Source organism: Pygocentrus nattereri, chromosome 8 (assembly GCF_015220715.1).
Source record: "Pygocentrus nattereri isolate fPygNat1 chromosome 8, fPygNat1.pri, whole genome shotgun sequence".
Classification (NCBI taxonomy): Eukaryota; Metazoa; Chordata; class Actinopteri; order Characiformes; family Serrasalmidae; genus Pygocentrus; species Pygocentrus nattereri.
Genome location: NC_051218.1, coordinates 33,765,965 through 33,838,053, shown reverse-complemented (window position 1 = coordinate 33,838,053; position 72,089 = coordinate 33,765,965). Strand labels below are relative to the sequence as shown.

The following is a 72,089-nucleotide window of genomic DNA, read 5'->3' as shown; positions in this document are numbered from 1 at the left end:
ACAGGTTTTGTAACTTGTGTTGTAAGACCACACATCATACATTATTTATACAGCATAGACATTAGTTCATAGTTTTGATCCCAAACTGATGCTGCACTTGAAATGAAATGAAAATGAATGAAGCAAAGTTAGTCAGAGTGATGGAGTGAAATGGTTCATTGTAGAGAAACTTTTTATGCATATTTATTTACAGTTGTGTTGATAGGAACCAGGGGTCATAATATCAGCAATATATATTTTATTCATTATCCGCCAGTCCAACCACACAAGTTTAAGAATATTTGCTCATTTTATTAATTTAATGTTGGTGATGAAATAAAGGCTGATTCAGATTTTCTTTTATGCTGTGGAAGGTAGTGACTTGTTAGAGGCACTAAACACTTCAAGTATTTGATTCTTGTCATCAGCACTGTGAATAAATCTGTCTGTACTATGAGAGATAAAAGTACAGCAGCTTGGTTTGGAGAACGATCAGGAAATGATAGAATATTAACATAAAATTCAAACTAAAATAGTTAGATGGGAAATGGCTTGAATTTCTCTATTCATATTTACAATGTGTTGATCATTCCTGTCTTACAGAAGATCCTGTAGGTCCTGTAATGCTGACTCTGGCAGTTTTCTCAGCAGTGTGTGTGGCTGTAATCTGCACCCAAACCATTTTCATCCATAAACTGAGAAAATCGGAACACGGTGCTGGGGGTAAGTGTTCATTATGACACGTAGCTGAAAATTTGATAGAAAGAAAATAGTTGTAATGCTTTCAAATGAGTTCCGCCTCATTAAACTGTATGTGAAAGTGATTGTGAAGTGTTATCTGCTCTACAGAGGAGGTTCAGCAGGGGGCTGTGAATGAAAGGACCACCAGACAGGTACTCTTTATACACTTACTCTTTTTCTACTGAGGATCTGATATGGGTGAAATTTCTTTAAGTGATAAATCTGCCTGTATCTGTTCTCCATGCTTTTAATAATGAAGCACAATGAACACTTGGATATTCAGCCATGTGTAAATATTTGAAATCACATGACATTTTTCTGATTTTCTAAGTGAAAATAAGTTAACACATCCACAGACAACACAATAAAATAAAAATATACAATTTCAATTTGCTTTAAGATGTGGAGAAAAGAAATAGAACAGCTAAAATTGCCATATTTTTGCCATAAATGCATCATTATATAGCTATATCTTGTTATGCAAATTGTCCAGCATAAATTATTATTTAATTTCCCATTTTATAAATGTAAAATTGGCAACATTTGTTTTCATATAGGCTCTAAATAGTGGCAGATATTTAATAAGAGTTTAATGAGTCAATGTCACTTTAGTAATTGTTCCATATTCTGTAGTAGATTCGTATTCATCACTAATTCAAGGCTGAAAAGTGCTTAAGAAATGTTCAATAATTTGTAACTCATATCCTAAAGTAAGTATCACTTCGAAGATTTTTAATCAAAGACATAGAAGTTGGGAATACTGTTAGACTGAACTTAATCGAATGTGTATTTTGTTTAACTTCATTTTTTAATTTAACTTTAGTTAAATTCTAACTGATGCATTAACTTTGCATAAACATTATAATATGGAACAAATATTGACATATTAGTGACTTATTAACCTCAATGCAATAAACCCCAGACCTGACACTGCCTAAAACTGATGAAATTAAAAGTAACTAAACATACATTACAGTATATATGGTAGGGTAGGGTATAGGGTAAAGGTCATTTGAATCAAACAGTAAAACATTTAATCTTCTATAGAAAAATGATTCTCTTTGACATTCATTCAGTATTTTGAAGGAGCCCAGCAAATACTCTTCAAGTTTTATATGGAGTATTTTTCAGTAAATGATGATGTTCATTCTTACAGGAGCAGAACACTGAGACCCTCATTACGCTGCCATCCACATCAAAGAGAAGAAAGCCAAAGGTGGGAGAATGAAGAGAGAAGAGCCAGAAGACGTTGTTTACTCTCACGTGAGAAGCTCCAATGCTACTGCTCAGCGCTCACATCGTTAGTTTCCTAAGATGATCATGAGTGAAGATTTGGACCTTTTCATTCCGCAAATGAGCTCCAGTCTTTAATCTGTAGCTTTTATTTCTTGTTAGTGATTGTTCTGCTGATTGAAATTAAGACTTGGGTCTCTGAAGGACGATCAGCAGATATGAGCTGCATTCACTGCAGTGTAGTAAAACATTGAGATTGACCAGCAACATATTACTAAATTAAGGCCTGAATATAGTCTTATGAAAAAGTTCTGGCTTTATGTATTTTCAAAGGGAGAATAAGAAGTAAAACATCTTCTATAGAGAATCACACGTCTCTCATTTTAAAGCACAGTTACTGTTCATTTGTTAAAATAAACACATTGAGGAAACACAATATGTGATCTGTGCTAATATGAAGGTACATTGTATGGTTTATTTTATTTATTTGGGGACCTCTCTGGTCTAATTATACACAGTTAGTACCGTTCACTGTGAAATGGTGAGTCTTTGTCTCCTATTCTCTCTGGTGGATTTATTAACTTATTTTCACTTTGGAAATCAACATTCAGGTGGATTGTGGGTAGGTTGAGGATGTACTCATCCTTCAGAACCTGTAAAGAACTAAGACTCTATATGAATGGCTGATATTTGTAGGGCTGAATTCCAGTAAAGAGAATTGAATTGTGAAATAATGAATGTCTGTGTTTGAAATGAAAAGCACTGCATTGAAGAAAAGCTACGTTAGATGAGAGTCAGTCAGGGTGGAAGTCACGTGTGTCCTTTGCAGGAGTAAAAATATTCAGAAGTATAAAAAAAGTCTATAAAAGTTGTAAAATGTCATGTTTCTGTTTCTGGGTTTAATATTATTGCAGTGTGTTTGACCTGTTCAAATTCTATGTTTTGCTGATTAATTAGTTATGCATCTTCTACTGAGAACACACTTATGCCATTTCAATTACTGTTAGTTTGCTAAATTTAAAATATTAGAATAAAATAATACATACATTGTGGCATCTACTGTGTTTTTTTTTATTTTTACAATATTAAAACTGCAAGGTCAATGAGATATATCAATAGAAACATATTAAATTAATATAAAATATGTGGAAGTCACCTTTTTATGTATTAACTTAGAGCATAACCAAAACACGTATTTATTATTAGTGATTTTCACATATCAAATCACAAAACATGCACTAATTCATATCAAAATAACTAAAAAAATTAATGAGTTATATTTTCTTAATTTCAATGTCTAAGTAAATTATATATAATATTGCTTTGAATCTTGAAATATCAAAATTATATTCAAAATGTTCACAAAGACATGCACACCCTCCTCATCTACAAACATATCATATAGTACATATGTTACATTTTGTTGGCTACCAGAAACTAGAAGTGGAAAACAACTGACTTTGTCTGTAGTGTCTCTGCCCATGGTGCTGAAATATATGAATGTTGTTGTCCATAGTTCTGAAAATCACTGGCCTCATTTTTCAAAGCTGAATACATTCCCATCCAGCCTTTAGACTCTCCTTTAAAACCTTTTACTCTCTTTTAATCTCACTCTGTCTCTCCAGTGAGAGAAATATAAGTTTTGAGATTGAGGAAGTGCTGTGCATTTGGCTGACTGCATTGGTGTATAGCCACTAGAAATGTTTGGATGTGGATAAAGGCAAATCATGAAAATTATCAGAGGTGCCCAAACTTTTGCATACCACTGTAAATGCCAAAGCCAATGACAAGGGACAACCTATCTCTAATTAACCCCACCCCCTCAGGCCACCCACTAAAACGAAAAATGTGCTGTTCCATAGAGAGGACAATAATATGAGTAGTTCTTTCCACCACCCCAAGGGGGTGCTCCCCACACTTTGACTATTAAGGCATCAACTGTTAAAGCCTGAGGGTGTGAGGAGGAGCTACAGTCCACATGTTCCTCCTCTTGCTAATAAAAGTTTAATACCCCTTTTAATGAGTGAGTTCAGTTATTTTGCTGACAAAAGCACGTGACTGTTCAGCCATGTAGTTTACAACCTTTCCAGAAGAGCAAAGGCTGTCACTGCAGAAAAGGGACGCAAAGTCCCTATAAACACCTTATACAAGCCCTTGATTTCAGAAGAAACGAGGCCAACATCATGAAGTGGCCAATAAGTTTAAGTGCAATCCATGGCCACAGGTGCATAAAACCAAGCACCTAGGCCTGCAGACTGCTTCTACAAACATTAGTGAAAGAATGGGTCACTCTCAGGAGCTCAGTGAATTCCAGCATGGTACCATGATCGGATGCCACTTGTGCAACAAGTCCAGTCATGGAATTTCCTCACTACTAAATATTCCACAGTCAACTGTCAGTGGTACTGTAACAAAGTGGAAGTGACTGAGAGTGACAGCAACTCAGCCCTGAGGTGGTAGGCCAAGTAAAATGACAGCGCAGGGTCAGTGGATGCTGAAGCACATAATTTCTGCAGAGTCAATCACTAAATACCTCCAAACTTCATGTGGCCTTCAGATTAGCTCAAGAACAGCATAGAGAGCTTCATGGACTGAGTTTCCAAGGTTGAGCAGCTGCATCCAAGCCTGACATCACCAAGCACCAAGTGTTGCATGCAGTGGTGTAAAGCACCGCTACTGGACTCTAGAACAGTGGAGATGTGTTCACTGGAGTGACAAATCACAGATCAGGGATGACCCCTTCCTGTTCCAACATGACTGTGCACCAGTGCACAAAGCAAGTTTGGTGTGGAAGAACTTGAATGGCTTGCACAGACTCCTGACCTCAACCTGATAGAACATCTTTGGGATGAATGAGAGAAGAAACTGTGAGCCAGGCCTTCTCATCTAACATCAGTGCGTGACCTAACAAATGTGCTTCTGGAAGAATGGTCAAAAATTCCCATAAACACACTCCTAAACCTTGTGGAAACCTTCCCAGAATAGTTGAAGCTGTTATAGCTGCAAAGGGTGGGCACATCATATTAAACCCTATGGATTAAGAGTAGGATATCACTCAATTTTGTGTGTGAAGGCAGATGTGCGGATATTTTTGGCAATATAGCATATATGTATGTATGTAAAGGTATTAGGCCGCACCTCAATCATTAAATTTAGGTGTTGTATTTAGTCCTATTGCCACAGGTATATAAAATCAAGCCCCTAACCCTGCAGTTTGTTTACAAACATTTGTGAATAAGTGAATCATTCTAAAGAGCTCCCTGAATTCCACCATGGTGCTGTTATAGGATGCCACCATTGCAAAAAGTCAGTTCCTGAAATTTCTTTCTCCTAGATATTCCTCAGTCAACTGGCCTAGACCCCTTAGTTCCAGTGAGGGGAAATTGTCTTGCATCAGAAGACCAAGATATTTTGGACAGTTGTGTGCTTCCAACTTTGTGGGAACAGTTTGGGAAAGAACCTTTTTTGTTCCAGCATGACTGAGCCAATGCACAAAGCAAGGTCCATAAAGGCCTGTTTGGGTACGTTTGGTGTGGAAGACGTTGACTGGCTCACTCAGAGAGTTGAGGTCAACCCCAAAAATCACCTTTAGGATCATCCAACATCAGTGTCTGACCTCACAAATGCTCTTCTGGATAAATGGGTAAAAATTTTCCCAGAAGCTCTCCAAAATATTGTAGATAGCTTCCCAGAGGACTGGAAGCTGTTATAGCTGCAAAGGGGGACCAACTCAATGTTATGATTATGGATTTAGAATGGGCTTCTTAAAAGCTCCTGTAGGTGTAATGTGTAGGTGTCCATATATTTTTGTCAATAGTGTATATGGGTAGATTTACAGTATACCCACATTTTTCTTATTGGTTTGAAGAAGTCTTGGGCCATCACAATTATTTAAAAATAGTATTTAAAAAAAAATACAATAGTAGAATAAAAAATAAATTTTTCTTGATACCTTGCAGATTGTTTTATATTTTACTTCAGCTTGGAGTAGTTCCAAGATTTCAGAAATTTCATTAGTACCACACCAGATCAGCACACTGTGCATTTTATTCAATTTTGATATCATTTTAATACAGCAGCTTCTCTCTCACTCGATACAGAAGTCAGTTTGTCAGACACTCTAGAAAATTCAAACAGTATGTGAGCAGTGCGGAAGTACTAATGTGGTTTTTTAATAATGGCAAACTATGAGATCTCACACCGTGTCGTCCTCTGCTGACTGTGAGCTTTTAGATTTCACACCTGATTACACACCAGAGACGCTTAAGGTGGAAAGAGAACAGAGCAAAAGAAAGACGTTACTAGACCTGTGTGTGTGTGTGTGTGCGTGTGTGTGTGTGTGTGTGTGTATGTGTGTGTGTGTGAGTGCACGCGCGTGTGTGTGTGTCTGTGTGTGTTTGTAGTGTTCTGGCCAGTGACAGCTGGGACAGCCAACAAGCACCCCCTGAAAGGTATTGTAAATAAGAGGCTGAGATAAGGAGTGTGTGTTTGTGTGTTTTTTGAGCAACAAGCATTCTAATATATTCAAGAAACATCGTAAATGTTTCATGCCTTCATGCTTGAGAGTAAAAGGAGCATGCAGGAAAAAGGCCCCGTCCTTCAAGAGCTAAGGTGAATTGAAGCTGACCAAAAAAAGCATCAGTAAATAGCAAACTGTTTCAGAACAATGTTTCTCAAAAAGCATTTACAAGTATTTTATGCCATACAGCCTGCATAATATCATCAAAAAGATTCAGGAATTCTACAGAAGTATGTATGTTAAAAAAAAAAGACCATGAACCACAATGAATGCCCATGACCTTTGACCCCTTGACTGCGTTAAAAACGAATATGGATCTGTGATGGATATCACCACGTGGGCTCAGGTTTACTTGATAGACTGTCAATAAACAGTGTTTATCCCTGCATCCAGAAATGCAAGTTCAGGCTGTCCTATGCACAGTGGCCATATGTGGAGAACATTCAGAATCTTTAACAGGCCGTGTTTTTGATACACTGTACTGTTCTTGCAATATATGAAGTCATATCATATAATTTCTACTTTTGCTGAAGTGAAATATTAATGGTGAAAATCTGCTGGAGGTATGATTTCTCTTCATTTACATTTATGTACACAGTATTAATAAACTGGACCTTTATGCTGTATGCAGATGTTTAATATTTGCATGTTGTATCTGAAAATAACCGGCGCATGTCCTGTGACAAACAGCTATAGCTGAGTCGGGAGGGGGGGGGGGGGTGCTTTTCTGAGAAACCTGATCAGAAGTGGTCAAAGCGGTCTGCAGAAATAGCAGTGCAGTAGGTGAAGGAGCGAGGCGTAGAGGAGAAGAGCAGGGCTGCAAAAACCACCAACAGCCTAAACAGCACCTACAAGCAGAGGCATCCACTGACACGTCAAAGACTGAGTTCTAAAATACACACAAACACATGACCACACATTCTACATGCAGTATTTCCAGATCAAAATATATCAGCACATGCTTTACCCTAGAAATTCAGATCTGAAAATATTAGCATGTGTTTCTGTAATTTAAAAAATAACTATAATCAAAAGAGTTGCTCAATATTGTTATCAACAAACACATTGCACTTATCGTGGATGCTGTGCAATGTGAATATTTAATGTGTATGTGCTTGCATTCAACTCAAATTTAGCACAATTTTACAGTTGAATGTTAAACACATTCATGTACAAGTACACTGTGCGCCAAATTTACTCAAACTGAGCTGCCGAAACTCAGCTACTTGATTCAAAGAGAAAGTTTTCTCTAGAATATCTTAGCATTCTAAAGAAGGAGGCTGCTGAAAGATGAACAGTTTGGAAAATCATGACCAGACATCATGACCATCATTATATGACCAAAAGCATGTTGTTACTTGATCATCACACCTACATGAGCCTTTTGGACATCTCATTCCAAAACCATGGACATTAATTTGGAGTCTGTTCCCACTTTGTAGCTAAAATATCCTTCAGTCTTTCCAGAAGATTAGAGTCTGTCTGTGGGAATTTGTGCCCATTCTGTCAAAAGAGCATTTGTGAGGTCTGATGTTGGGCAAGAAGGCCTGGCTGGTGTTTGACAGTCCTACTCATTGTCATACTCATGTGTTTAGTGGGGTTAAGATCAGGGCTCTAAGCAGGCCACTGGTGTTCCTCCACACCAAAATAATTGAAATCTGTGTTTTTTGCCCATCACAAACCCTAAAATATAGCCTCCATCAAACTTTACTATTGGCACTGTGCTTTCTGGTTGGTAGTGTTCTCCTGGAATCCACCTGACCAAGATATGTCTTTCAGTCTGTCAGATAGTGAAGCATGATAGATGAAGCATCACCTTGGACAAAGTGCAGTGGTGGCATCTTTTATACCACTTTAGCCAAGGCCTGGCATTGCACTTTGTTTTTGATGCACAGTTCTTGTTGTGATGTTTGCAGAGGCTGTCTGAAACTCTGTAGTGAGTAGACGTAACAGGGGATAGGTGATGTTTATGTACTATGCATTTCAGCACTTGGAAGACTCACTCTGAGTTTACATGATATGGTATTCCGTTGCTGAGCTACTGTTGCTCCTAGATGCTTCCATTTCAGAGGTGGAATTCTATGAAACTGCCATATAGTGTATGTAGTTCATATCTGTCTTCTCTGCATTTGCAAAGGAATTGCACCCATTTCAAAAATGTTGGTCCAGTTCAAGTTCATAAATCGCTCTGATTCATTTAGATGAATTAATCCAGTATTTGTGCCGCAACACTGTTGGTCCCTGAAATGCATATTCATGAAGTTAGGTTTGATAACATCTGAAGCTCAGTGGAGCCCTCGTGTGCATGTGCAAAAAGGCCTCAGCGCACCTGCAGTGCAAAAAAGTGCATCAATGGCAATGTAAATATTTAATAAATCTTGCACTATATGTCCAAAAGTATTCCGATATTTCGATTAATGAGTGAATTCAGCTACTTTAAATTGCACTAAAATGCTGGCAGGGATGTGTTCAACCTCTTACTTTATTGTTTACACATACCTTGTATTGTCTCCAAAGCAAAGGACTGTCAATATAGTGGTACATTCTGGAGCAGCCACACACATAAAGCCCCATATACAACCCTTGCATTGGATTGTGGAGCATTGGAGCTGAGATCTCTGAAGTAATGGAGCACCACCTAATAACTTTGGGATGAGTTGAATTATCCAGAACTGATCATCCAGCATCAGTACCTGACCTCACCAATGCTCTTGTGGCTGAATGCAATCAAATCCTCATAGCAATGTTCTAGCATCTAGTATAAAGACTTCACAGAAGAACAGAGGATGTTAACGCAAAAAAGGAAAACAAACTCCCTATTAATACACTTCCATTTCATTACATTGCATATTTTTCCAAATTAATGATTCACTCAGGATCAGTTCCAGGAAAAATTTTTTTTATTTGTTATGAAGTTTGAGTATAGGAAGTATGACTAAGTGAGAGAAGGAGCAAGAGACAGAGAGAGAGAGAGAGAGAGAGAGAGAGAGACTTGGAGGATGTGTGTGTAAGTGAGAGGGGAGGAGCGAGAGAGACAGAGAGAGAGAGAGAGAGAGAGATAGAGAGAGAAAGAGAGAGAGTTGGCGGATGTATGAGTAAGTGAGAGGGGAGGAGCGAGAGAGACAGAGAGAGAGAGCAAGAGAGAGAGAGAGAGAGAGAGAGAGAGAGAGAGAGAGCAATATATGATTGGTGGAGGAGCCCCAGTGAGAACTGAAGCTAACCCCACCCACACATCTTGCACACAACATGGAACAAGTCTGTATAGGTTACACCTTATGATCAGAATCAGAATCAGGATCATTTTATTTCACCAAGTATGTTACACAGTAAGTCCAGCTGAGTGACACTGTATGATATTTAACACTGAACAGTCCAGAGGAGCACAGACTGTTAACAGGTATTTCTCTTAGGGGAATAGAATAAGGAATAGTAAAGAGTCAATGTGAAAGGAACTAAAAAGATGTGTGAATTTCTGTTTATATACAGAAATTAATATCTATACTATACTGGTTTAATAGACAGATAATACAATAAAGATTATATACAGAATATTACAGACTGATATGAACGTTAAAAAAATAACATCTATATAGTCATGTAAATAAGCATTATGTGATCATTATGTGATCAAGCATTATCAAGGCAGTAGTGGGTAATTATATGATATGATATATATATATATATATATATATATATATATATATATATATATATATATATATATATATATATACTTCCAAATACTTCATATTCATAAATTTAATCAGTTATTTTTGACCAGATTCTGCAAGCATACAGTATGTCATGTGCACCAGAAGACCTCAATGAATGTATATGTTAACCTTGCTTTAGGCCGTGTGTGTCAGGCCCATGGGGCAAGTTAGGCCCATGACACAGCCCTTTACTCGGTCCACGAAATAATTTAATTTTCTAATCTATTAGCCTGTTTTACTCTGAGATGCACTACAGTCCTCAGCATGCACAACAACATAGTGTGTGTTCTGACCCCCTTTCCCCAACTACAATCTCTGGGCCAGCGGTTACATAAAAATAAAAGATGTCTGGTGTTCAAGTAAATAGGCAGTTTCAAAAACTCTAAATCTATTTATTTATTTAAAATGATTTCTGAATAAGTATTTAATGCCTATTTTGCTGTTGCAGTTTTGGCATGTTTTGAATAACCAATGGCAGAAATGTTAAGTAAAAATGAAATAAAACCACAGCTGCCCGGCAGATTTGCTGAGATTTTTTATTATGGCCCTTTCAGTGGTTGAGTTTGACACAACTGCTTCAGCTTGACTGATAAATTAATATCTTTGACTTTAGTAGTTTATATTTTATCCTTTTTTTAAACCCTATACTTTTTACATTAAAAATATGATTTTAGTATTCAGTGTATTATTTAAATAAATTGCTTAATCATCCATTATTCAGTGCTGGCAGTGATGCCTGTAGAATGATTTTTTATTCAGTTATATTTATTTAAAGCTGAAATATCAGATCTAATAACCAACAGCTTAATAGTTTTTTAATGACTGTAATAGTTATGTAATAATTACGTTACGGATGCATTAATCAATGCACCATTTTAATTTTTAAACAAATATAACTAGTAAATGAAAGTGACATTAAAGTTTAGGTATAATTCACACGTCTGATTAGACGGGGGATGATACTGTCATCACTCCAGGGCTTCTTATTTTACTTTTCTCTCCTAAAACTGTAGGTTATGAAAAGCTACCATGATACACTTTCGCCGTCATAAAGTGAATGGAGTGAATGTTTAAAACTCATTTAAGCTGCACAATTGGACCTTAAGACCACTGTAATACCTTTGAGGGTGCATTTCAACAAACATGTACCTGTACTGTATCTTACAGTGTACTGACACCTAGTGGAGATTTACAGTACTTTTAAATACGCCAACATTTTGGATTTGAAAGTGTCACTGCTGTGCTGAGAATGACCCACCACCCCATGATATCTGGTCCAATGATAAATGAGGAAACTGACTAATGATAAATGAGAACTACTGACCACAGAATCATCACAATAGATAAGATATAGTCTGTAATTGAACATCTACAAAGTGGATAAATAAATGAGTTGTGGAAGATTTTTATTTAATTTTTTTTTTTTATTTAAGTGGACCAGTGTCTTTATATTCTACATGGTCAACTGTACATTTAGTTTTATTTACACTGTGTCTCTGTTTTTGGTCTTGAAGCAGAACTGTGCTGCTCTCCTTGGTGATGAAAACCATAGACTGCTCTGGAGAACAGATTATTTTATTTATTTCTCTTATTAAATGAAAATGATTTCTATTATTCTCTGTGGCTTATTCTTTTTCTCTCTTTTACAGCTCAAGAATCTGTAACATTTAGTGTCATAAGCACATGGAAAACAATAAAACAAGTCAAACACACACACACACACACACACACACACACACACACACACACATGACAAAGCACATGAATTTTTAAGATATCTGTAGTAATATAACAAAACATTTGCACTGGTATGATTTTTTTTAGGCTTTAGATCTCTTTTCTTCCTAATAACGAGACGAATCTGTGAGTGATGGAAGCTCAGAAGCTGTTTCCTCAGATGTAGACAGTAAAGCTCTGTTATGCTGCAGGTGAAATAAAGTTTTAGAGGTAATATAATACATATTTAAATACATCTCTGCACATTATAAAACAACAGACTTTCCCTTCAGTTACTGCCGGCAGCGAGACAGAAACTGAATAGCTGTGAAGGCTTTAGGGATCATTCAAACTCTTCTAACTAGTGTTTACAGAGGCAGTAAAAGCTTTTCTCCTGTTATGATGAACTATGATTTGAACTGTTAGGATCTTTCTGTTGGTCTCTGTGCCTCTGTTGAACTCACTCACACATCATGGGCTGGTTCTGTGTTTTCGTGGCAGCCTCCGGTGCAGCCCCTCATTTGCATGGGAGTTTACTAAGAAAGAAGGATGAGGGCTCCAGTGAAGCGTTTCAGGCACAGCTACAGCTGACAGTGTAGTTTAACTGCTGGTTGGAGGACTTTAGGCATGGAAATCTTCATGGATTATTATACATCTGTATTTAATTTGTTTCCCTAAAACTAGGAGTAGTGTTGGTTGCTAATTAGACAGCTAGCTAACATACCAACTTTGCTTTGATTCTGATCTTTTATGGTCATCAACTACAGTCAGAGTGGTTCCTCCTGTTTTGACTGCATAGTTGTTCACAGTGGAGGGGAACATACTAGAACTACAGCAAGCCATGCCTGGAGGCCAAGAAGGATTATGTGGTGTTTGGCTGTAATGGATGAATACTCTAGGGACCCAATGTGCTGAAGATCCTGAGTGTGTAGGAGGAGCTATGAAGAGCTACACTCACCTTTTATGGTGGTCCCTCATGGATGATGTTCTGGACTGTTCTGAGAGTTTCTGTGTGGATTGCTGGGATGGATCACACTCAGAAGCATGGGAGACTATGTACTGCTGATGTGGAGGATGTAGTTTTAAATGTAAGAACTCATGGAAACTGTTGGAGTTTAGTCCAGTAAGCAACTGGAGAATCAGAGAGTCCGCCTGTTCAGGGTAGATATTATGTATTAGTAGTCCAGTCCGTTTTAGTAGTCCAGCTTTAATGAAATTCAGTTTAATTCAGTTCTCAGCTTCTGCGTTCTACTTTATTATTCTAATAGTTTAGATCAGTAACACTCACTAGATGTAGAATGAGTCTGGTAAAAATGCAAAGAAAGCAACATAAATAGCAAATATAAATGTATAGCATACAAATATTATTACTCATCATGATGGGCAAATGCAGCAAAAACAATTGAGTGTCACATACAAACACATATTTACCATAAATAGGTCCAGAAAATTAAGCTCATGTTAAACATCTGGATTTTTTTGAAAAAAAAAGTTATTGTTTCATTCATGTTGTCTTTTTTTTCCTTGATTCCCTGCCACCCCAAAGGGTCTTTTCATAGGCCTGACCAAAACATTACTAATGACCATCTTCTTCCATTTTCAAATCTGCTCCAGTAGGTGGGCACTCAAGAGGTCCTCCCTGAATCCAACAAACTACAGGCCGCCTTCACTCGTGCTGACAGCAGGAACGTCTTGTCCTGACAGCAGGGATGGAAAATACTACAGTCATGGTGACTGGGTTACTAGACGAAAAGGGAAACAGGCACATTTGGCTATTTGAGTAAATCGGTTTATTAATTTTACATGAAATAGCGATGCATAACTTGCAGCAGATGAGGGGGTGTGGCCATGCTGTGCAGTGCAGATATAGCCACACCCTCACCAAGCGGAACCAACACAGATGAGCACGGGGAGCTTCATAGGTTTATCTTATATTTTGGATGATTTGTACTTTATTTAAGTAGCTATAAAGTTAGAAAGATATGAAGAAAAGAAGAAAATATAAAGAAAAAGATATACTTGTTACTCCTGTGGGGGTTATGATAATGTCACACTATGCAGACCAGGTTTACCCTTGTGTTTAATTGTGTTTGAGTCCACATCAGTGCATTCTGTTTGTATTTGCATTTTACACAGCATCCAAACTTTTGGGGAAATGGGGTTGTATACACCTTCTGAGTCATACTAGTCTTTTTCACTTGTAAAGGGGATATTTTTATTTACTAGGATATCAGTACCTCTGCTACTGGACTTAACATCAGGATACTTCAAGAAATGTTCAAGACAAATAATGAATATCACAGTCTTTTGTTTTTCAGGAATTCACTAAGTTGGAACATACTAAAACCCCAGCATTGCCACATGTTAAAAGTGGTTTTTATTCAATATTTCACATATCATATTTAACTAAATCCTGTTAAACAGGACTAATTATGCTCTTTCAAGTGGAATTTTAGTTATTCACTGTTCTGTAAGCACTGATAATCTCTGCACAACTGTAACTCACAGACATCAACAGCTTTTTGCATAGAATGACAAATCCTACCAGCGTACCTTGATGTGAAATGCATACAGGTGGGCAGGTCTCTAGTTACAGGTTGTAAGTTGTAATATAATTTCTCTGTGACGTGAGAGTTCAAGAGCAAGTTCAAGATCAGCAATTCAAACACAAATTTGAACGCAACTCATTTACTCCACTAGTTAAACGTTCTTTTTTATATCTATATGCTCGTCTTTGTTTAGGCATCTGAGGTTCTTTCGTCTACATTATATAATTAAATAAAATTAAAGATTTGAAATGATGTAGTTTGACATGATTATGCGATGCGTTATCATGTCAAATCAGACGTCCAACTGACAGAAATTAACAAAGGCATAGAATGGCTGGAATACAGCGAGAAGTAAGGAAGAGTTTTAAAAACTATTCTTGTTATTTATATATATGTATTTATATTTGTGTATTTATTACAATGTAATAAAGTGTTGTACAATCAAGGCGCACTGACTGCAAAAATAAACAGCTTCAAGACTTTTGTACAGAGCTGTAGGTAACTGGGAAATTAACCCCTTACCAAATCAAAGCTTTATTACATATTTGTACAACTTAAGAAAAGCATCATTAACGTGCACTGAAGTCCCTAAAGTCATGAATAACAAACGTTAGTATGTCTCTCTTATAATATATACTATATATATATATACTCTCTTATAATTTAACACACAAGCACCTTTATTGCATTCATTCACACCCATTTAACTGCAGCAACTACAGTGTTGATTATTGTCTTTATGGGTCAGTGACATCACAATAGGTGACCTTTTCACCTGATGGACCAGGATTAAAACATTGTGATGTCATCATGGCTATGATACAGACAAATTCCACACGCACTGCCACTTCAAATCATTCTATGTAGATGCACGAGAGAAGACCAGCAGCACAATGAGCTGTCTCTTATTTTGGTGTTGCAGAGGCCGGCAGTCCGAAAATGAAGCAAATGAAGGTGAAGTCAAGAAAGACGGGGGCAAGATTAAGAGGAAGAAAATGTGGAGAACAAGAAAAATTAAGGGACAGCAGAAAAAAAGGACAAAGGATGTAGAAAGAGCAGAGGAAAGCCAAGCAAGACAACAGCCAGCAGCTGGAGAGAAGCAGAGTGATGCGCCACACGTCCCAGCAGGTCTTGACTCTGGCAGCTTGGAGTCTATTTCTTCTGTGATTTCTTCTGTGAGTCCTCAACATGTTGACCTCAAGATCGAAACTGAAGATGAGCACGAAGCCGTGAAACCGCTAATGTGCCCTGACCTGGATGAGAATGACGAAGATAACAACCAACCTCTGGGTAAGAAATGAAACTTAATATCTGCCAAAATAAAAAACAGGACTAAAAACTAGTGATAATAATGCTAAAATGACTTAGTCCAGCTCTGACCACCAAACGTCCACATAAACATATTCAATCATCAATATCACTAGAGTTTCACAACTACTATCAATATATCTCATAAAGCAACTCTTGAAAATGTAAAACATTAATCAAGTGTTATTTTAATCTTTGTTCTTATTACAGAAAAAATGGAAAATCATTAAGTTAATTACAGTCCTTTAAAACTGATATCATGAAAATGACAAAGTTGCAGAACTGAGTATCTATTCCTGTAAAAACAGAGAATGAGAGGCTGGAGAAGGTGGTTGCTGAAGCCGAGGCCGAGGCCATCCAGGAGCTGATGAACATTCATCTGGATGAAACAGAGGAAACAGTGGAGAAACATCTTGGTAAGTTCAGGAACAGATGGAATGATGATAACACAGCGGGGAACTGCTGATACCCAGATCATGTAAAATCAGGTGGTTACTAGGGTGTTGCTAGGTGACTGAGGGCACCATGGAGAGACAACAGAGGCATTACTCACGGAAGCTGAGGTTGAAGCTGTTAAAGAACTAATGCTTATTTTCATTGATGAGCTCGAGGCCAAATTGCTGGGTAAGAATAAGAAAATAATCACACATAATAAACCTAAAAAGATGTTAAATTCTTAAAAATATTGATTAATAAAGTTGTGCTGAATAAAAAATGCTTAATAAAACATATGACATGTTCACGTGACATCCATGACATTTATAGTATTACACTCCTCTAGTGCTTAAGAAAGGCATCAGCTCATTCACAGATTCCTGCACTTTACCATTACCATTATATTACAGAGATGTAATATTAGCTTTTGGGGATGTTTAACCAAGAATTTATAGAAAATTATGTTCCTGTATCTCTGAATCAGGATGTGAAGTGATGAGCGCTGCGGATGAGGTTGAAGCATCAACACACAACATGCAGACTCATCTGGACGTGACTGACCCATCTAATGACCAACCACTGGGTGAGTAGAGCAAATGAACACTAGATATGATGAAGAACCAACAGCTAAACTGTTAAAAATGTCAAAACAGGATTTACTATAACAATTTTAGCACCTCCTCCTCCAACAACCATCTTCAGCCTTCACCAACTTATACTACATAATACTGCATACATAATCCTAAATATCTAACTTACATCAGGATTTAATGCCTGATTCTGTCTCCTGCATGAAAAGATGTGGAAAATTAGTCCAATGACGAGGCAGATTGGAACACCAATAAAGGTCTGATGGCAGATCTACTGAATGATGTCCAGAAAACAGTTGACCAGAGTCTTGGTGAGTAAAAGAAACATAGATATTATATTAAGAACATTAGAAGCTGTACAGCTGCTAATTCTTTCAACATCTGAAGCAGGAAATGAGATGCACAAGGACGCTGATGTAGAAGTTGAGGCTGAGGACATAAACAAACTGACACTCAGCTAGACAACACAAAGACTACTTTCAATCAAGCCCTTGGTATGTAAGACAAACCATCATTTATTAAGAATGAAGCAGTTAAACTCTGGCTAAGAAACCAAAAGACCAAAACTGAAATAATCAAATCTCTTTTTATTGGAAAATTTGTTTTATTGCAGGAAAAGACGTTGGAATGACTGTTGATCCTGAACACATTAAAAGTTGGGCTGACAATTTGGATGAGACTGAAGGAAACATCAACCAGTCTGGTGAGTAAGATGTACAGGTGACATGGATCTGATACGGGTGTCTGTATCGGTAATCAAACAAACATGTTAACAACTTTAATCATTTAAATATTAGTCATAAATTCTTCCAGATTATATTATTGGAGATGAGCTTTGTTACTGATTTCTCTGATTTTTTTCTACCAGCTGAAATTGAAACATTGAAGAAAGACATTCCTGAGAATGAGACCAAAAGACTTCAACAAAAGAAGAAAACCCGGAGAGGAACACGCGGCAAAGGTCGAAAAATAAATTACAAAAAGGACTAAGAAGAGAGAAAAAGTCATGTAGATGAAGAGGAAAAGAGCGCAAGACCATCAGCAGACAGAAGCATCCGAGTGGGAGCTGTACATCAGTGGAAACATCAACTAGGATATGGAATGAGAAGAACACAGCAAGAGAACTCAGGAACCTGTGGAAAAGCCCCTGAAAGTGAACCTTATCAGCAGAGGAGGGCACAGAGAAAGGAGGCGAGGCGAGAAACATAACATCTGCTGAAGACCCTACAAGCCCCTCCTGAGGAAAAGAGTGCTCCACAGAAAGACATCAGTAAGATGGGAGAGAAATCAGGCAGAGGGACAGAGGAACCCATTCAGTCGGATGCAGAACTGATGAGTATGGCTGGAGACAAGCTGCCCATTGCTAGCAGAGAGAATCCAGATTCCAGAGGAGGGACGCTCCACAAACTCCTTCACACAACGGAGGATGTGTTAGCAAAAGAAAAGTAAGAGGACATCCTGCTCAATCTGCTCCTGGCTGCTTGTACTTGTTTGGGGCAGTCGTGGGCTGGAGGTTAGGGATCTGGCCCTGTGACCGGAAGGTTGCCAATTCGATCCCTAGGGCTGACAGTCCATGACTAAGGTATCCTTGAGCAAGACACCTAACCCCCAACTGCTACCAGGGCGCCATGGATAGGGCTGCCCACTGCTCCGGGCAAGTATGCTCACTGCCCCCTAGTGTGTGTGTTCACCAGTGTGTATGTGGTGTTTCACGTCACGGATGGGTTAAATGCGGAGGTGGAATTTCCCTGGTCGTGGGATCAAAAACGTATCACTTAACTTTTACTTGTTTTATATAATGTTCAAATGTTCAGGCTGGATCTATAGCAAAAATATTCAGCTGAATAATTCAGGATATTAATAGAGAGCTTCTCCTCCTTTGCTGCAGTAACAGTCTCTACTCTTCTGGGAAGCCTTTACACCACATGTTGGAACATTGATGCGAGTATTTGCTTGCATTCAGAAGAGCGTTAGTGAGCTCAGGTACTACTGCTGGTTGATCAGTTCTGGGTCACTCCAACCCATCCCAAAGATATTGGATAGAGCTCCATCCCTTAAGAGAACACCCCAGTTCTGGCAGGGCACTTGATATTTGCTGCTTGGCTATAGGCTTGGTGACCTTAAGCTCTCGTGTGGCTCCTCCAGAGCATCATGCGCTATTGGTCATTGATTTTCTGTGGAGATTTTACAATCAGTCACCAATGCATGTGCCTTAAAGTAACTCAATTGACTTCACAAGCATTTGTATTCATATGTTTAATGTTTTGAGAGAATTTTTTTTTATTTCTAAATATGACATTTTGGGGAGCTACTTATAATAAACCTCAAATTGTTTTAAAGGAAGTCTGGGGAATTCAGGAGGCCCAACATGAGTTAAAACAAGAGGGAAATAATAATTTAAAAAAACCTTGTGACATTTGGCAGCCAATGAGCTTAATCTCCTGAGCCCAGCCCACTAATATAATGTGGCGCTCTTGCTTCATTTCCATTTTGCTTCAAACAAGAACAACTTCTTTTTATGCAATGGCTTTGATTTGGTGGCTCACCTTCCATCTTTACATGATATGTAAGTTTATGAGCTCTAAATTAAATTTTCATTTTATTTAATTATGAATAATATCACTGTTTACTGAGCTTGTTGAACTTTTATCTGTTTCTTCACTGGCTTAGCTCTTATAGATCCTGTTCAAGCTGTGGATCTTTCTAAGGCATCATTCGTCTCAGCTGAGTCTGGTGGAGAAGTTACTCTACACTGCAAAAATTTGGAAAAGTCTGCTCAAAACGTTAAAGTTTGGGTCTGGTACAAGCAAAGAACAGGACAGGAACCTCAGGAAGTGGCAGTAAAGTTAACTAACAGAGAAGCTAGTGCTCCATCAAAGAGACACAGAATTAGCCAGATTTTTAATCTAACTATTGAACAGACCACTAAAGCTGATGAAGGAATGTACTTCTGTGGAAAAGGAGACGGGAACACCATTACGTTTACTAATGGTGTATTTTTAGCTGTGACAGGTAACAAAATTAGTGTTTTAAAATTCCCATTATATATTTAAAACTTTATTCATGTACTTCTTGTTTTAGACAATTAGATGAATCCAATTTACAGTGTATTGTATTGGTATCATCATCTTACTTACAGTAATAATACATGGTTTAAAACAGAGGTGCCCAGCCTGGTCCTGGAGATCTACCACTCTGCACAGTTTAGCCCAGCAGTAATCTAACACACCCGAACCAGGTAATGAAGGTGCTCAGGGACATATGAACACTAGAGCAAGTGCGGTGGATCTAAACCTCTGAGGATGGTAGATCACCAGAACCAGGGACGACCACATACACTGATCAGTCCAAAAATCCATCTACAATATAACCATATTCAACAAGGTTAAATCTTTAGTATTGAACAAGCTGATAGAGAAGCTCAACTGGGAAACCTAAATTGCTTTATTTTATTCATCAGGTCAACACCAGTTAAACACATCAGTGCTACAAACACCAGTACAGGGTTCAGTTTCTCCAGGAGAGTCAGTCACTATGCAGTGCACGGTCCTCTCTGAGATCAGAGCAGCAGATCTTCGAGTGCTCTGGTTCAGAGCTGCTGCAGGACAATCCTTTCCTGAAATCATTTACACTCATCAGAACAGCAGCAGCCATCAGTGTGAGATCAGCTCTTCTACAAACATCTCTCTTTATGACTTCTCTAAGAAGATCCTCGACCATCACCATACTGGAACTTATTACTGTGCTGTGGCTGCTTGTGGGAAGATCATTGTTGGGAATGGAACATCAGTAGAACTGAGTAAGTTTTGCAGTGTACAACTAGTCACATGTGTATGTATATATATATATATATATATATATATATATATATATATATATATATATACATGTATAGGTTAATATGATATCTATTTATTTACTGTTGACATCGTTTAGAACATTTCTATGTAACTCAGTTTTTGAGATGTAAAGAAAGTCAACCAGAGTGGTGTAATGTGAAATGATAAAGAAAAGTATTGGCTCAGAATTCTTTACAGTGGTGATGATAAGAATCAGGGGTTGTGATCGCAAAATCTAATTCAAAAATACATATTTTTGTGCATCTTTCTTATAACACCCTGCATGTATTTAAATACAAATAAAGTAAATAAATAAATAAAAATGACAAGAACAGCAACAACAACAACAACAATAAACTAATTCATGTTACCTGTGTTTTAGAGACACTAAAAGCTTTAGATATCTGGTTCCTATCACCACCACTGTGAACTATTCGGACTGAGTACATTTTCTGAAAAATGCACCATTTCACAGCAAATTACTTTCTATTGTCTTGTTTACTTTTCCAAAATGTTTGGGAAAGAAGTGGCATTTTTCATTAATGGGACAAAAATCAGTTTGTTAAACAGTAATAAAATAAACATGATATAAAAGTCTAGCTAAACAAGATCAGATGGCGAATGGATTTTGAGGCTTGAACTTTGTTTTCAGTATGTTGTTAATTCCTCTCTTACTGAAGATCCTGTAGATCCTGTAATGCTGACTCTGGCAGTTTTCTCAGCAGTGTGTGTGGCTGTAATCTGCGCTCAAACCATTTTAATCCATAAACTGAGAAAATCTGAACACCGCGCTGGTGGTAAGTGTTTATTATGAGATGTAGCTGAACATTTTAATAGAAAGAAAATAGAAAATAGTGATGATACTTATTAATAAGTTCAGCCTCATTAAACTGTATCTGAAGGTAATTGTGAAGTTTTATCTCCTCTACAGAGAAAGCTCAGGAGGGGGCTTTGAGTGAGAGGACCACCAGACAGGTAGTCTTTATACACTTACTCTTTAAACTACATTTTCCACTAAGGATTCCATTTCAAATTTCATCTAGAAAAAAAATCAGACCATTTCTGTTTTCTGATTTATGATCAAACATGCAAATTACTCTGTAGAAGTCTTTTTTTAGTTCATGTACATAATAAAATGCACAGATAAATCCATTCAGTCACAAGTTAAGAAAAAGGATGAGGAACATAAAACATCAATATTAGGAAAATTATTTAATAATCTGTATTCAAACCTACAGCACATGCAAATAATTATCATTTTTAGACCCATTTATAACATAAATTCAACATTTTGCTCGCAATCTCAGAGCAGCACATCATCATTAGTAGAGCAGAGCCCTTATCCATCTGCAAAGCTTTATTTTATATTAAAGGCATTAAAGGTGCAGACGTATTATCTCTGTAGAGGATGTGTTTACATTTACTTAGAAAATCAATAAATCATGTCTTTTGACCAGGGGCGCCTGAATATTGCAACAAATTGGTCTTATCTTACTATTGAGCATGAATTATCACCTAAATTCACATCTTTTTTAGTGTTTAATTGGCAGCATTTTGTTCCTTTTGGCTCGAAGCAAAGTGAGGCAATTTTCAGAGTTCATTATTTTGGAGCTACTAAGTGTTTAATAATCACTAATACATCAAAATGTGCTCCATGTTCATGATTAGAAGCTAAAAAGTGCTAAACATGCTTAAGTGAGTCAGTTTGTGTCCCATATTATAAGGCAAAGACATTTTCATGGACTAAAAGGTGTTTTATCTGTCAGTGGGGCAGTATTCAAGGGTACATCTCAGTTCCTTTAGTCAGGGAGCGTATTGTATTGACTCCACACACCGCGTTTGATCTCCAGGCCTTTATTTTACTGTTCTGTTAAAATATTTGGCTATGAAAAGATACAAATATGTACTTTTTCACCTGAGTAAAATGTGTTTAAGGTTCTAAATAAGACCTTAGAACCACTGTTGTAGCTTTGAGGGTACATTTACACTGTTTGTACATTAATAAGCAAAAGAAGTACCTGAACAAAACTTTATTTCTAACAGTGTACAGGCATACAGTCTTAACAATATTAAACTAAAACATTGTGAATTTTAATAAAAACTAATGTATTTTACATGGACCTGGGCTGTTTACTGTGTGATATTACATCTAATATTGACATTATATGTGATTTTCACAAAATATACCAGTTACATACTAAAACAGGCCATAATGACTACAAAGTAATAGAAGGATAAAATATGTCTAATTTGAGTTTATTGAACACAGAACAAGAAATTAATCAATTCCCAAATATTAGGTCAGTTAAAATAATCTCTGGTCTTGCTCAAGGGCAAGAGTTTCACAGTCTATCTTATATTTGAAAGATGTTTACATAATTATTTATTCTCAGTTTATTGTTGGAGAACACATTAATATTCTAAAGGATTATAAATTGATTGCATTAGTCAGTGAATAAATGTAGATATTCTATAGAAAACAGGCTCTTTGATTTTCATCAGGCAACTTAAAGTAGCTCAGTAAATATTGTCATGTATTAATAACAGATTTGTCGGTAAAAACAACAAAATAAATCCTTTTCTACTAGATTCTATCTATTTTTCAGTGGATGATGATGTTTATTTCTCACAGGAGCAGAACACTGAGAACCTGCATTACGCTGCCATCCACATCAAAGAGAAGAAAGCCAAAGGTGGGAGAGTGAAGAGAGAACAGCCTGAAGACGTTGTTTACTCTCACGTGAGAAGCTCCAATGCTGCTGCTCAGCGCTCACATCGCTAGTTTCCTAAGATGATCATGAGTGAAGATTTGGACCTTTTTACTCCTCAAATGAGCTCCAGTCTTTAATCTGTCACTGTTCATTTCTTGTTAGTGATTGTTCTGTTGACTGAAAGTCTCGATTCTCTGAAGGACGACGTGAAAACTCAGCTTTAGAGCGTGTGGTCACTGTGATCACTCAGACTGATGTTGTCTGATATTCAGCTCGATTCATAGAAGTGTAGTGAAATTTTGAGATGGCTGAAATATCACAGTGATAAATGATCACAGTGGTGTGTTTGGGCAGTGCAAATGTTTGGGCACCCCTGGTCTAATGTTGATTTTGTAAACATAAGTTTCACTTCCTCTACAGAGAACAGACTTCTGCACAGCTAAAATTCAGTAAAATTCAAATAAATAGAAATTTTGTGCAGAAATGTGATGGAATGTGTTCATTTATTTCCACTTAGATAATCAGAAAAACAGGACCATAACTTTAGACAAGTAGCTGATTTTATTTAATGGAATATATTTCAAAAGAACACATACTAACATTACTGTTATTTTTACATATTCATTTTTTATATAAATTATATGTTATGTAAGTGCAAACCGTATGATGTCAATGTAAGAGTAAAAAAAATATATAAAAAATATATCATACAGTATGTACAAATAAATCACTGAAGATCAGAGATTAAAGCATTTTTGATATTCATGCCACATTTTAATTAAACCACCCATGTTGCTATTTTCTCTTCAGTACAGATTTCAGCTGTTTCATTTGAGCATTTAAGAATATTTATAAAACCAATTCCAAAAGTTTTGGGACAGTAGGTAAAATGCAGAAAACAGAAAGTGGTTTATGAACGTACTCATATTCGACCTGTATTGGAAAGAAAACAGTACAAAGACAAGATGCTTTATATTTGTTTCTTATCCATTTCATTATTTTTTGTAAATATACAGCCTTTCTGATATTATTACATGTTCTTAGTTTTTCCTAGCTTTACATAATTTGAAAACTCAACTGCATTTTAATATGTCCAAAATGTTGGGACAAGGTCAGTTTAAGACAAGAAACATGATTAAATGTTGAAAAGTAACAAAGGTTTGTTAGTTTTGTTGACTAGCTCAGTGTGAGTGAGGATGGTCAAGGCTCACCACGTTAATTAAAAAAATTACATCAGAAAAATCCATCACTGTAAAAATGAATGTTCCTATTCAGACTGTATTATGCACTGAGGAAGTCAAATGACAATAACACATAGAAAATGAGCTCCTCTATTTGTTCTACTTGTTTTATATAATGTTCAAATGTTCAGGCTGGATCGATAGCAAAACTATTCAGCTGAGCTGCCTATAGCTTAGCATTAACATACTAGTAAGAACTCTATGGAGGTGCTAGTAGATGTCAGCACTAACATACTGATGTCCTTCCCCTCATTTTTCACCAAGTTTAGGTATTTATGGCCAGAATTGAAGGTCTGCTACTAATAGCTATAGGTCATCAATGATGAATATAATGTTCAGCCTATTTGTAAATAATTAGTTCATTCATTAACTTATTCTATATGTCCAAAATTTTGCAGACACCGGCTTACCCAATGTTTCTTCTAAAATAAAGAGTATTAATAAGGAGTTTGTCTTCCTTTTGTATTTCATAAACCTTATCATAATGATGAGCAGCAACATGATATCGAGTTTAAACAGTGGTTTTAATTCTCATGTTGATAAATTCCTGGCTGGTGAAATTTGTCTTTTCACTCAGTCTGGACCTTCTGCTGCGTCGCTCTGGACTTATTATTCATATCGTGTTCACTGGTGATATTTTATGTATTAAAGTTTATATCTCAGATCTTCTAATGTTTGGCTTTGCCAACTATACAAGGTGACATTACAAGATTTATTAAGTAAAATATTAGTTATTTAGTTATTAGGCACTTAATGAAGATTTAAATAAATAAAACAGAAAAAGTTGAAAAAAATGCAATCTAAGGCCAACTCTTACTCAAAGAAAGGGAGACTGAATAAAACAAAATAGTCATATGATCTTTTACAATATATGAGAAAGACATTGTCTAAAAGGATGGAAGTAGTTAAAGGTGAGTAAATCTCTTTAACAGCAAAACTGAAAACCTTCACAGGCAGATATCCTGAGCTGCTCATATATGACGGCTTCTCTATAGAGAGCTTATGACAGCTGCTGTTAAATATAAGACTATGACAACCAAAACTATTGATAAGAGCTCAAACAGAGCCCAGAGTACTTTTTATGGCCAAACAGATCAAGTCAAGCAGACAGAAAGACCCATGTGACTTTTACCAGCCAATGAGCTTCAGTATAAGACCCCAGGCTAATGCAGTTTGGTGCTTTGGTTCCATTCTTGCCTACATATTTGCCTTCAGGTTATAGCTGTTGCTTTTCCAATGATGGCTCAAGCTGCGATTATCATCTTACTTCTCTACAAGATATGTAAGTTTCATGAAGATCAACGATAAAAAAATATCTTTGTATTTATTATTGCTAATTCAGCTTGTTTTAAAATCAATCCACATTTTTTGAATTGACTGAAAGTAAACTTTGTTTTACAGACTCTGTTCCAGCAGTGAGAATTTCAGAGCCAGTAGTCATCTCAGCTGAGCCTGGTAAAGAGGTCACTATCACCTGCACATTTGTAAATGACTCTAGTGCAGATGTTAGGATTTGGTACAAACAAAGACTGGAGCACATTCCACTGGAAGTGGGATCAAAGTGTAAAGATAAGGACCCAGTAATGTCACCACGTTTCAAACAAACAAGATTTAAAATAGACAGAATAGTGAATGGCATTTCTCTCAGGATTGAACGTGTTACTAAAGAAGATGAAGGAATGTACTTCTGTGGGCTGGACAGACAGAATGCGATGGACTTTTCTACTGCTACATTCTTGGCTGTAACAGGTGATATAATTGATTTATTGTTGTCAGTGTTGCTTTTATGTAAAATGTCTTTTTAATAAGTCATATTAATGCTTTGAGAATATTTAATATCATATGAAGCCAGTATTAAATACATTGTTGGCATTGATAGTAGAACATTTCTTATACTGTCTTTATTATGCTTTCCAGGACAGTCAGACATATCAGTGCTCCAAACTCCAGTACAGGGGTCAGTTTCTCCAGGAGAGCCGGTGACTCTGCAGTGCACGGTCCTCTCTGAGATCAGAGCAGCAGATCTCCGAGTGCTCTGGTTCAGAGCTGCTGCAGGACAATCCTTTCCTGAAATCATTTACACTCATCAGAACAGCAGCAGCCATCAGTGTGAGTTCAGCTCTTCTACAAGCAGCTCTCTGTATGAGTTCTCTAAGAACATCCTCGACCAGCACCATACTGGAACTTACTACTGTGCTGTGGCTGCTTGTGGGAAGATCATTGTTGGGAATCGAACATCAGTAGAACTGAGTAAGTTTTTTTTTTTTTTTTAAGTTTTTGTACATTTCTTTTGAGAACTGAGCTTAGAGGTCAGTTTAAGTTCAATTTGCTATGCTGCTCTTCACCACTCTATTGTGGTGCAGTACCAGCATCTACAGAGGTTTGATTAATAACCAGCACGCATCACCACAACGTTAAAAATCCTACCAATAAAATTATAAATATTCTATTTTAGAAATTGTCATGTGGCAGAATATTATGGCAAAATGTATACTTCCAATATACCTCCAAATATAACATTAGCAGTAAGCCGAAATAGGGATTTATGCCAGACTATGTGGAATGCTTAAATACCGTAAACCCTCAGTTCCTTATGATCATCATCATCCACAGCATCCTTAGCTAAGGGGGATTTCAATAACCATGGTACCACTTTGCTAGCCCAGAAAGAGTCCTTTCTTTGAGGGAAGCTTTCAAGGCTGAAAATGTCCTCAGCCACTAAGGCAGAACATTTTTCCAGCATTCGAACACCACCAGTCCAGGCACCCCTTAGGGACAATGCAGCGTCATCCAAGTGGGCAGCCCAGGCAGCCATGTAGCTGTGGTGTAATGTCACTTAGGCAGCCGGCCCAAGAAGCCTCATAGTTGGTCAAATTATGTTTCATCCACAAAACATGTCATCTGTCCAGATGTGTTGAAACTTTTGCATATGACTTCAGCTATGAAGTATTATAGTGGGTAACATTACAGCCAGGGGTTTAAATCCCTGTTTGAGGAGTTGAGCTGGTATTTATGGCTGCTTTAGGAAACTCCAGCACTTCTATGAATGTAAATATACAGTAGTGTCATATTCTAATATCTTACAGCCTGTCCTGTGGATCCCACTGTGTTCTATCTGGGAGCAGCTTTGGGAATCTGTGTGATTGTGATCTGTGTTCAAGCCATTCGAAACTGCAGCGGTGAGTGTAGCTTAATCTGTCATATATGGTGTTATTATACTTTGTAAATAATGACTAATTAATGCATTTTAATTTGTTATTTTACAATAATGCCTTAAATTGCAAGATTTAGGAAATATGAACATACAGAATACATGTAAAGTCCTTTTTTAAAAAACTATTAATGGAATAACAGCATTGAATGTCTGACTGTATAATTGAACCTGCAGTTTTTATGTTCTCTTGCTTTTATTTTTTTGTATGCTTGCTTTTATTTGCCTTTCTAGATGTAATATGAAAATATGAATACAAAAGTATGAATAAATAAAGTTTATTATTACTATGAGTGGGCTTCATTCAGTAGTATCTTCTTATGTTTTGTTCCTGAGAAAAGTCCTAAGATAAAGTTTCAAATAAGAAAACATTAATGACTGTCAGAATCTTGAGGGTTTTAAGAAGAAATTTCATCTTAAGATTGCTTAGTGAATGAGGCCCATTATATGAGGCCTAATAATGAAAATTAGTAAAATAATGATTCATTTTTTATTAATTAGGCTTGTGCAAACTGACTGTAACTAAAAGTGACCAGCACTGAGGTCATATTCTCTGATCTAAACTCTAAATATGAGACTGTGATCTTTCTTTACTACATCATAGGGAGAGATCACGATTCGGTTGTGGAGAACAAAGCCAGTCAGGTACTACATGTTCTCTCATCCACACTGATGCTGTTTAATTCTTATAGAGTTCTTTAATCTTCAGCCTTTAATATTTCATATTCATCTCTACAGAACTCTGCAGCTGTGGGGCTGAATTATGAAGCCAAAAGCCTGAGAATGAAGAGTGGATGCTCTGGACACAGTGTTTACTCTGAAGTCAGATACTTCTCAGTTACTGACCCCAACAATCACTGACTCACTGGACTCTCTTCTCTTTCAGCAGCAGAAGTGAAATTTTCTGTTACTGTCAGCTTTGTAATCTGTATCTGTTCATTTGTGTTTGTGCTGATTTCAGTCATGATCTACAATCATGTGCTTCACTTTGCTCTGAGATCAAAACTGCATGACTGAAAAAAAGCAGTCTGGTCTGGTATGAAGTGTCAGTTCTCTGAAGGAGCCGAGCGAGAGCAGTTTTAGAGTGTGTGGTCACTCAGACGTGTGACAAACACATTAATGAGCTCAGATGTCTGATATTGTTCACTCTCAATGGAAATGTAGAAGACGTGTTTCAGGCTGTAGTGAGAACAGATCTATATACACAGTTACTGTTTATTTGCTTTGTTTAACATATTGGGAGAAAAGTAAAATAAAATGTGGCCTCCACAAAGTTATGGAAGTTAACCTAAGCAAATAAAGTCCAGTCTAGTTTGGTATGAAGTGTCAGTCCTCTGAAGGAGCTGATGAGAGCAGTTTTAGAGTCTGTGGTTACTCACAACTGTGGTTGAACGACTGAAAAAAAACAGTCTAGTTTCAGGTCTCTGAAGGAACAGAATTTGTGGTCACTTTAGACATTTAAACGTGGCAAGCATGCGCTCAGATGGTGTCTAATATTGAGTTCATGAGGCTGTAGAAGACGTATTTCAGGCTGTGGTTGCTCTTCAGGCCTTTAGAGATTATAACTGATAGCTTGAAACTGAATTCATGCTCCACCTGTTTATCTACGTTTAAAAACTTCTGTTAATAGTGTTCGATTTATTTGTTGACTTTGACATATTGAAAAAAAAAATGCCATAGCTATTCACAAGTCAATGTTTTGTTATTTATTAGGTTTTTCAATGTGTTTAATTGAGCATATAAACAGTAATTGTTTATTAAAGTGTGCAGAAGTGTGTTCTCTGTAGAAAATCAACATTGTGATATTTACTTATTATTATTTTTACTTTACAAAGTATGACTTTTAGCAGCCAAATAAACACACTTCATATTTCAGGTTGTTGCAGGTTGCTTGCTGAATATAAATATAATTTTCTTATTATTTATTTGGTTCTAAATAGGTAAACAGACTTGGTGACACAGAGAAAGCTCTAATTCTTCAAGAGGGCACGTTTTTGAAAGATGAGGTTGTTTAATTGTTTAAACCATCTTACAATGTCTAGACAACATACATTTTACATGAAAAAAATATATTAAATCATTTTTTTCACTTATTCTTTGAGGTCACAGGGCAGACCTTTCAGCTTCTTACTGAGACTTGTTTTCTCCCCTTGGTAATGTAGAGTAAAAAGATGTGTGTGTTCATGGGCTTGTTTGTGCTCCACTGTAAGCACACTAGCACAGTGAGGAGTTTGTCATCATATCAAACCACACCACTCTTTTTTTTAAAAAACTGATTTTCCAAGTGTGGCTCAGAGGACTCTTGGGCTGGTGCTCTGATGCAGCCTGACCACTTCAGAGACCTGATTGAAGTGATGTCACAGCCTGGACTGGCTGCTTGATTGACAGGTCACTGCAGCTGTGGGGCTGCCTGGACTGGTAGTGTTTGGCTGCATGAGCAGCACTACAGCAGCTCTAGAAGGCCTCTCAGGTTGGCTGCCTCAGCGACGCTACATCATACCTGACTGGCTGCCTGTGACGGCCACCTGGATAATGCTGCATTGCATCTATGAGGCTGCCTGGACTCACTGTTTTTGGCCGTGGGAATATGCTAGCTCTTTGTAGCTAAGGACATTTTTGGTCTTTGAGGCTTTTGGCCTCCTGTGTGATGCATCGTAGTTGCAGGACTAAGGACTCCTTCCATACCAATGAAATGACTCTATACCATGGTCAGTGAAACTCCCACCCCCGCTACCTGTGGGTACCATGAAGTTGTGCGTGTGTGTGTGTGTGTGTGTGTGTGTGCGTGTGTGTGTGTGTGTGTGTTCTGTGTTGTGTATTTAGGTATTGCTGATTATGCATTATGTTACTTTCTGATTGGAAAGCGTCTTGAGCATGGGAAAGGCACTATATTAATAAAAGTGATGATATTGATAATAAAGATATTTCATGATGAACTGATTGATATAAAAGTTGCCTGATATTTTTTTTTTCTTTCTCTTGTAAAGTTAGTGCTTTAGAGATAAAGGGTTTTGTTCTGACAACAACCATATCATTCCTGTTTCAATCTCCCACCATAGTATACATCTGTCTTTTATATTAGTACTGAATTACTGTCAGTATATTTCATAAACCTTATCATAATGATGAGCAGCAACATGATAGCGAGTTTGGTTTAGTGGTTTTAATTCTCATGTTGATAAATGCCTGGCTGGTGAAATTTGCCTGGTACTGGACCTTTTTTATTTATTAATGGCATTATTTTTAATACCATATTATGTATTAAATATTTTATCTCAGGTTTTCTAGTTTTTGGCTTTGCCATCTATACAAGGTGACATTACAATATGTATTAAGTAAAATATGAGTTATTTAGTTATTAGGCACTTAATGAACATTTAAATAAATAAAATAGAACAAATTGAAAACAACATGAATTGCAATCTAAGGCCAACCCTTACTCAAACAAAGGGAGACTGAATAAAAGAAAATGGCCATACGTTCTTTTGCAATATATGAGAAATACATTGTCTACAAGGATGGAAGTAGTTGAAGGGAAGTAAATCTCTAACAGCACAACTGAAAACCTTCACAGGCAGATATCCTGAGCTGCTCATATATGACGGCTTCTCTATAGAGAGCTTATGACAGCTGCTGTTAAATATAAGACTATGACAACCAAAACTATTGATAAGAGCTCAAACAGAGCCCAGAGTACTTTTTATGGCCAAACAGATCAAGTCAAGCAGACAGAAAGACCCATGTGACTTTTACCAGCCAATGAGCTTCAGTATAAGACCCCAGGCTAATGCAGTTTGGTGCTTTGGTTCCATTCTTGCCTACATATTTGCCTTCAGGTTATAGCTCTTGCTTTTCCAATGATGGCTCAAGCTGCGATTATCATCTTACTTCTCTACAAGATATGTAAGTTTCATGAAGTTCAACAATAAAAAATATCTTTGTATTTATTATTGTTAATTCTGCTTGTTTTAAAATTAATCCAGATTTTTTTAATTGACTGAAAGTAAACTTTGTTTTACAGACTCTGTTCCAGCAGTGAGAAATTCAGAGCCAGTAGTCATCTCAGCTGAGCCTGGTAAAGAGGTCACTATCACCTGCACATTTGTAGATGACTCTAGTGCAGATGTTAGGATTTGGTACAAACAAAGACTGGAGCACATTCCACTGGAAGTGGGATCAAAGTGTAAAGATAAGGACCCAGTAATGTCACCACGTTTCAAACAAACAAGATTTAAAATAGGTAGAATAGTGAATGGCATTTCTCTCAGGATTGAACATGTTACTAAAGAAGATGAAGGAATGTACTTCTGTGGGCTGAGCGGACAGAAAGAGATGAACGTTTCTACTGCTACATTCTTGGCTGTAACAGGTGATATAATAGATTTATTGTAGTCAGTGTTGCTTTTATGTAAAATGTCTTTTTTAATAAGTCATATTAATGCTTTGAGAATATTTAAAATCATACGAAGCCAGTATTAAATACATTGTTGACATTGATAGTAGAAAATTTCTTATACTGTCTTTATTATGCTTTCCAGGACAGTCAGACATATCAGTGCTCCAAACTGCAGTACAGGGTTCAGTTTCTCCAGGAGAGTCGGTCACTCTGCAGTGCACAGTCCTCTCTGAGATCACAGCAGCAGATCTCCGAGTGCTCTGGGTCAGAGCTGCTGCAGGACAATCCTTTCCTGAAATCATTTACACTCATCAGAACAGCAGCAGCCGTCAGTGTGAGATCAGCTCTTCTACAAGCTGCTCTGTGTATGAGTTCTCTAAGAACATCCTCGACCAGCACCATACTGGAACTTACTACTGTGCTGTGGCTGCTTGTGGGAAGATCATTTTTGGGAATGGAGCATCAGTAGAACTGAGTAAGTTGTTCTGTGTACTAGTAGGCACTCATGTAGTGTGTAGATACTTACAAACACTTTATATATCAACTCATAATTTGTAAAGCAAATAAAAGGTTCATGAAAGAAATGGACAGTGCATTAGAGCTGTATAGACGTACATTCTACCAGAGATGTGGGCTTCAAAGTCAATGATATGTGTCTACATCAAAACAGAAAACAGAAAATACGACACAGGTGTTGAAGCAGGTGTTGTAATCCATATCGTGAGACTATAAATCATAGAGCCTTGCTAAACTATAGCCATGAGTTTACAGTTTTGATCCCAAACTTTTGTTGCACCTTAAAGGAAAATTCTTCAGTTGTTGATCTTAGATGAAAATTAAGAAAAAAACTAATTCAGAGCAGTTTAACGTGGCATGATTCACTTCAGAGACACTTAACTGAACCATATTTCTTTACAGTGGTGGTGATAAAAACCAGGGACCAGGGACCATGAAATACCACGCAAAGTTTACTTATTATCCAAAATAAATATTTATACAGTACTGTGCAAATATCTTAGAATATCTAAGAATATATGAGAACATAATATATATATCATATATATATATATATATATAAGAATATATGATATATTCTTGTGAATAAACAATACTATTTAAGATACATGCAAACCAGCATAAATATATTAAAAACTAACTAAAAAATGAACATTACTGTGTTTGGTCACAGACTTGTCATTGCCCCCAGTCATTGTATAGTTAAATATATGTTATATGTACATTTAATAAATATATTTAATTCCATCACCAGCGCATTTGATTTAATATATTGAGGTACTGATGAGTAAAATCTAAAATATTGGATGACAACTACAATTACTACTGGACTACTTCTAGGAGAAGTTTGGAAAGGGTTGAACGTGTATGTATTCATTTATTTATTTATGTACGGGGATCTATGATGTAACCCTGCACATATTTCCCAACCACTAATGGAATTACAAAAAAATTATATTTCACATCAAAAAATATATCAGGCATTTCATGCAATAATCTTCTGTGACATTAAACATTTACAGTCTCTGGTTTCTATCACCACCACTGTGAACAGTTCTGTATGTTTCTCTACAATACTCCAACCACTGCAGCAAACCCCTTACAATGTGTTTATGTATTTTTTAATGATGCAGATTTTATTTTAATGGTGGAATGCCCCTGTACTGAGAGAAAGATGCGTATAAGACCCGACTGAACTAGCAGACCCAACTCAGGTCTGTACTGTGAGAAATAAGTATACAGCAGCTTGAGGTACAGGACAATCAGGGAGGCAGAGAAAGAATATAAACTTCAAGCAGACACAAAACTAAAATGTCTTTGATCATGTTTAAAATCAACTTTCTCAACACATGTAAAATGACTTGGTCAAGATAAAAACGTTTAAATGGAAAATGGTTTTCATGGCTTGAACTGCTGTGTTCATGTAAACAGTATTTTAATGATTCCTGTCTGTAGATCCTGCAGGTCATATCGTTCCTGTAATGCTGACCCTGGCAGTTTTCTCAGCAGTGTGTGTGGCTGTAATCTGCGCTCAAACCATTTTAATCCATAGACTGAGAAAATCTGAATGCCGTGCTGGTGGTAAGAGTTCATTCTGAGATTCAGCTGAACATTTTAATAGAAAGAAAATAGAAAATATTGTTAATACTTATTAATACCTTTAGCCACATTAAACTGTATCTGAAAGTGACTGTAAAGTTTTATATCCTCTACAGAGAAAGCTCAAGAGGGGGCTGTGAATGAGAGGACCACCAGACAGGTACTCTTTATACACTTACTCTTTAATGCTATACATTAGTTTCAACCAGCAATAAATCTGCCTATTTCTATTTTCATTATGCTCTGACTTTCAGTTGAACTCTCCAATAATTAGTCATCACAATGTAAAATAAATGCTTGAATAATGTAGCTATACGCAAAAGTTTGGGCACCCTGGTCACATGATGTCTTTTGCTGATCTGTGTGACAATATGTTACACAAATAAGAAAACACTTAAATATAGAACTCGTATGCTACTTTTTTCCCAGTCTGTTAAATTTGTCAAATTAACAGTAAATGGGTATTAAAATGTGCAGACGTCTGTTCTGAAAATCAACAAAACATGTCATTTGACCGAGGACATCCAAGCTTTTGCACATATCTGTACTTTTAATGCAAATTATTTAGCATGAAGCACAAATTACCACCTAGGGTCTCATATTATTGGTATGAAATTTTCATCATTTCTTTCTTTTATGCTGTAGGTAGTGTCAGGTGACCTTTGGAGCTTATTGGTTTAGAGCTAATACGAGTTTAATAAGTCAATATAATAAGTTGTGTTTCATAAACTAAAGTAGAAAGTTTTGATCATTGCTACTTAGAGGCTAAAAAACACAATGAGTTTTAATAATTTGTCAATTTCTGGCTGAAATTCCAAAGTAAGTGTCATTTCACAGGCAGTTAACAGAGAAAAGTTACAACCAAATCTTTTAATAATTTACACAAATCTAGTTATTAAAATGTGATTAATGTCTAATTACACACTCAAGATCTAAGCCGTTTATCTTTCTGGGTCATGGGGGCTGCTGGAGCCTATCCCAGCTCTCAGTGAGCGAAAGGTTGGAAACACCCTGGACAGGTTGCCAGTCCATCACAAGGCAGACACACACACAAACACACACACAGAGACCAAGGGGCAATTTAGACATGTTGTACTGCATGTCTTTGGACTGTCTTTGGACCTCACCCAGCTGGAGAATGGAACCCAGGCCCTTCTTGTTAATGTGTTAAAAATCATAACACCACTGCGTCGCCGCGTTGTGGCCTACTAAACTCTGATTAGCTCTAATAAACTTCAGACCTGACACAACAGCCTATAAAATGAAAAGGAATGAAATGGCAATATTATGCTAATAAGATGGTAGAACTAATTTGCATAAACAGATTAAGTAGATGTTATTATGTATAACTGTTTATTATTTATGATTACAACAACTAAAGCCATTCAGTTTTTATATAATAGACCTCCCTGAATAAACTATGCCTTAATTTATTGAATAAAGAATGAGACCTTAATAATCCCCAATATGTAATCCTTTAACTAAAGTGTTGCCTTCATAACCAGGAGTTTACAGTCTGTCCTGTATTTGACAGACATTTTTCAGTTTCATGCTAGAGAACTTTCTTCTGTATTGTTTTAAGACAATTGTGTAAGTCACTGAGTAAAAGTAGATGGTCTTTTGAAAAAAATAAGTCTGTCATTCATCAGGCAACTTGAAATAACTCTGGAAATTCAGTGTTTTTTAAGAAGAGTTTTTATTTTTTTCTCCATAATTACATCATTGTTTCAGTAAATGATTGTGTTTATTTCCTAGGAACAAAATCCTGAGAACCTGCATTACGCTGCCATCCACATCAAAGAGAAGAAAGCCAAAGGTGGGAGAGTGAAGAGAGAACAGCCTGAAGACGTTGTTTACTCTCACGTGAGAAGCTCCAAAGCTGCTGCTCAGCGCTCACATCGCTAGTTTCCTAAGATGATCATGAGTGAAGATTTGGACCTTTTCATGCCTCAAATGAGCTCCAGTCTTTAATCTGTAGCTTTTATTTCTTGTTAGTGATTGTTCTGCTGATTGAAATGAAGTCACGGTTCTCTGAAGGATGATGTGAGAACTGAGCTTTAGAGCATGTGGTCACTATGATCACACAGACTGATGGGCTCTGATACTGCATTGTCTTCATGTGAATTACTGATATTTGCCAGAAACTTATGCCTCAAATAATGCATGAAAAATGACAGGGATGTGCCAAAGTCTAAGCAGCTCAGGTTAAATGATGTTCAAACTTCTGCATACGACTGTAAGCTTGTAAGTGGTTTAGCTTCAGATAAGTAGCTGATGACCAATTGGTCATTCACTTTAAATTAATAGTTTGTTTTTCTACCCCAAGTGCTGTTTTAATCACAACTTTACATTAAAGACAACAATAATGTTTTGTGTGTGGTGTTTTAATAAGACATCCTGCTTGTTTAGAAAGGGAACCAATGATTTTCATATATATATATATATATATATATATATATATATATTTCCAAATAGATTGGAAACACTATGAATGCAATAAAAACATAATAATAAGTAAATTACTTTTAACTATTAAATCCAATAACATTGTAAATTATTTCTAACGTTATTCAGAATCAAATGATGTAAAAATAGAATGTCACACATCATTCATGTATTCACACATATAATATTTTAGTCAGTGGTGTTTTCCATTCATTTTCCACTAAATATTTTTATTCAGGGGGGCTTGGATAGTCACATCCACTAAACTCAGAATGGGAACAGGATTCAATCAGTTCTGAGTTGGAAGACATGGAACTGAAATTCCACTCTCCTGCATTAATATATATATAAAACTGTAGTAAATTATATTTTATTACTTTATTCATATACTTTCAAATTCATGCCAGATTTACATAAATCCATCTATGATGCTGTTTTCTCTTCAGTGCAGATTTCAGCTGGTTTAACTGGTCATTTAAGCAGATTTAGATTCAAGCAAGTTAAATGTTTTCTAAAGTTATTAAAGGACACATGACATTTTACACGTCAAACTCCTTTTCCTTTGTGTTTCTTTAAGGAAAACTATGATAATGCAATGGTGATTAAATGTATATTCTATATGTCGTGTTTATAAAAGAATCCAAGCATACAAGAATTTGTTCATTCTTTTATTTACAAGCAGTCAGTATTAAAATAGGAAAGTCATAAATGATTAGAATTATAACTGGAAATGTTATTATAACGATTTATTCCCAAACAGTTACCAAAACTCTGTATTCTTATTTCTAAATAAAATATTATTGAAAGACATAATTAGATCAAGTGAATGAAGCACATCACTTGATTCTCTGATGATTCATAAGTCATGATTCATTAAATATTACTGAACAGACATTTACAGAATAATATAAACAGGATAAAATGACTTTGTGATTGTGACAAAACCAAATCTCCATTTATTTATTTATTTATTTATTTATTTATTTATTTATTCATTCATTCATTCATTTATTTTTATTTTTATTTTTGGAGTTGCAGTTTACATTGCGTTAAACTAGTACAATCAGCAGACAAATAGAAATGGTCCAAAATGACTTTAAAAAATCCATTGCATTAAATTATATTAAAAACTATAGACTTTTCCTCTTTTTCTGTAAAGTTTGTATGTTGGAGATACAGTTATATGCAGAAGCATGTGGAGGCTTTTTCGGTCTTGTGTTCAGTAAGTGAGGCGCTTCTCAATGTGGTTCAGATTTAGTAATTGACTTGGTATTTGAATAAAATTCTGCTTTTGAGCACCGAAAACTCCACAGTTCTTTTAAGTATGGATGCATGTGAACCTTTCAGAGTGTGGCGACATGAGTGTTTGCATTTTTTTCTGTATTTGGTCCCAATTTATATTAAATGTCTAAGACAATGTAAATACAACAATACATGCAACAGCAATGTAACTGCTGGTGATGCATTCAGTGTCCAGTTTATGTAAACACATATATGTATCAGCTTTAGTTCACTTCACTCATCAAATAGTTGCAGCAGACAGCATCATGTAGTTACAATGTGTAATAAAGTGAACTGCTATTTTTCCAACAATACTGTTCTGATTGTAACAAGAGATGCTACTGTGCATAGTATTAGAGTATTTTCACTGAAGCTGCTCAGCAAAAGCCAACTTTCCTAACATTTAGCTAGTTATAATAGAAAACTTTGGTTTAAATAGCAAGTTTTGAACCATTCTGTAATATAATGGTGACAGCACATCTTTAAGTGTAGCATTTATTAATGCATCTAATTATTTGTGTTGTATTATAAGCTATGTCTGGATTTCACTGTATCTACAGGGCAGCTATATTTTCAGTTTTTGACATAATTTGAAAATGCATGTTGGTCTTTATGATGTGTGTAAATTTCATGAAGGATGGACCAAAATAAATGGCAAAAAATTACTAAAAAATCTGGTTCACTTATAGGTAGATAGATAGATAGATAGATAGATAGATAGATAGATAGATAGATAGATAGATAGATAGATAGATAGATAGATAGATTTATTGTCATTCACATCACATGTGGTACCTGAGGTGTAATGAAACATTGTACTCACGGTCCAGTTAACTCCCAATGTGACAAACAATAAACAATAAATAGAAGGTGCATAAAGGGGAGGACAGATAACAGCAGCATGGACCACAGCAGTATGAGTATGAGGTAGAAGGTGTACATCTTAATACTGGTAATGTATAAAGTGACATGTGTAGGCATGATATAGTGGAGGCATTGATTCAGTACAGCAGCAATAAAATGAATAAGTGGACATGAAGTGCCATTGCAGTGTTTGTTCAGTTGGAATTTGAGAGTCTTACAGCTTCAGGGAAGAATCTGTTCCTCAGTATGGTAGTTTTGCTCTTAATGCTCCGCAACCTCCTACCTGAGGGAAGTGGTAACTTGATCAAATTTATCAATCAATTTCTTGAATTTTGAAGATAATAATAAAAAAAATATGCTGTTACAGATATGAAAATATTTATGTAAATTATGTAATTTTATGTAAATGTAATTAAACATTGAATACACAATAAATAGTAACAATGATGTTCCATGTACTATTAATGTGTAATTACACAGTTATTAGAGGTGCTACAAATAAAAAGATTTACGTTTTTGTTTCCTAATTTTGAATCTGACTTTTTAAAGGTTTTGGCAAGTGGACTATAATTTTAATTTCACTACTTTTCCATTAGAATGCACAAAAGCCTGTTGTTACCAGCAGGTGGCAGTGTGAGCATTGGCTGTGTTTTGGGTATCAACTGTGGTTTCATACTTCTTTTCTCTCAGACTTGAGAGACTATAGTGAATATAAGCCACATCTTCTGTCTAATTACTTCATTTCAACCCTGTTTTACAGGAACATTGTCAGACATACAGGACACTGACTTTTAAAAGAGTATCATGGAAAAAATTCTGTAACTGTTCAAATGTTTTTATTAATGGCTCAAAGTATTTATTGGTCACTGTTGTGGTCACTATTGTATGGTATATTTGATTGAGAATATACGTGAGATTCTAAGAAAACATGTGTGGAGTTATTTTTGCAGTTAGCCTGTTTTTCCAAATCCTGACTTTGATTAAAGACGAATTCCACCCATTTAAAGAACATTCTGCATAATTCAAGTGAGGGGAAGTAAACTAAGTCATTCAGAGTGGTCTGATGTGAAATGGTTCACTGTATATGATACTGCACTGCGTTGGTGTTCTGACTTGGCCTGAATTAAAGGCCTAGCTCTAAGAGTCTCATTATACATTCATATCTTACATTCTTACATATCTCACATATATACATTCATTTCTTTGTAGACTCCTGATCAGTGTTTCTTCTGAAATCAAAGATATTTGAAATCTATTTGAAAGCCATTACTTATTACATACTAAGTATTATTCTTGAGTAACTACAGGGACTTCATTGCAAAGTAGCTGAGGTATTCTTAGGTCATAGAAGTGTGTAATAAAACTTTGCGCCCCAGCCCTGGAAGAGGTTACACAACAAGCAGACCCAAAAAAACTCAAATGTTAGCAGCCAATGACCTTTGGATTTGATCTACTGAGGCCAACCAGCTGATTGTACTCTGTACTTAAAATAAAAGCTGTGTTCTTCTTCTATGTTGAGTGTGAGGTTAAATTAATTAAGTTTTTACATATCTTCACTAAGGGCGCTAAGAATCGACTGGAGTGGACTGTTTTTTTTTAATGGTACATAAATCATTATTAACAAGGAATTCAGAAGAATGACTGGTGGGAAGAAAAAAAAAACAAAAAAAAAACCTTGTGACATTTCCCAGCCAATGAGATCTCTTGAGCTCAGCATACTAATACAGTTTCCTGCTTTGATAATAAGGTCCCTTTTCAAGTTACTTCAGATAAGCTTCTTACAATGAGGGTGATGATGATGATGATGATGATGGCTCCAATGATTCTCATTTTATCTCTCTACATCATATGTAAGTTATGAATTTCACAAAAGTTATTTTTAAATTCTGCACTTGTGTAACTTCTGTTTGTAGAATGTCATCCACTGTTTTTCTTATTGCTCATAATTGATTTCATTTCATTTTGTAGGTCTTGTTGAAGCTGTGCAGCTTAATGAGCAGTTTATCTCAGTTAACACTGGAGAAAATGCTACTCTGTCTTGCAAAGTTGAAAAGTCTGATACTCAAGTTAAGGTTTGGTACAAACAACATCTGTGGCAGAAACCTAAAGAAGTGGTATCAAAGATAGACCAGAAACCTCCAGTCATTAAAAATGGTTCAAAATTCAGTGTAAATGAAGATTTTTCTCTGACTATTAAAGAAACTTCTGAAGATGATGAAGGAATGTACTTCTGTGGGAAAACTGATGACAAAAACATTCACATTTTCTAATATCATAGTCGTGGCTGTGACAGGTAATCATATTACTGCTTTTAACATATAATCATTTAAACCCATTTAAAACTTTTCACAATAGCTTTTTTTAAGTAATGTTGCAATCATATTACACAGGATTTATTATGTTTAGAACAGAACATTGGGTTAATGTCTTACATTTTAAATGATTAACATAATACCATTTTTGATCATGACATAATGTATCTGTAAGTAAGACATCCTTATTATATTCACCAGGGCATCCTCAGTTAAGCATATCAGTGCTCCAAACTCCAGTATGGGGGTCAGTTTCTCCAGGAGAGTCGGTCACTCTGCAGTGCACGGTCCTCTCTGAGATCAGAGCAGCAGAACTCCAAGTGCTCTGGTTCAGAGCTGCTGCAAGACAATCCTTTCCTGAAATCATTTACACTCATCAGAACAGCAGCAGCCGTCAGTGTGAGATCAGCTCTTCTACAAGCTTCTCTCTGTATGAGTTCTCTAAGAACATCCTCGACCAGCACCATACTGGAACTTACTACTGCGCTGTGGCTGCTTGTGGGAAGATCATTGTTGGTAATGGAGCATCAGTCCACTTAAGTAAGTCTGTGTCTGTTTATGTGCCTGAAAGTTTTAAATAGTATAAAGCTGTTGGTTCCTGGTTAACAGTGAAATGAAGGTATATCACAAAGTCTAAAATTGTTTTAAATTTGACAGCATTCTAAAATCATGTGGACTAAATTCATTAGTTTTTGCATGCTGCCATAAACCGAACATTAACTCGATTTAGGCCTGGTTCTGTGGGACTTTAAGATTAGGCAAAGAACTGTCAGAAAAGCTTTGCTGAAAACACATTTTGCCAGCCCACCTTACTCATACCAAAGACCAGTGCTGTAGTGTGCACATCACTTTTCTGGTATGTAGAACGGCTCTGACAAATTATACTTCTTTTTTCTGAACATTAAAGAAAATAAAAAATAAAAAAAATAAAAATCTGTAAATTCACAATAACTTAAAGTAGGTACTGTAATAAATATGAACACACAATATAAAGTCTTTTCTAATAATAACTTCTCGTGAAGTATTTACTAAACATTTCACTAAGAATATGCAGGAAAACATGTTACATACAACATACAAGCTCCATTATTAAAATTGATGCTACAGGTATATAGTACTAAACGCAAAGTGGGAGAGTCAACGTATGCCTGCATTAGCTTGGCGCTATCATAACACTGCAAAACCCAAACACTCTTAAAACAGAAAGTCAACTTGAAATTGTAAAATATAACTGTATACACTGCTTTTCCCTGCGTTCATCTAACTCAAACTTCCTAGTTCAGTCAAACGTTCTAGGAACTTTGAACAGCAACACTTTCATTTGTTGTGCAACTTTCTAAGAGTTCACCCCACCATCAGGAGATTGTAAGTTTGAAACCCAGTGATCCCACATTCATAGGGATCCCTGTCCATACGAGAAAGCCCAATTCATGCCCCTGTTGCCCTTTCTTCCCCTTGATACCCTTGATGCATGGGCCTGTTTGCATCTTCTGTTATTGGTCCTGATGTTTACTTATGTTTACTTATCCAACTTATCCATGTAAAGCTCTTATATCATGTTATTCCTGTGAAGCACTCCTCTTCCACAGAACCTTGTTGTGTTTTTGTCTTGTGGTTGTAAACTCCACAACGTAAGTTAAAGCCTGGATTTTCCAGTAGTTTTGATGCTATATTGACAATTTCCAGCTGGCTTTCCTTCTATTTTTGAATAACCATGCATCTTTGAGTGAATACATTCATTTGTTTGTGATGCATCCACTCTTTCTGAATGGACGTCATTGGAGTCATGCTGAACAGTATTTTGTTTGCAACATTTATCTAAAGAAGAACTTTATCTCTATGACCTGTGCATCATTCATAGATTGAACTGAAGCTCTTTTCATTGCAGTGAAAGATCATGATCTGCTGCTGTCCAGGTTTAAACATCTGTGAATGTTAATATACAGTAGTATCAATTGTAATGTCTTACAGTGAGTCCCACTGTGTTCTATCTGGGAGCAGCTTTGGGAATCTGTGTGATGGCGATCTGCATTCAAGCCATTCAAATCTGCAGGGGTGAGTGTAGCTTAATCTATTATGTACGATGCTATTATGCTTTTGTAAATAATGATTGATTATGAATTTTTACCAAACCCTTTACATGTCTCTCTTAAAAATGCAATGGTTTGGTAATATTTACTGAACATGTACAAAAGAAAGAAACAAACAAAACAATAAAAATCAAAAACTTTGGTCAGGCCTGACCTCACACTGCATGATGCTAAGACAGTATAGTTTGTTTTCTGCAGTTCAGGTTATTGTAATACATTGTTCTCTGACATCTTCAAAAAGAGTATAGACAAACTACAGCTTGTATCGAATCAGCAGAAAGAGTTCTTACATCAACGCAGGAGAGTGAATATATTACTCCAGTACTGGCCGCACTTTACTGGACACATGTTCAGTATTAATAGACTAGCACCATTTATTCAGTTGAGCTCAACATCTGCTCCCATTTCTTCATTTATACTGGCTTTTATTTGCCTTCCTTTTACAAGCATTTCTGCATTTTAATGTATGAAAGCTGCTATCTAACTACAAACTGAGTCTTAAAAAAAGTGACCAGCACTGAGGTCATATTCTCTGATCTAAACTCTGAATATGACACTGTGATCTTTCTTTACTCCATCATAGGGAGAGATCATGATTCGGTGGTGGAGAACAAATCCAGTCAGATACTACATGTTCTCTCATCCACACTGACGCTGTTTAATTCTTATAGAGTTCTCTAATCTTCAGCCTTTAATATTTCATATTCATCTCTACAGGACTCTGCAGCTGTGGAGCTGAGTTATGCAGCCAAAAGCCTGAGAATGAAGAGTGGACGCTCTGGGCACAGTGTTTACTCTGAAGTCAGATACTTCTCAGTTACTGACCCCAACAGTCACTGACTCACTGGACTCTCTTCTCTCGTAGCAGCAGAAGTGAAGTTTGGGGATGTTTTCTGTTACTGTCAGCTTTGGAATCTGTATCTGTTTATTTGTGTTTGTGCTGATTTCAGTCAGGATCTACAATCAAGTGCTTCACTTTGCTCTGAGATCAAAACTGCATTACTGAAAAAACACAGTCTGGTTTGGTATGAAGTGTCAGTTCTCTGAAGGAGCCGAGCGAGAGCAGTTTTAGAGTGTGTGGTCACTTTAGTCATTCACACGTGGCAAACGCTCATGAGCTCAGATGGTGTCTGATATTGTGTGGATGGAAATGTAGAAGATGTGTTTCAATTTGTAGTGAGATCAGATCCATATACACAGTTTATTTGCTGAGTTTAACACAATAATAAAATGTGAGCTGTGTAACTGCTGTGCAGGTCCTCATATATACTCTTTAACCTTAGACTCTAGTGTTTTATTTTATTTCATTATTCCTGCCTTTTAATCTCTTGATGCAGTTTTCTTAAAACCTTTGCTCAAATATTTTGATGTGAAAGCTGAAATTCTGTTGATATGTTTAATTTTTTACAAAATGTGGCTTTCAGGAGGAAAAATGCATTTAAATGTATTATTTTCTGAATAAATGAACCGATGATGACTTTGGCCTGCAGCTCTCTGGTGGTGTTATGTTTATTATCAATAAAGCATTAAAAATGTTACTGTAACTGATTTTAATGGTAATATCTGAAAGAAACCTTTTGCAATAGAATAGCGGTGAAAACTACTGAATAAGACTTGAGTGTAAATGTGTGTAGCTGGTTTTGAGAACTTGCTGTCAACATAATGAAGCCATGTTTATATCCTGCACTGCTGTGAAGAACTAAAGTGTGTTTAATGTGTAAATGTTTTAAATGTGCTTGTTAAATAATTTTCATGAAAGGTTTTTGTTCTACGACCATGTGAAGATTTTTTTACATAAAATAAAATAATGTAAGACGTCAAATAAAATGGATTAACGAAGTAACAAAACATTTAATAGCTACAATATTTAATAAAACACTGTATTTTACATGAATATAGTGTTTCTCTGATGTGTTTGTTTACATGTTTGTTTACATGAATCCATGTATTATAGCTCTAACACAAACAATATAAACATGTTTAGATGCAGATTCTTATTGAAACCTGTCTTTCTATACTTTGTGATGGAGAGTTAAAAGGTCATTTTCCACTAATTCAAACCACACAGTTGTGCATCATTGCTTGGAGGACAAAACTTTAAATCTCCATATTTGTTTTTGTTTAATGTTGTGCATATTTTGAAAACTTGTTTAACATATAACATATTTAAATAAAGTAAATGTCTCTTATGCAGTTATTTTGATTTTGAGAAAAATCACAAATCATTACCGTGTAAAATCATTTTGTAAATATCACAGCTTTATCACAGCGTTAGTAACTATATAAAATAATAAAGCAATAATAAATCTAAGTACAACAACAAAATCAAAGATAAAAACAAAGTCAGAATCTGTGTTTTGTTTATTAATGTGTTTATGACCAAAATTCTTTACAATGTCTAAAAACATTCATGTCTGAAAGAAAGAAGTATAAGAATTCAGAGACAATTAAATCTCTCTAACATTGTTACTGAAACCAAAACAAGCCAACATCCTTTTTCTAAAATGAATCTGGTCTTCAAACTTTCACAGGCAGAAATTCTGAGCTCCTCACATTTGACTGCTTCTCTGTAGAGCTGATAGCAGAGACGATGACAACCATAACCACTGATAAGAGCTCACACAGAGCCCAGAGCACTTTCTGCCAATGAGGTTCAGTCTAAGAACCCAGGGAGCTAATGTAGTTTGATGCTTTGGTCAGTTACAGCCTTTAGAATATTTGCCTTCAAGTTGTAGCTGTTGTTTTTCTGATGATGGATCCAGCTGTGATTATCATCTTACTTCTCTACAGAATAGGTAAGTTTACCCCAAAAAAATCTTCACATTAATTATTGCTGATTATGGTTTGTGTCTTAAGTTTCATTGCAAGTTTTTTGTTATACTGAACTTTGTTTTACAGATTCTACTCAAGCAGTGAGAAATTCAGATCCGCTGGTCATCTCAGCTGAGCCCGGTGGAGCGGTCAATCTCACCTGCACATTTGTAGACGACTCAAATAAAGATGTTAGGATGTGGTACAAACAAAGACTGGAGCATGTGCCACTGGAAGTTGGATCAAAGTTAGAAGACAAACCGGCTGTGATTTCAGATCAATTTGACAAATCGAGATTTAAACTCAACAGAATAGCGAGTGGCATTTCTCTCAGTATTGAACGCGTCACTAAAGAAGATGAAGGGGTGTACTTCTGTGGAGAGACTGGAAAGAAAACTCTGGACTTCTCTACTGCTACATTCTTAGCGGTCACAGGTAACATTTAATGTTCTCTGCTTCAGTTTTCTGCTTATTCATTCAGCTACAGCAGAATGTAAAGGACATTGAATTGTTCTTGTGTATGTGAACTTACCTTTTCATTGTAAATACTGTTACAGCTTTTACCAGAGGCCAGTTTAAAATATAATATTGCTGTTTCTAGTGCAAATATCCATATTATAATGCTGTAAATATCTATAAATTAGCACCATCACAGTCTATATTCATAATAGAACACATATCTCACAGTTATGCTATTATTATACTGTCTTTATCCAGTGATGATACTGTTGCAGTTGAATACAAATACATACACTGTTTATATTATATTTTCCAGGGCAGTCAGACATATCAGTGCTCCAAACTAATATTAATTAGTCATATTAATGCTTTGAGAATATTTGAAATCATATAAAGCCAGTAGTAAATTTGTTGGCATTGATAGTAGAAAATTTCTTACACTGTCTTTATTATGTTTTCTAGGACAGTCAGACATCTCAGTCCTCCAAACTCCAGTACGGGGGTCAGTTTCTCCAGGAGAGTCGGTCACTCTGCAGTGCACGGTCCTCTCTGAGATCACAGCAGCAGATCTCCGAGTGCTCTGGTTCAGAGCTGCTGCAGGACAATCCTTTCCTGAAATCATTTACACTCATCAGAACAGCAGCAGCCGTCAGTGTGAGATCAGCTCTTCTACAAGCTCCTCTCTGTATGAGTTCTCTAAGAACATCCTCGACCACATCCATACTGGAACTTACTACTGCGCTGTGGCTGCTTGTGGGAAGATCATCTTTGGGAATGGAACATCAGTAGAACTGAGTAAGTCTTTCTGTGCACTTCTAGGCGCCTGTGTAGCAGATGGAAAATGCTTTTTGGGGCTTGAACTTTATTTTCATGTATACGGTATGTTTATAATTCCTGTCTTACAGAAGATCCTGTAGATCCTGTAATGCTGGCTCTGGCAGTTTTCTCAGCAGTGTGTGTGGCTGTAATCTGCGCTCAAACCATTTTAATCCATAAACTGAGAAAATCTGAACACCGCGCTGGTGGTAAGTGTTCATTATGAGATGAAGCTGAACATTTAGATACAAAGAAAATAGACTTACTAAATAAATGTAGCCTCCACTGTATCTGAAAGTGACTGTGACGTTTTATCTTCTCTACAGAGAAAGTTCAGCAGGGGGCTGTGAATGAGCGGACCACCAGACAGGTACTCTTTATACACTTACTCTGAACTGCATGGTTTCTACTGAGGATCTTGTATGGTTAACATTTCTTCAATCAACAAATCTGCCTTTTTCTGTTTGGAGCTCTTAGTGATCATGCACAATAAATATTTGGATAATCAGTCATATTCAAAAGTAAAAAAAAATTAAATAGCACGTATCGCTGATTTCCTAAGGGAACATAAGTGAACACATCTTCAACAGAGAACAAGGTGAAATATATGTATATAAAATCTACATTTTAATGCAACTTTGTAAATTTATTTTCTGAGTTTAATGTATGGGAAAAACTATATCTAAGACTTTTCGCACAGGCCTCATTTTATGTTTTTATAATATTTATAATATCTTAAATTCAAAAAATAAACACAGTTATGACTTATTACTTCCATTAAAATGTGTAAAAGTGTGTTCTATGTGGGTGATTAGTATCACCTACAAAATAAAACATGTCTTTGACCAGGGTGCCCAAACTTCTGCAAACAACAATATGCTGTCACATATAGCTAATTGTCATAATTTCATTCCTATAGACTCTATAGGCTCTACACAGAGTCAAGTTGATTTTTGGAGTTTATTCGTTTATAGTTAATATGAGTTTAATAAGTAATTAAAATAAAAAAAAACATAAAAAACACAATGTGTTCTGTTTTAAAGTGTTAAGCAATGTTTCAATAAATTGCCTATTTGTTACCAATATTCTAAATAAAAGAGCATTTCATGGATTTTTCATAGTCAAAGACATTCAAAGTAGAAATATTTGAAAATTCAAATTAACACATTACCAACCAAATGTTGATTTTTCCCCCATATATCAGGGATTGGTTTTGAATTTGTGATTTCTCATGTCTGATGAATGATGACTAAAGCATTATAATATTGGACACATTTTGAAATATTAGTGACTACTACTACTACTACTACTACTACTGCTAATACTAGTACTACTGCAACTACTGCTACTAATAGTACTAATAATAATCATAATAATCATAATAATAATCAACTTCAGACCTGACACTTCCTCAAGTAATTTGCATAAATAGGACTTAAATGTATATTTTGCTTTTTATAACTAATACTACTATTATATGTGGTTTTCCCAAAACAGAGCTCTAGTTATGTATTAATATGGATCATTATGAAGAGACTTTATTGCACAAATAAATTATGTCTAATTTGAGTTTATTGAACGTACAAGATAAACCGCAACTATTTGTTTCTTAAAAAAGTGTCCAGGAGAGGAAAGCTTGGGTCCAATTTTTTCTGAACTTGCTGCCCTGATTATTTTAAAACATATTACATACAATGGATAGAAACATTGTTCAGTCATTTTTAATAATATCTCTAAAGCTTTGATACAGCTGACCATTCCAAACTTTTAAAAAGTCTACAATACATTGGTTTTGACCACAGAGCTACCAGCTGGATTAGAAATGATCTCTTTGGTACACCGCAATGTGGCAAAGCTCTGGCACAGTAACTGTAGTAACACAGTAACTGAGGAGGTCCTTCAAGTTCAATCTTTGAGCCAGTAATATTTAATGGCTTAGCCACGTTCATTGTTGATTGCAAAGTATTTTTATATGGTGTTGACACCATTCTACTTTTAATGATAATTTTATAGTGCCTTAAAATCAGCCTAAAACAATCATAAACAAGTCATAAATGTTGACAAAAATAATTTTTTGATGTTGTTCAGAGCCTCTAATAACACTTTTAACATCAAAACCCTGACTTTGGCATATGACTCGATGAAATGCACTTACATATTACACATTATGTTAGCAAGCTTACGCATGTGGCTTTCTGTATTGTAACAAAATGTGTTTCTCAAAGTACTCGAAGAAAAAATATATACAGATGTGCATCTGCTACTAGTCTTAAACCTATAGACTCTGTTTACCACTCTGCCTTAAGATTTATTACTAGTGATGCATGATCTCAGACTTGTTCCAGTGATTTTATCACCCTTCAGGTGTCGAGAGCTTTTAGCTACAGAGCACCCAAGAGCTGGTATTCAATACAGGAAACTCTGAAGCTTCACTCACTGACACCACATTAACATTTTAAACTTTAATTAGTCTTTAACCAGCTTCAATCAGCCTGACAATTTCTTTAGATTCTAGTTAACTTTCTACATGATTTCAGTGATTTACCATATTATTTACTATGCTTTTTATTTATTTTATTATCAACTTTTACTTCAACTTTAGTTATTGTTTAAGTTTGTTTTTTTTTTATTTTCCATCCTGAAATGTATTTATTTTCCAATACATTTTATTGGTTTAATCTAATTTTAAAAGTTTTTTACTCTTACATTTTACTATTATGATTGTTAATATTTTTATTATTATTATTTGTACTGTATTATATATATGAACAGGCTTATATATTATGATAAATGTGTTGTTGTTGTTGGAACAAAACCTTGTATCTCCAAAATGATAACTTTACAGAAGAAAGCAAAAAACCTTTTTTTTACGTTTAATGTAAGTCAGTGGAAGTAGAAATTTTTCCAATTGATTTTCGCATCATTTCTTTTGGTCCATTCTTCATGAAATTTACATACAATGTAAAAGACAACAGGCATTTTCAAATTATGTCATGTTGCTTTGCTCAATGATACAATCAGGAGTTCGCAGTCTGGCCTGGATTTGACAGACTAATATTTCTTTTCAGTTTCATGCTCTACATTATTTTAAGATGATTGTCTGAGTCAATGAGTAAAACATTTTACCTGCAATAGAAAACTGATTCTCTTTCATCAGCCAACTTGAAGTACTTCAGCAATTTCTCCAAGTTTGTATACATTTTTGAGTGGATGATGATGTTCATTCTTACAGGAACAGAACAGTGAGAACCTGCATTACGCTGCCATCCACATCAAAGAGAAGAAAGCTAAAAGTGGGAGAGTGAAGAGAGAACAGCCTGAAGACGTTGTTTACTCTCAAGTGAGAAGCTCCAAAGCCGCTGCTCATCGTTCTCATCACTAGTTTACTAAGATGGACCTTTTCACACCTCAAACGAGCTCCAGCCTTTAATCTGTCACTGTTTATTTCTTGTTAGTGATTGTTCTGCTGATTGAAATGAAGTCTCGGTTCTCTGAAGGATGAGTATGTGGTCAATATTGACCTTTATTGCTATTTTCATATTTAATGAAAGGAACATACTGGGGGGAAAAATAAAAACATACAACATGGTCTGTAAAAAAGTTTTATTTTTTTCCCTGTTCTCTGAAAATGTGTAAACATATTTTTAATAAGAAAATCAACAATACGTCATGTGACTGCGACTGGTATGTATCTATACTGATATGACTGTATAGATGTTACTGATCCAGCTTCAGACTGGTAGATGATGACCAGTTGGTCATTTTCTTTGATTGGATGGTTTGTATTGATACAGAAGGTACTGTTTTAATGATAACTTCAAATTAAAGATGGTTAATTCTCGTGTGTGATGTTCTTCATAACTCATAATCAGTAGAATGGAGATCTATAATTTTCCTAGCAAAAACATTTTTCAGAATACATCGAGCTCTGTATATCATAACAGCATAAACATAAATAAAACTTTTTTCTTTTCAGTGTTCTTGCAATTTGTGTATGATATTAGTCTGATTTAAATGATGTAAAATTATCAAAAAAATAAATAAATTAAATTATAATTAAATTACTCTGAAGTCAGATACTTCTCAGTTACTGACCCCAACAATCATTGACTCACTGGACTCTCTTCTCTTGTAGCAGCAGAAGTGAAGTTTGGGGATGTTTTCTGTTACTGTCAGCTTTGGAAACTGTATCTGTTTATTTGTGTTTGTGCTGATTTCAGTCAGGATCTACAATCATGTGCTTCACTTTGCTCTGTGCTCAAAACTACATGACTGAAAAAAAGCAGTCTGGTCTGGTATGAAGTGTCAGTTCTCTGAAGGAGCCGAGCGAGAGCAGTTTTAGAGTGTGTGGTCACTCAGATGTGAGACAAACACACTCATGAGCTCAGATGGTGTCTGATATTGTTCGCTCTCAATGGAAATGTAGAAGACGTGTTTCAGGCTGTAGGGAGAACAGATCTATATACACAGTTACTGTTTATTTGCTTTGTTTAACATACTGGGGGAAAAAAAAGTAAACTAAAATGTGGCCTCCACAAAGTTATGGCATTTAACTTCAGCAAATACATATAGATGTACACAAAAATTGGTAGAAAAAAAACCCAAACAGATTTAAATGTGTTCTTTGTAGAATTTCTATACGTGTGATGTGTTTTAAGGTGGAAGGATTTTTTATTACATGCTATGACTCTCAAGATGCAAATAAATGCTGAGTTTTAAAGTGTTCTGAATGTGTTCTGAATGTCTTCTGATAGGTAACTTAGAGGCCACTCTGGTGATGTTATATTTATTTCCATTTGAAGCATTAGATTTGTTACTTTACCTGATTTTAATTATAATTTGGAAGAAAAAGATAAAACACTTCAAACAAATCAAACCCTTTTGCAATGAGACAACTCTGTATAGATTTCAAATTCAGATTTAATGGTATTTTAAACAAGAATAACTGTAGAATATGTTTTACTCAAAAGTAAAATTGCTATAAATGGTTGTTTACGCACTAGAATAAGTCTTTACTGTTTACTTCTCTTTGCAAAAGCATCTAGTTGTTTTTGATTAACTTGCTGTGGTTACACACAATCAAGCTAAGTTTATTTGCTAGTTTGCAAGTGTAGTGAACATAATTGGCAAAACACTGTGCTATGAAGATTCACACTGAATTAAATGGAAGTATGTAAAACTTACATTAAAAAATGATTACTACAAATGTTAGTATTACACTGTATGTATTTTACATGAACTTACATTTAGAAAATTTAGCTTCTTCATGAAGCTTGTCTTCCTCCTCCAGTTTGTCATTGAGGGGGTATTTAGACTGTCATATTACATTTACCAGTTTCTAGTTGAATAGCATCACTGTCAGGAAAAAATGTTAAATCTCCATTTTTATTTGTTATTTTTTGCATATTTTGAAAAGTTCAGTTTAAGTTGTGTGAACATGTGGTGAATCAATCAAAATAAACAGATTAAAAGTATTGAATTAATGTCAGTCTGTATCACAAACATTCCCTGAATTTTAATTTTTTTTTTTTTTTTAAATACAAATCAAATACAAATACAAATTATTTTGTAATTCTAAAAGTCTACTAATTAAATATAAGAAAATAATAATAAAATGATAAAAGAAATGAGAAGTGGGTCAAAAGAAACTGGCAGAAAGTAACCTATATGTAGAGCAAAACTAAATGTTAATTGTATTTTTAACAAACATTTGTTTGCAGCCTAAAGTTGTATATTAATTTCTAAAACAGGGGTGAAGTTTTACTGTATTAATGAAAACCAAAACAATCCTAGACCCCTATTTCTGCAGTTAATCTGGTCTTTAAACCCTCACAAGTTGATATTCTGAGCTCCTCATATATGAGCGTTTCTCTGTAGAGCTGCTAACAGACTCTGTTAAAGACTAAGACAATAATAACCACAACTACTGATAAGAGCTCACGCAGAGCACAGGGCATGTTTTGTGGTCAAACAGATCAAGTCAAGCAGACAGAAAGAACCATGTGACTTTTAACAGCCAATGAGCTTCAGTATAAGACCCCAGAAGCTAATGTAGTTTGGCGCTTTATGCAGTGCCATAATTTAGAATATTGGCCTTTGAGTTATAACTGTTGTTTTACTGATGATGGATCCAGCTGTGATGATCGTCTTACTTCTCTACAGAATAGGTAAGTTTCATAAAGCTACCATAAACAGTTTTTGTTTTTAATTATTTTTAAATATATATTTATATATAAAGTTGTTTTTTTTTAATTCACTGAAATTTGTTTTACAGATTCTGCTCAAGCAGTGAGACATTCAGAGCCACTGGTCATCTCAGCTGAGGCTGGTGAAGCGGTCAATCTCACCTTGACATTTGTAGACAACTCTATTAAAGATGTTATGATGTGTTACAAACAAAGACTGGAGCATGCGCCACTGGAAGTGGGATCACAGTTAGGGGGAAAGACGGCCGTGATTTCAGATCAACTCGACAAATCGAGATTTAAACTCAACAGAACTGCGAGTGGCATTTTTCTCAGTATTGAACGCGTCACTAAAGAAGATGAAGGAATGTACTTCTGTGTAGCGACTGGAAAGAAAATGCTGAACTTCTCTACTGCTACATTCTTAGCGGTCACAGGTAAAATATTCATTTATTGTTTTCTGCTTCAGTTTTGAGTCTAAAGCATTGAATCATTCTCGTGTTTGAAATGTTATAAATAAACCTGCCTTTTCATTGTACATACTTACAGTCTGTTATTTGAGGCCAGTTTTAAATGCATCATTGCTATTTCTAGTGAAAATATACATATTATGATTCTGTAGATGTCCATTATTTATTATAAACACACTTTAGCTTCTTAATATCTGCACTTTTTCAGTGTTATGCTGTTATTGTACAGGTTTTATCCTGTGATGTCACTGATACTATTTAATATAATTACTTCCACTGTCTGTTTTCTATTTTCCAGGGCAGTTAAACACCTCAGTGCTCCAAACTGCAGTACGGTGGTCAGTTTCTCCAGGAGAGTCGGTCACTCTGCAGTGCACGGTCATGTATGAGATCAGAGCAGCAGATCTCCGAGTGCTCTGGTTCAGAGCTGCTGCAGGACAATCCTTTCCTGAAATCATTTACACTCATCAGAACAGCAGCAGCCGTCAGTGTGAGATCAGCTCTTCTACAAGCTGCTCTCTGTATGAGTTCTCTAAGAACATCCTCGACCAGCACCATACTGGAACTTACTACTGTGCTGTGGCGGTTTGTGGGAAGATCATCTTTGGCAATGGAACATCAGTAGAACTGAGTAAGTGTTCCTGTGTACTACTAGGAACTTTTAGTATATTTGTTTTATTTATGTGTAATTCTATCAACGGTTTGCGCTTCAAAGCTTCAAGTCAATGATATGTATCAACAACAAAAGAGAAAATAGAAAATGTGACAGAAACAGGTTTTGTAACTTGTGTTGTAAGACCACACATCATACATTATTTATACAGTATAGTGTAGCACTTACTACAATGTTAAAAGACAGTTGTTGTTGTTGGACTAGAACTAGGTTCGTAAAAGAGCAGTAATTGGTTAAAGAGTAATTGACCATAGAAAACGGAGAAAACACCACAGACCAAAAGTTAAGTTTAGAATTGCCGGCTTTATCAAAAATAAAAGAGAAAAGAAAAGTAGTAGAAATGTATTATTAAGAAATAGGATCCTTCAAGACATTACAGACACGACATATAACAGAGATAAATAATTGCATATGAATGCAAAGAGAGTCAAACAAGTCTTACTCAGTTACCCTTTAAGTTAGGAAAACCGATTTTTGAATTCTTAACCTCTAGTTAACTTAACTTAGTTGGTTTTAGTAGTTTAATTAGTATCTCAGTTGAGCTCTTATTAGTGTTCTAGTATTAGTTTGCAGTTATTTCATATAACTATTTTCTTTAAATTTATTTTTAATTATCCATCTTCAATGTTAATCAATTTAGGCCTATTTTTGTTATAACTAAATCAAAAGCATTTGGTATTACCCTCTATCAGTAGGTTATTACAACCAAAAAAAAAAAAAAACCATAGGGCATCTCACTAAGCCCGAAAGTTAACACCAGTAAATGCAGTATCAATCAACCTTACAGTTAAACACGTTCGAAGTATTTACATAACACGAACCATAAAACGGTTAACTGTATCAATGTCCATTAAATCGAGTCCTTAGTGCAAAACAGTCCTTTAGCAAATGAAAGGGAGACGCTCCCTCTCACTCAGCAGCGCGAGCACTCCACGCACTGCTCACGTGATTCAGAGAGAAAGTAACGGTTCAAACTTGAACAGTCTTACCACGGTTGGTGATAGATCCTCAGCAGGGAGAGGGAGGGAAAGGCTGAAGCACCCGGCCTTCTCTGCGATGTCCACTCTCCCCGAATGGGTGAAAAAAGACGTTTCTTTCGACGCACAACACACAGTCCAGTCGTAGCTCCTACCTCTGGTGGCTCGCCATCTATTTTCCCTGATCACGCGCTGGATGCGTGCTCCTCAAAACTTAACTTTTCTTCCGCGATTCTCGAGAGTAATTCAAACTAAAACGCTGAACAAAACCACAGTCTATCAACATAGACAGAAGGGTAAACAAAACTCTTACAGAAACAAAATAAATAGTCAAATACACTTAGATTTCTTTCTTCTTACTGGAGCTACTCTCAAACGCGACTTCACCCGTTCTTGCTTCCCCGATTCTACACTAGAATCCTCCGGGAGAGAACGACCATCAATGCGGTGATTTGCTGATAGATATGACCTTTCAACTTCAACCAATGATAAAATAAATGACCAAAACCATGAAATAATGTTGTTAATTCTATTTATCCATTTTAAATGTTTTTAATATCACTAAATAATTATTTAACTTATTTAATAACTATTTAATAACCAATGAATACTTTCACCTGGGTTACAATAGACATTCGTTCATAGTTTGAATTTCAAACTGAACTTGAAATGAAATGAAAATGAATGAAGCAAAGTTAGTCAGAGTGATGGAGTGAAATGGTTCATTGTAGAGAAACTTTTTATGCAAATTTATTTACAGTGGTGTTGATAGGAAGCAGGGGTCATAATATCAGCAACATATATTTTATTCACTATCCGCCAGTCCAACCACACAAGTTTATGAATATTTGCTCATTTTATTAGTTTAATGTTGGTGATGAAATAAAGGCTGATTCAGATTTTCTTTTATGCTGTGGAAGGTAGTGACTTGTTAGAGGCACTAAACACTTCAAGTATTTGATTCTTGTCATCAGCACTGTGAATAAATCTGTCTGTACTATGAGAGATAAAAGTACAGTAGCTTGGTTTGGAGAACGATCAGGAAATGATAGAATATTATCATAAAATTCAAACTAAAATATTTAGATGGGAAATGGCTTGAATTTCTCTATTCATGTTTACAATGTGTTGATCATTCCTGTCTTACAGAAGATCCTGTAGATCCTGTAATGCTGACTCTGGCCGTTTTCTCAGCAGTGTGTGTGGCTGTAATCTGCACTCAAACCATTTTAATCCATAAACTGAGAAAATCTGAACACGGCGCTGGTGGTAAGTGTTCATTATGACACGTAGCTGAACATTTTAATAGAAATAAAATAATTGTAATGCTTTCAAACGAGTTCCGCCTCATTAAACTGTATCTGAAAGTGATTGTGAAGTGTTATCTGCTCTACAGAGGAGGTTCAGCGGGGGGCTGTGAATGAAAGGACCACCAGACAGGTACTCTTTATACACTTACTCTTTTTCTACTGAGGATCTGATATGGGTGAAATTTCTTTAAGTGATAAATCTGCCTGTATCTGTTCTCCATGCTTTTAATAATGAAGCACAATGAACACTTGGATAATCAGCCATGTGTAAATCTTTGAACAGTCACATGACATTTTTCTGATTTTCTAAGTGAAAATAAGTTAACACATCTACAGACAACACAATAAAATAAAAATATACAATTTCAATTTGCTTTAAGATGTGGAGAAAAGAAATAGAACAGCTAAAATTGCCATATTTTTGCCATAAATGTGTCATTATGTAGCTATATCTTGTTATGCAAATTGTCCAGCATAAATTATTATCTAATTTCCCATTTTATAAATGTAAAATTGGCAACATTTGTTTTCCTATAGACTCTAAATAATGGCAGATATTTAATAAGAGTTTAATGAGTCAATGACACTTTAGTAATTGTTCCATATTCTGTAGTAGATTCGTATTCATCACTAATTCAAGGCTCAAAAGTGCTTAAGAAATTTTCAATCATTTGTAACTCATATCTTAAAGTAAGTATCACTTCAAAGATTTTTAATAACCAAAGACATAGAAGTTGGGAATACTGTTAGACTGAAATGAACCGAATGTGTATTTTGTTTAACTTAAATTTTTAATTTAACTTTAGTTAAATTCTAACTGATGCATTATAAGATACATTATAATATGGAACAAATCTTGACATATTAGTGACTTATTAACCTCAATGCAATAAACCCCAGACCTGACACTGCCTAAAACTGACGAAATTAAAAGAAACTAAACATACCTTACAGTATATAAGGTAGGGTAGGGTATAGGGTAAAGGTCATTTTCATATGTAAGTGTTTATTATGCATTACTACACATAATACTACATAGAATAATTTATTATATAACAAATACAAAAACACATTAATAAACCCACAACATGCGTTCCTTCAAATAAAGCTTTGTCTTGCTGAAGGGCAAAATCAGGAGTTCTCAGTCTGTCCTGTATGTAACAAAATTTTATATTTCAACTTTTATATATGACAACTTTTATATATCACAACTTTTATATAGGAATCAAACAGTAAAACATTTAATCTTCTATAGAAAAATGATTCTCTTTGACATTCATTCAGTATTTTGAAGTAGCCCAGTAAATACTCTTCAAGTTCTATATGGAGTATTTTTCAGTAAATGATGATGTTCATTCTTACAGGAGCAGAACACTGAGAACCTGCATTACGCTGCCATCCACATCAAAGAGAAGAAAGCCAAAGGTGGGAGAGTGAAGAGAGAAGAGCCTGAAGACGTTGTTTACTCTCACGTGAGAAGCTCCAATGCTGCTGCTCAGCGCTCACATCGCTAGTTTCCTAAGATGATCATGAGTGAAGATTTGGACCTTTTCACTCCTCAAATGAGCTCCAGTCTTTAATCTGTAGCTTTTATTTCTTGTTAGTGATTGTTCTGCTGATTGAAATTAAGACTTGGTTCTCTGAAGGACGATCAGCAGATATGAGCTACATTCACTGCAGTGTAGTAAAACATTGAGATTGACCAGCAACATATTAATAAATTAAACCCTGAAAATAGTCTTATGAAAAAGTTCTGGCTTTATGGATTTTCAAAGTGAGAATAAGAAGTAGAACATATTCTATAGAGAATCACACGTCTCTCATTTTAAAGCACAGATACTGTTCATTTGTTAAAATAAACACATTGAGTAAACATAAAATGTGATCTGTGCTAATATGAAGGTACATTTTACGGTTTATTTTATTTATTTGGGGACCTCTCTGGTCTAATTATACACAGTTAGTACCGTTCACTGTGAAATGGTGAGTCTTTGTCTCCTATTCTCTCTGGTGGATTTGTTAACTTATTTTCACTTTAGAAATCAACATTCAAGTGGATTGTGGGTAGGTTGAGGATGTGCTCATCCTTCAGAACCTGTAAAGAACTAAGACTTTATATGAATGGCTGATATTTGTGGGGCTGAATTCCAGTAAAGAGAATTGAATTGTGAAATAATGAATGTCTGTGTTTGAAATGAAAAGCACTGCATTGAAGAAAAGCTACGTTAGATGAGAGTCAGTCAGGGTGGAAGCCACGTGTGTCCTTTGCAGGAGTAAATATATTCAGAAGTATAAAAAAAGTCTATAAAAGTTGTAAAATGTCATGTTGCTGTTTCTGGTTTTAATATTATTGTAGTGTGTTTGAAGTATAATTTTATGCATTACTCTTTGTGTTCTGGTCAAATTCTATGTTTTGCTGATTAATTAGTTATGCATCTTCTACTGAGAACACACTTATGCCATTTCAATTATTGTTAGTTTGATAAATTTAAAATATTAGAATAAAATAATACATACATTTAGGCATCTACTGTGTTTTATTTTATTTTTACAATATTAAAACTGCAAAGTCAATGAGATTTATCGATAGAAACATATTAAATGAATTTAAAATATGTGGAAGTCATCTTTAAGGTACAGGGACCTTTTCTTAACTTATATATTAGCTTAGAGCATAACCAAAACACGTATTTATTATTAGTGATTTTCACATATCAGATTACAAAACATGTACTAATTCACATCAAAATAAATAAAAAATAAATGAGTTATATTTACTTAATTTCAATGTAGTAATTTATATAAGTAAATTATATATAATATTGGTTTGAATCATGAAATATCAAAATTATATTCAAAATGTTCATAAAGACATGCACACCCTCCTCGTCTACAAACATATCATATAGTATGTTACATTTTGTTGGCTACCAGAAACTAGAAGTGGAGATCTACATTGGGCATTCCCAAAACAACTGGCTTTGCCTGTAGTGTATCTGTCCATGGTGCTGAAACAGATGAACGTTGCTGTCCACGGTTCTGAAAATCAGAACCGTGGACAGCAAATCAAATCAAAACCTAGTGCTGGATACTTCAATATCTGCTGATATTGACTGGAATCCATGCAACCCGCAACTTTAACAAGATTCCCAGCACCTGCACTGGCCACACAGCCCCATAGCCTGATGGAACCGCCACCAAATTGTCCCGTGGGTAGCAAATGTTTGTCTTGGAATGCTTCTTCTGCATTACTCTCCCATACAGCCTCTCCTTGTGCAAAGAGCGCTGAATAATTGAACAATGCACAGTGACACCATCTGCAGCAAGATGATGTTATAAGTCTTTGGAGATGGTCTGTGGGTTGACTATGGCTGTTCTCACCATCCTTCACCTTTGCCAGTCTGAGATTTTTCTTGGCCTGCCACTTCGGGCCTTAACTAGAACTGTGCCTGTGGTCTTCCATTTCCTCACTATGTTCCTCACAGTTGAAACTGACAGCTGAAATCTCTGAGATAGCTTTTTGTATCCTTTTCCTGAACCATGATGTTGAACAATCTTTGTTTTCAGGTCATTTGAGAGTTGTTTTGAGGCTTCCATGTTGCCACTCTTCAGAGAAGATGCAAAGAGGATAAACACTTGCAGTCGGCCACCTTAACCCTTTCTCATAATTGGAATCACCTGTGTATTTGCGCCAAGGATCACTGAGCTTACAAAAAAAAGTTTGTGTTCCAATACTTAGTGCTAAAGGTATTCAAATCTATAAAACGACAAGAGTGCCCAAACTTATGCACCTGCCTAATTGTGTTTAAATAATTATCGCACACTTTCTGTAAATCCTATAAACTTAAATTCTCTTCTCAAATATCACTGTGTTCGTCTGCTATATGATATATTTAACTTAATTGCTGATCTGAACAACCAATGATTTATAAAGGCAAATCATGAAAATTATCAGGGGTGCCCAAACTTTTGCATACCACTGTAAATGCCAAAGCCAATGACAAGGGACAACCTATCTTGAATTAACCCCACCCCCTCAGGCCACCCACTAAAACGAAAAATGTGCTGTTCCATAGAGAGGACAATAATAACAGTAGTTCTTTCCACCACCACAAGGGGGTGCTCCCCACACTTTGACTATTAAGGCATCAACTGTTAAAGCCTGAGGGTGTGAGGAGGAGCTACAGTCCACATGTTCCTCCTCTTGCTAATAAAAGTCCCTATAAACACTTTATACAAACCCTTGATTTCAGAAGAAATGAGGCCAACATCATGAAGTGGCCAAGAAGTGTAAGTGCAAGCCAGGTATATTAAATAATTATATATATATATATATATATATATATATATATATATATATATATATATATATATACAGTATTTCCAAAAGTATTTAGTCATCCATCCAAATTATTGAATTCAGGTGTTCCAACCACTTACATGCTTCTCCAAACATTAGTGAAAGAATGGATCACTCTCAGGAGCTCAGTGAATTCCAGCATGGTACCATGATTGGATGCCACTTGTGCAACAAGTCCAGTCATGAAATTTCCTCACTACTAATTATTCCACAGTCAACTGTCAGTGGTATTACAACAAAGTGGAAGTGACTGAGAATGACAGCAACTCAGCCTTGAGGTGGTAGGCCAAGTAAAATGACAGCGCAGGGTCAATGGATGCTGAAGCACATAATTTCTGCAGAGCCAATCACTACACACCTCCAAACTTCATGTGGCCTTCAGATTAGCTCAAGAACAGCATAGAGAGCTTCATGGAATGAGTTTCCAAGGTTGAGCAGCTGCATCCAAGCCTGACATCACCAAGCACCAAGCGTCACATGCAGTGGTGTAAAGCACTGCTACTGGACTCTAGAACAGTGGAGACGTGTTCTCTGGAGTGACAAATCACAGTTCAGCGATGACCCATTCCTGTTCCAACATGACTCTGCACCAGTGCATAAAGCAAATTTGGTGTGGAAGAACTTGACTGGCCTGCACAGACTCCTGACCTCAACCTGATAGAACACCTTTGGGATGAATGAGAGAAGAGACTGTGAGCCAGACCTTCTCATCTAACATCAGTGCGTGACCTAACAAATGTGCTTCTGGAGGAATGGTCACAAAATTCCCATAAACACACTCCTAAACCTTGTGGAAAGCCTTCCCAGAATAGTTGAAGCTGTTATAGCTGCAAAGGGTGGGCACATCATATTAAACCCTATGGATTAAGAATAGGATATCACTCAATTTTGTGTGTGAAGGCAGATGAGTGGATATTTTTGGCAATATAGCTTATATGTATGTATGTAAAGGTATTAGGCCACACCTCAATCATTAAAGTTAGTTGTATTTAGTCCTATTGCCACAGATAAAGATCAAGCATCTAACCCTGCAGTTTGTTTACAAACATTTGTGAATAAGTGAATCATTCTAAAGAGCTCCCTGAATTCCACCATGGTGCTGTTATAGGATGCCACCACTGCAAAAAGTCAGTTCCTGAAATTTCTTTCTCCTAGATATTCCTCAGTAAACAGGCCTAGACCCCTTAGTTCCAGTGAGGGGAAATTGTGTTACATCAGAAGACCACGACATTTTGGACAGTTGTGTGCTTCCAACTTTGTGGGAACACTTTGGGAAAGAACCTTTTCTGTTCCAGCATGACTGAGCCAATGCACAAAGCAAGGTCCATAAAGGCCTGGTTGGGTGCGTTTGGTGTGGAAGACGTTGACTGGCTCACTCAGAGAGTTGAGGACAACCCCAAAAATCACCTTTAGGATCATCCAACATCAGTGTCTGACCTCACAAATGCTCTTCTGGATAAATGGGTAAAAATTTTCCCAGATTCTCTCCAAAATATTGTAGAAAGCTTCCCAGAGGACAGGAAGCTGTTATAACTGCAAAGGGGGACCGACTCAATGTTATGATTATGGATTTAGAATGGGCTTCATAAAAGCTCCTGTAGGTGTAATGTGTAGGTGTCCATATATTTTTGTCAATAGTGTATATGGGTAGATTTACAGTATACCCACATTTTTCTTATTGGTATGAAGAAGTCTTGGGCCATCACAATTATTTAAAAATAGTATTTTTAAAAAATACAATAGTAGAATAAAAAATAGGTTTTTCTTGATACTTTGCTGATTGTTTTACATTTTACTTCAGTTTGGAGTAGTTCCAAGATTTCATAAATTTCATTAGCACCACACCAGATCAGCACACTGTACATTTTATTCCATTTTGATATCATTTTAATGCAGCAGCTTCTCTCTCACTCTGTACAGAAGTCAGTTTGTCAGACACTCTGGAAAATTCACACAGAATGTGAGCAGTGCGGAAGTACCAATGTGGTTTTTTAATAAGGGCAAACTATGAGATCTCACACCGTGTCGTCCTCTGCTGACTGTGAGCTTTTAGATTTCACACCTGATTACACACCAGAGACACTTAAGGTGGAAAGAGAACAGAGCAAAAGAAAGACGTTAATAGACCTGTGTGTGTGTGTGTGTGTGTGTGTGTGTGTGTGTGTGTCTGTGTGTGTTTGTAGTGTTCTGGTCAGTGACAGCTGGGACAGGCTCAAGCACCCACTGAAAGGTATTGTAAATAAGAGGCTGAGATAAGGAGTGTGTGTTTGTGTGTTTTTTAATATCATCAAAAAGATTCAGGAATTCTACAGAAGTATGTATGTTTAAAAAAACAAGACCATGAACCACAATGAAAGCCCATGACCTTTGACCCCTTGACTTGCGTTAAAAAGGAATATGGATCTGTGATGGATATCACCACGTGGGCTCAGGTTTACTTCATAGACTGTTGTCAATAAACAGTGTTTATCCCTGCATCCAGAAATGCAAGTTCAGGCTGTCCTATGCTCAGTGGCCATATGTGGAGAACATTCAGAATCTTTAACAGGCCGTGTTTTTGATACACTCTACTGTTCTTGCAATATATGATATCATATCATGTAATTTCTACTTTTGCTGAAGTGAAATATTAATGGTGAAAATCTGCTGGAGGTATGATTTCTCTTCATTTACACTTATGTACACAGTATTAATAAACTGGACCTTTATGCTGTATGCAGATGTTTAATATTTGCATGTTGTGTCTGAAAATAACCGGCGCATGTCCTGTGACAAACAACTATAGCTGAGTCCGGGGGGGGGGGGGGGGGGGGGGGTGTTTTTCCGAGAAACCTGATCAGAAGTGGTCAAAGCGGTCTGCAGAAATAGCAGTGCAGTAGGTGAAGGAGCGAGGCGTAGAGGAGAAGAGCAGAGCTGCAAAAACCACCAACGGCCTAAACAGCACCTACAAGCAGAGGCATCCACTGACACGTCAAAGACTGAGTTCTAAAATACACACAAACACATGACCACACATTCTACATGCAGTACGTCTAGATCAAAATATATCAGCACATGCTTTAACCTAGAAATTCAGTTCTGAAAATATTAGCATGTGTTTCTGTAATTTATAAAACAACTATAATTAAAAGAGTTACTCAATATTGTTATCAACAAACACATTGCGCTTATCGTGGATGCTGTGCAATGTGGATATTTAATGTGTATGTACTTGCATTCAACTCAAATTTAGCACAATATTACAGTTGAATGTTAAACACAAACAAATTCATGTACAAGTACACTGTGCGCCAAATTTACTCAATACCAGTGCTAAAATTGAGCTGCCCAAACTCAGCTACTTGATTCAAAGAGAAAGTTTTCTCTAGAATATCTTAGCATTTTAAAGAAGGAGGCTGCTGAAAGATGAACAGTTTGGAAAATCATGACCAAACATCATGACCATCATTATATTACCAAAAACATGTTGTTACTTGATCATCACACCTACATGAGCCTTTTGGACATCTCATTCCAAAACCATGGACATTAAGTTGGTGTCTGTTCCCACTTTGTAGCTAAAATATCCTTCAGTCCAGAAGATTAGAGTCTGTCTGTGGGAATTTGTGCCCATTATGTCAAAAGAGGATTTGTGAGGTCTGATGTTGGGCAAGAAGGCCTGGCTGGTGTTTGACATTCCTACTCATTGTCATACTCATGTGTTTAGTGGGGTTAAGATCAGGGCTCTAAGCAGGCCACTGGTGTTCCTCCACACCAAAATAATTGAAATCTGTTTTTTGCCCATCCCAAACCCTAAAATATAGCCTCCATCAAACTTTACTCTTGGCACTGTGCTTTCTGGTTGGTAGTGTTCTCCTGGAATCCACCTGACCAAGATGTGTCTTTCAGTCTGTGAGATAGTGAAGCATGATAGATGAAGCATCACCTTGGACAAAGTGAAGTGGTGGCATGTTTTACACCACTTTAGACAAGGCCTGGCATTGCACTTTGTTTTTGATGCACAGTTCTTGCTGTGATGTTTGCAGAGGCTGTTTGAAACTCTGTAGTGAGTAGACATAACAGGGGATAGGTGATGTTTATGTACTATGCATTTCAGCACTTGGAAGACTCGCTCTGAGTTTACATGATATGGTGTTCCGTTGCTGAGCTACTGTTGCTCCTAGATGCTTTCATTTCAGAGGTGGAATTCTATGAAACTGCCATATAGTGTATGTAGTTCATATCTGTCTTCTCTGCATTTGCAAAGGAATTGCACCCATTTCAAAAATTTTGGTCCAGTTCAAGTTCATAAATCGCTCTGATTCATTGAGATGAATTCATCCAGTATTTGTGCCGCAACACTGTCGGTCCCTGAAATGCATATTCATGAACATGGTCGTGGTAGTGGGGGGAAAAGTGGACCTGACTACCCAGGGCCCGAGTAGGGAGTGGGGCCCATGAAAATCCTGATAATTTTTTTTTTGTGATGTTTTTATTTTGGTGTTTAATTGGGCCCTCTAATTAATTATTTATTAATTAATATTTCAAATATATGGATAACATCAACTGAGGGAATGAACTTTAGTCACAGTCCTCTCAACATATTAGACATTCTGGGGCCCCCTCTTGGCGGCGCAAAATGGTTTAGTCCGCCCAACAGCTACCGGCAAGTGTAACAGCAGTGAGCCCAGATTGAATGACCTGGGGGCTGGACATCATGCTGCCCAAAAAGCACAAATCAGGTTATCAAAAGAAGAAAGAAAGGAAGGAAAAAGAAAGAATGCAGAATGAGGGGAGGCAGCTGTTGACAGCTTTCTTTCCCAAAGGTGAACCGAGTTTGCTTGTTATGCAAAGTCCAATTAAAGTTAACGGAGTCCACTCCAGACAATTGCTGCTGTTTGTATGCTCACGTGAAGTCGTTAGCTTAGCTAGTTGCCAACAAGGCTGCTTGCGGCTGTAAGTATAAAGACAATTATGAGCCGGCTAACGTTAGCTGTCAACATTAACCAGTTTCAGAAACAAACAGTGGCGCTGGCGCAGCAGCAGGAGCAGCAGTGGCCAGTCCTGATGGCTCTTCTGAAGATGAGCCTGAGGTTAGAGATGAACAAACACAAGGTGAGATCTTTGTTCAAGTATTCAAGGGCGAGCTCCCCCCTCCGACCCCCCTTATGTTGGTATGTTGGTTCGCGAGAGAGAGAGAGAGAGAGCGCGAGCTGCTGACTGGTAGAATTACTGCCTAAATGTGAGTTGTTTACCTTAAGTTTAAAGTAAGTTAGCCTTTTGGTTCAGTGCGTGTGCTATAGCATATTGTCTACTAACACAGCAGAGCTGAAAGTGAAACTTAATAAATGATCCACCTAGCAATATTTCTGCTGTATATATCAACATGTAAATAGCCTACCAATATCACTGTACTAGGCTCAAGTGCACACTAGCAATGTATTATTTTTGTCTGGTAAAAAGCCTTAGCATTGCAGTGCAGTGCTGTGCTTAAAAGCTATCAGTGCTCAATGAATTCATGATGTTACCAAAGCCAATGAATAATCATGTTGATCTCAGTATCAATCAAAATTATGATTATGATTATGATTTTTTTTTTGAGCACAAGTAGGCCAAATACATCAATACAGGTGGTGAATGAAAGAACCTCTCATCAATATAATCTGATCTGATTGTAGCTTAAAACCTTATTTATGCTTTTTTATTTTAAATAAATACCCCCTTTTTTTTGGTCATGTTCCTCGTGTACTGGCATGGATAGGGGCCCACTGACATTGAGAGTGTACAGGGCCCAGAATTTGCTGCTACGCCCCTGTTCATGAAGTTAGGTTTGCTAACATCTGAAACTCAGTGGAGTCCTCGTGTGCATGTGCAAAAAGGCCTCTGCGCACCCGCAGTGCACGAAGTGCATCAATGGCAATGCAAATATTTAGTAAATCTTGCACTAAATGTCCAAAAGTATTCCGATATTTCGATTAATGAGTGAATTCAGCTACTTTAAATTGCACTAAAATGCTGGCAGGGATGTGTTCAACCTCTTACTTTATTGTTTACACATATCTTGTATTGTCTCCAAAGCAAAGTACTGTCAATATAGTGGTACATTCTGGAGCAGCCACACACATAAAGCCCCATATAAAACCCTTGCATTGGATGGTGGAGCAGTCGAAGTAATGGATCTCTGAAGTAATGGAGCACCATCCAATAACTTTGGGATGAGTTGAATTATCCAGAACTGATCAACCAACATCAGTACCTGACCTCACCAATGCTCTTGTGGCTGAATGCAATCAAATCCTCATAGCAATGTTCTAGCATCTAGTATAAAGACTTCACAGAAGAACAGAGGATGTTAATGCAAAAAAGGAAAACAAACTCCCTATTAATACACTTCCATTTCATTACATTACAAATGTTTCCAAATTCACTCAGGATCAGTTCCAGGAAAAATGCATTTCATTTGTTATGAAGTATGAGTATAGGAAGTATGACTAAGTGAGAGAAGGAGCAAGAGACAGAGAGAGAGAGAGAGAGAGAGAGAGAGAGAGAGAAAGAGAGAGAGAGTTGGAGGATGTGTGAGTAAGTGAGAGGGGAGGAGCGAGAGAGACAGAGAGAGAGAGAGAGAGAGAGAGAGAGAGAGAGAGAGCAATATATGATTGGTGGAGGAGCCCCAGTGAGAACTGAAGCTAACCCCACCCACACCGTCCCAAACATCTTACACACATCATAGAATGTTTGTATAGGTTACACCTTATGATCAGAATCAGAACCAGGATCATTTTATTTCACCAAGTATGTTACACAGTAAGTCCAGCTGAGTGACACGTGTATGATATTTAACACTGAACAGTCCAGAGGAGCACAGACTGTTAACAGGTATTTCTCTTAGGGGAATAGAATAAGGAATAGTAAAGAGTCAATGTGAAAGGAACTAAAAAGATGTGTGAATTTCTGTTTATATACAGAAATTAATATCTATACTATGCCGGTTTAATAGACAGATAATAGACAGAAACAATAAAGATTATATACAGAATATTACAGACTGATATGAACGTTAAAAAAAATAACATCTATATAGTCATGTAAATAAGCATTATGTGATCATTATGTGATCAAGCATTATCAAGGCAGTAGTGGGTAATTATATGATATATATATAATTAACCAAATACTTCATATACAAAATTATAATTAATGTAAAATTGAATCAGTTATTTTTGACCAGATTCTGCAAGCATACAGTATGTCATGTGCACCAGAAGACCTCAGTGAATGTATCTGTAAACCTTGCTTTAGGCCGGTGTGTGTCAGGCCCATGGGGCAAGTTAGGCCTGTGACACAGTCCTTTACTCGGCCCATGAAATTATTTAATTTTCTAATCTATTAGCCTGTTTTACTCTGAGATGCACTACAGTCCTCAGCATGCACAACAACATAATGTGTGTTCTGACCCTCTTTCCCCAACTACAATCTCTGGGCCAGCAGTTACATAAAAATAAAAGATGTCTGGTGTTAAAGCAAATAGGCAGTTTCAAAAACTCTAAATCTATTTTTTATTTAAAATGATTTCTGAATGTTTTTTACATTAAAAATATGATTTTAGTATTCAGTGTATTATTTAAATAAATTGTTTAATCATCCATTATTCAGTGCTGGCAATGATGTCTGTAGAATGATTTTTTATTCAATTATATTTATTTAAAGCTGAAATATCAGATCTAATAACCAACAGCTTAATAGTTTGTTAATTAAGATTAAGTGATACTTTTTTGATCCCACAACCAGGGAAATTCCACCTCCGCATTTAACCCATCCATGAAGTGAAACACCACAAACACACTAGTGAACACACACACTAGGGGGCAGTGAGCACACTTGCCCGGAGCGGTGGGCAGCCCTATCCACGGCGCCCGGGGAGCAGTTGGGGGTTAGGTGTCTTGCTCAAGGACACCTCAGTAATGGACTGTCGGCCCTGGGGATCGAACCAGCAACCTTCCGGTCACAAGGCCAGAGCCCTAACCTCCAGCCCACGACATCCCCCTGTAATAGTTATGTAATGATTACATTACAGATGCATTAATCAATGCACCATTTTAATTTTTAAACAAATATCACTATTAAATGAAAGTGACATTAAAGTTTAGGTATAATTCACACGTCTGATTAGACGGGGGATGATACTGTCATCACTCCAGGGCTTCTTATTTTACTTTTCTCTCCTAAAACTGTAGGTTATGAAAAGTTACCATGATACACTTTCGCCATCATAAAGTGAATGGAGTGAATGTTTAAAACTCATTTAAGCTGCACAATTGGGCCTTAAGACCACTGTAATACCTTTGAGGGTACATTTCAACAAACATGTACCTGTACTGTATCTTACAGTGTACTGACACCTAGTGGAGATTTACAGTACTTTTAAATACGCCAACATTTTGGATTTGAAAGTGTCACTGCTGTGCTGAGAATGACCCACCACCCCATGATATCTGGTCCAATGATAAATGAGGAAACTGAGTAATGATAAATGAGAACTACTGACCACAGAATCATCACAATAGATAAGATATAGTCTGTAATTGAACATCTACAAAGTGAATAAATAAATGAGTTGTGGAAGTTTTTTTTTCTTTTTTTTTTTTTTATTTAAGTGGACCAGTGTCTTTATATTGTACATGGTCAACTGTACATTTAGTTTTATTTACACTGTGTCTCTGTTTTTGGTTTTGAAGCAGAACTGTGTTGCTCTCCATGGTGATGAAAACCATAGACTGCTCTGGAGAACAGATTCTTTTATTTATTTCTCTTATTAAATGAAAATGATTTCTATTATTCTCTGTGGCTTATTCTTTTTCTCTCTTTTACAGCTCAAGAATCTGTAACATTTAGTGTTACAGTGTACGAAGAGTTTATAAAGTAAACTGTTTGCATGTTTTCACTGAATAAAATGTAAAAACAGGGTAACTCTAGAAATGAAGAAGACAGGGAGAAAGAGCAGGAGCAGTGGTAGCACCACACTGAGCAGACTGACCTGCCACTAATAAAGAGGAAAAATCTCTTCATTTCAAGAAAACACAAAATAGGTGAGGTAAAAGACATTTAAAGGAAATTCTATTCCTTCAGGTCACCCACAAAAAAGCAAGAATCGTGTCTAAAAAAGCACTGCTCCATGGTCCAAAGTAAACAAGAACTAGAGTTCTGTCCTCAACCTGAAGGGGGCGTTTAATCTACACATACTTCAACTCATCAGCACATGCACTGGAGCAATAATAAAGAGGCCAACTGTAAAAATCACAAAATCATAAGCACATGGAAAACACTAAAACAAGTCAAACACACACACACACACACACACACACACACACACATACACACACACACACACACACACACATACACACACATGACAAAGCATATGAATTTTTAAGATATCTGTAGTAATACAACAAAACATTTGCACTCGTGCTGACAGCACGAACGTCTTGTCCTGACAGCAGGGATAGAAAATACATCAGTCATGGTGACTGGGTTACTAGACAAAAAGGGAAACAGGCACATTTGGCTATTTGAGTAAATTGGTTTATTAATTTTACATGAAATAGCGATGCATAACTTGCAGCAGATGAGGGGGTGTGGCCATGCTGTGCAGTGCAGTTATAGCCACACCCTCACCAAGCTGAACCAACACAGATGAGCTCGGGGAGCTTCATAGGTTTATCTTATATTTTGGATGGTTTGTACTTTATTTAAGTAGCTATAAAGTTAGAAAGATATGAAGAAAAGAGGAAAATATAAAGAAAAAGATACACTTGTTACTCCTGTGGGGGTTATGATAATGTGACACTATGCAGGCCAAGTTTACCCTTGTGTTTAATTGTATTTGAGTCTTAGAAAAAATTTAAGTGTTTGCTGAACAGCAGTCATTCTAGTCAGCCTTGCTAGCCTGAGGTATGGAAAGTATGATCAACATGTAGCCAGCATTACAGCTAATAACTGCTAAAATAACTGTTAATTATATGTGTTAAAGGGCCTGTATCACAGAAAACCAAAAATCATTTCCTGTTATAAAATGTTAACGGCTGTTGTCTTTTACGTCTAAGAAATTCTAAGTGTCTGTAAGTAGTTTTTGTAAGTTTAGTTACCGCTATTAGCTAATTTTGCAGGTTGCTTAGTGTAAGAGAATTTTCTAAATAGATAAAAAAAAATAACAATAAATAAATGTAAATGTATTAAACCGGCTGTTTCACTTCCAAAATAGAAATGTTGGTCTTTGTTTCAGAATGTTTGATTAGCATACTTTGGTTAACACTTTGCCTGGCAGAATGTTCAAGTCTAACGCCAGAGACTAATGCTTTTACTGTGTCTGTGTGTTGGCATTGTTCTTTAAAACAGTACAGTATTCCATTTATTATTATTATTATTATTATTATTATTATTATTATTATTATTATTATTAAAAATAATAATACATTAATTACTTATTTTTCTTGCTTTCAGGAAACCACAACTCCATAAAATCCCTTTCAATTTCTTAGAACATGTATTTGGTATGACTTCCCAAAAGAACAATGATGGCATACCTGGTCTTGTAGCTCGCCTGGTCTTGAGAGATCGTGTGTGTCAGGGTGAGATTTATTGCCTTGACATGCACAGAGAAACAGAAGATCAGAGTCACTGAATAAAAGAGGGAAAATATGTGGATTCCTCAATTAACTCACCTCGGCAGTGTTTACAGATTTTCCACTTCATACAGAAAAC

General features: G+C 36.2%; 1 protein-coding gene and 1 long non-coding RNA gene across 2 annotated transcripts; both read left to right on the top strand.

The window, feature by feature from the left end:
* The first annotated feature begins 20,526 nt into the window (after positions 1 to 20,526).
* Positions 20,527 to 43,910, top strand: LOC119263879. Its single transcript, XR_005130600.1, has 3 exons — positions 20,527 to 20,582; positions 27,661 to 27,753; positions 43,872 to 43,910. It is a non-coding gene; the product is annotated as an uncharacterized LOC119263879 (long non-coding RNA).
* LOC119263877 lies at positions 31,637 to 36,308 on the top strand. The gene is made up of 6 exons (XM_037540663.1): positions 31,637 to 31,688; positions 31,807 to 32,154; positions 32,324 to 32,656; positions 34,153 to 34,278; positions 34,413 to 34,456; positions 36,052 to 36,308. The coding sequence occupies exons 1-6, from the start codon at positions 31,643 to 31,645 to the stop codon at positions 36,199 to 36,201; spliced, it is 1,047 nt and encodes a 348-aa protein (XP_037396560.1). The 5' UTR covers positions 31,637 to 31,642; the 3' UTR covers positions 36,202 to 36,308.
* Positions 43,911 to 72,089: the final 28,179 nt, after the last annotated feature.

What these genes read in the sequence shown, in the direction of transcription:
- LOC119263877 (XM_037540663.1), top strand. Translation starts at nt 31,643, where the DNA reads ATGATGGCTCAAGCTGCGATTATCATCTTACTTCTCTACAAGATAT. An exon ending in CTTACTTCTCTACAAGATAT is followed by an intron (nt 31,689 to 31,806) that starts GTAAGTTTCATG and finishes TTTGTTTTACAG; the next exon opens with ACTCTGTTCCAGCAGTGAGA. An exon ending in TACATTCTTGGCTGTAACAG is followed by an intron (nt 32,155 to 32,323) that starts GTGATATAATAG and finishes TATGCTTTCCAG; the next exon opens with GACAGTCAGACATATCAGTG.